Source organism: Setaria italica, chromosome II (assembly GCF_000263155.2).
Source record: "Setaria italica strain Yugu1 chromosome II, Setaria_italica_v2.0, whole genome shotgun sequence".
Classification (NCBI taxonomy): domain Eukaryota; kingdom Viridiplantae; phylum Streptophyta; class Magnoliopsida; order Poales; family Poaceae; genus Setaria; species Setaria italica.
The window spans coordinates 1,754,144-1,821,837 of record NC_028451.1 but is presented as its reverse complement, the minus strand read 5'-3'; the positions used below and the strand labels follow the sequence as shown (position 1 = coordinate 1,821,837).

The 67,694-nt window shown below is 46.0% G+C and overlaps 10 protein-coding genes, 1 non-coding gene and 1 pseudogene across 15 annotated transcripts; 9 read left to right on the top strand and 3 right to left on the bottom strand.

Moving 5' to 3' along the window:
* Positions 1-1,279, top strand: part of LOC101774409 — a 4,666-nt pseudogene extending 3,387 nt beyond the window's left edge.
* Positions 1,280-8,004: 6,725 nt separating this feature from the next.
* Positions 8,005-9,609, bottom strand: LOC111256261 (F-box/FBD/LRR-repeat protein At1g13570-like). Its single transcript, XM_022823981.1, has 3 exons — positions 8,671-9,609; positions 8,449-8,592; positions 8,005-8,370 (listed from the first exon to the last, which is right to left on the bottom strand). Exons 1-3 carry the CDS (start codon positions 9,607-9,609, stop codon positions 8,005-8,007), a joined length of 1,449 nt encoding a protein of 482 aa, XP_022679716.1.
* A 449-nt stretch (positions 9,610-10,058) lies between these two features.
* On the top strand, positions 10,059-12,152 carry LOC101768848 (ABC transporter F family member 4). The gene has a single exon (XM_004955343.1). The coding sequence runs from the start codon at positions 10,059-10,061 to the stop codon at positions 12,150-12,152; it is 2,094 nt and encodes a 697-aa protein (XP_004955400.1).
* Positions 12,153-14,877: 2,725 nt separating this feature from the next.
* Positions 14,878-15,747, top strand: LOC101768448 (eggshell protein 2A). The gene has a single exon (XM_004955342.3). The coding sequence runs from the start codon at positions 15,072-15,074 to the stop codon at positions 15,462-15,464; it is 393 nt and encodes a 130-aa protein (XP_004955399.1). The 5' UTR covers positions 14,878-15,071; the 3' UTR covers positions 15,465-15,747.
* Positions 15,748-19,674: 3,927 nt separating this feature from the next.
* LOC101768049 lies at positions 19,675-20,883 on the top strand. Its single transcript, XM_004955341.2, has one exon. It carries the CDS (start codon positions 19,935-19,937, stop codon positions 20,403-20,405), a length of 471 nt encoding a protein of 156 aa, XP_004955398.1. The 5' UTR covers positions 19,675-19,934; the 3' UTR covers positions 20,406-20,883.
* A 258-nt stretch (positions 20,884-21,141) lies between these two features.
* Positions 21,142-29,926, top strand: LOC101767650 (phospholipase A-2-activating protein). The gene is made up of 22 exons (XM_004955340.3): positions 21,142-21,306; positions 22,056-22,390; positions 22,749-22,852; positions 23,313-23,381; positions 23,698-23,758; positions 24,012-24,151; positions 24,466-24,655; positions 24,939-25,000; positions 25,160-25,248; positions 25,384-25,456; positions 25,532-25,591; positions 25,811-25,957; positions 26,031-26,072; positions 26,213-26,250; positions 26,820-26,906; positions 27,516-27,681; positions 28,331-28,408; positions 28,585-28,721; positions 28,918-28,994; positions 29,097-29,166; positions 29,244-29,309; positions 29,438-29,926. The coding sequence occupies exons 1-22, from the start codon at positions 21,259-21,261 to the stop codon at positions 29,564-29,566; spliced, it is 2,268 nt and encodes a 755-aa protein (XP_004955397.1). The 5' UTR covers positions 21,142-21,258; the 3' UTR covers positions 29,567-29,926.
* Positions 29,927-30,172: 246 nt separating this feature from the next.
* Positions 30,173-30,246, bottom strand: TRNAE-UUC. The gene has a single exon. It is a non-coding gene; the product is annotated as a tRNA-Glu (tRNA).
* Positions 30,247-32,243: 1,997 nt separating this feature from the next.
* Positions 32,244-36,164, top strand: LOC101767255 (BTB/POZ domain-containing protein At3g50780). Its single transcript, XM_004955339.3, has 3 exons — positions 32,244-32,787; positions 33,522-34,288; positions 34,759-36,164. Exons 2-3 carry the CDS (start codon positions 33,635-33,637, stop codon positions 35,734-35,736), a joined length of 1,632 nt encoding a protein of 543 aa, XP_004955396.1. The 5' UTR covers positions 32,244-32,787; positions 33,522-33,634; the 3' UTR covers positions 35,737-36,164.
* Positions 36,165-37,970: 1,806 nt separating this feature from the next.
* On the top strand, positions 37,971-45,011 carry LOC101766842 (tetratricopeptide repeat protein 5). Of its 2 annotated transcripts, none has more exons than XM_022824628.1 (13): positions 37,971-38,334; positions 38,977-39,086; positions 39,173-39,283; positions 39,361-39,418; positions 39,801-39,890; positions 40,334-40,428; positions 40,604-40,657; positions 41,097-41,234; positions 41,830-41,887; positions 42,227-42,341; positions 42,965-43,034; positions 43,598-43,669; positions 43,994-45,011. In XM_022824628.1, exons 1-13 carry the CDS (start codon positions 38,103-38,105, stop codon positions 44,018-44,020), a joined length of 1,230 nt encoding a protein of 409 aa, XP_022680363.1. In that variant the 5' UTR covers positions 37,971-38,102; the 3' UTR covers positions 44,021-45,011. The 2 variants fall into 2 exon arrangements, with proteins under 2 accessions (XP_022680363.1, XP_004955395.1); XM_004955338.2 differs by having other exon boundaries at positions 37,973-38,334; positions 44,517-45,001.
* Positions 45,012-50,613: 5,602 nt separating this feature from the next.
* On the top strand, positions 50,614-55,194 carry LOC101766152. 2 transcript variants are annotated; one of them, XM_004955337.4, is made up of 12 exons: positions 50,614-50,965; positions 51,078-51,203; positions 51,303-51,372; positions 51,485-51,574; positions 51,854-51,970; positions 52,070-52,534; positions 52,719-53,125; positions 53,246-53,345; positions 53,462-53,521; positions 53,639-53,728; positions 53,904-54,050; positions 54,523-55,194. In XM_004955337.4, the coding sequence occupies exons 2-12, from the start codon at positions 51,115-51,117 to the stop codon at positions 54,844-54,846; spliced, it is 1,959 nt and encodes a 652-aa protein (XP_004955394.1). In that variant the 5' UTR covers positions 50,614-50,965; positions 51,078-51,114; the 3' UTR covers positions 54,847-55,194. The 2 variants fall into 2 exon arrangements, with proteins under 2 accessions (XP_004955394.1, XP_004955393.1); XM_004955336.3 differs by having other exon boundaries at positions 50,615-50,965; positions 51,303-51,375.
* Positions 55,195-55,726: 532 nt separating this feature from the next.
* On the top strand, positions 55,727-58,349 carry LOC101765733 (plastid division protein PDV2). The gene is made up of 2 exons (XM_004955335.4): positions 55,727-56,109; positions 57,470-58,349. The coding sequence occupies exons 1-2, from the start codon at positions 55,882-55,884 to the stop codon at positions 58,124-58,126; spliced, it is 885 nt and encodes a 294-aa protein (XP_004955392.1). The 5' UTR covers positions 55,727-55,881; the 3' UTR covers positions 58,127-58,349.
* A 2,727-nt stretch (positions 58,350-61,076) lies between these two features.
* Positions 61,077-65,804, bottom strand: LOC111256268 (phosphatase and actin regulator 4B-like). 3 transcript variants are annotated; one of them, XM_022824013.1, is made up of 4 exons: positions 64,911-65,804; positions 64,533-64,688; positions 64,327-64,456; positions 61,077-64,043 (listed from the first exon to the last, which is right to left on the bottom strand). In XM_022824013.1, exon 4 carries the CDS (start codon positions 62,534-62,536, stop codon positions 61,250-61,252), a length of 1,287 nt encoding a protein of 428 aa, XP_022679748.1. In that variant the 5' UTR covers positions 62,537-64,043; positions 64,327-64,456; positions 64,533-64,688; positions 64,911-65,804; the 3' UTR covers positions 61,077-61,249. The 3 variants fall into 3 exon arrangements, with proteins under 3 accessions (XP_022679748.1, XP_022679747.1, XP_022679749.1); XM_022824012.1 differs by having other exon boundaries at positions 64,533-64,667; XM_022824014.1 differs by having other exon boundaries at positions 64,533-64,658.
* Positions 65,805-67,694: the final 1,890 nt, after the last annotated feature.

Sequence of the window (67,694 nt, the reverse complement as noted above, 5' to 3'; positions counted from 1 at the left end):
CCCCCATTCTCTTTTGATAGGGATATTTTCAAATTTGAAAAATTCTCTTTTCTATTTCAGTCTAACTACCTATCCAATTAATGGTTGTCTCGAGCCTAGTGTGTGACCCTGAGATTGACTATGTGAGCATTCAGGGTCTTGATTAATTGCTTGTTTACGAGGAATAGCTAATGGTATAATTAAATGGATGATAAGTTTTTTCTTGATCATTGTGCCAAGATAAAATAGGACTATCTAAAGAGAATGGAGGGAGTAGTATGCATCATTATATTATAAAGATAGTCGACTGATCGGGGGTACAAATTGCAATAAAAACCTTATGATGCTCTTCTTGATATCAACAAATTTTATTTTTTTGCACAAAAACATTCAGAGTGGTCTTACAAAGAGGAGAGCCCATTCTTATCTATGAGCACATGCCTAATGGCAGCCTAGACCAACAGCTCTTCAGCAGGAGCGGCGATGAGCAGCAGAGTTGTATTCACCAGTGGGGCACTCGCTACAACATCGTCAGGGACATCGCAACTGGATTGCAGTACGTTCACCATGAGTACGAGCCCATGGTGCTCCACCGCGACATCAAGGCGAGCAACATCTTGATCGACCTCACCTTCCAAGCTCGCCTCGGCGACTTCGGGCTCGCCTGCGTGCTCGCCGACGGCAAGAACTCCTACACCGACCATGGTGCCCATGGCACCATCGGTTTCCGGTCGCCGGAGTACATATACAACGGCAGGGCCACGAGGAAAACGGACGTCTTCGCTTTCGGAGTGCTCGTCCTCGAGATCGTCGCGGGGAAGAGGGCAGTCGGCAGGGACGACGTGCAGTTCGGGCATGTCACGGATTGGGCGTGGAAGCTTCATGCGGAGGGTAACCTACTCGCCGCCGTCGACGCCGCCGTGCTCACCGCCGGCGGCGAGTTTGACGCCGAGGAGGCTATACGGCTTCTGAAGCTCGGCATGGCGTGCAGCAACCCGAACCCGGCCGACCGACCGAGCATGGTGGATGCGATGAGGATCATCGCCAAGTCGGTGCCGCCGCCGGACATGCATCTTTCCAAGCCGCCGATGGTGTGGCCACCGGAAGGGTGGGACTCAGTGACATCTGATTGTAGCACGTCAACGAGTAACTTCAACAGGACCTCATCGACGTTCATGGTTGAGACGATGACGGCGGGCAGGGAAAGAACACATCTCTTCTGAAAATGAACGCCGCGGCAGATTGACAGGTTATCACCCCACCGGAAGGTTGATGATGAATTGAAGGTATTTTAGCTAGTACAGCCATGTTATGTACGAATTAGGTGGTTACCGAAACAGAATAGGTTGGTACCAGTGAAATGAAGCATACGAGATCCCGTGGATGATCTAGTGTTTGTGATGAGTATTTTGCTAACAAATTGATCCCGTGGATGATCTAGTGTTTGCGATGAGTAATTGCCAACAAATTGGTCTGAAATCTTAGAACGAATCGAATACTACTGATACATGATTAAGGAAATAGAAGCAAACTCAAGTATGTATCACTTCCAGGTAGACCTGCTAATTGGATTGGGTTTAATTGTTTTAATGGATTGGGTTTGTTTTGAAAGTTGTTTAGATCGGTTATTAATAGGCTGATTCATCAATGTTTGGATTCCTCCTAAGAGGAAATAGTTTGGGAGTGGTTTAGAGTGGGTTGCATTGGTTTGATTCATAAAACAGAATCCAATTCTTGATGTGGGCCCACATATAAATCCAACTATACTTTTTCGCTAATTATTAAACTAAATCATCTCCAATAAATTTCAATCAATTTGGTTAAAATTTTAGAGTGTGAAAGGGAGGTTTTAGTTCAAGGGTCTGACTCTTGGCGTGGGATCCATATATATGTCCAGCTACACTATTTTGCACAAAGTAGCGGGCACTTAAACTGAGTCATTTCCAACAAATTTCGATCAATTTCGCTAAAATTTTAAAGTGTGAACGTGAGATTTTAATTCTATGGTCCGGCTCTTGACGTGGAACCCATATGTTTTTTTTAGCCATACTATTTTACACAAAGTAGTGGGCAGTCAAATTGAGTCATCTCCAATAGATTTTGATGAATTTTGTTAAAATTTTAAGGTGTGAACGTGAGGTTTTAATTCTAGGGTCCGGCTCTTAATGCGGGGTCCAAATGTATGTTTAGCCATACTATTTAACACAGAGTAGCGGGCAGTCAAACTCTGTCATCTCCAACAAATTTCATCAATTTCGCTAAAATTTTAAGGTATGAACACGATATTTTAGAGTCCGACTCTTGACGTAGGATCCACATGTCGGACTCATATTTATTTCAAATATATATGAGTTTTTTATATGAGCCCATAGGTTTATATAGCAAACCATGATTTTTTATAGCAAACTCATGGGTTCTATCAGCTAGGAGGGTGGATTGGCTTGGGTTTAGATAAATATGAGGTGAGTTGGGTTGAAAAAATAAATTAACTTGATGTGGATTGGTGTGGGTTAGAGTTGGATTACAATCAATTAGCAGGCCTAGTGCTATAAGCATGAACTGAAAAATAACTTCAGCTGAGATATCAAACTGAAACATAGTTTGACACATGCCCACGAAGAATTCGACAAAAAGGAAAGCTATATATGACCAAGATGACTATCACTGTTCTTAATTAAACTTGTTAACATCTTCAACCCAGATCTTCTCCTCAGTTAGCACTTGATTCACCTGTGGCAATGTACAGTAGACAGGCAACATGATTACAACTTGGTCAACTTGCAAGCGAGACATACAGTTCAGGTACTCTATTTGATTAATGAGAAAGCATTATAACTGTGCCCCTTAGTCAAACTGAACAAAAATAAACATCATCTAGTTCTCAGGTCATGCACACAACCAAGATGGAATTTGAGTGCCATATATCTGACAGTTATGGTGTCAATACCAAATCAATAACAAAAGCAACCTGATAAGGTTGGTTATTAGGGAAAAAAAAAGGCCACAACAACCAGAGGACAGATTCCTTGAAAAAAGGCAGAAACCCCTGCCTGCATGGAAAGCACACTTTTTTTTTGACTGAATCATCGAAGCACACTTAGACAGCAAATAGTTGTCACCAATCACCATAAAGCCTATACTATTCACTATTACCACAACTATTATCGGCATCAAATTTCTTCTTGAGCACCTTCAATTTGTCGACCACTTGATGCACCAAGTTTTTGTCCCTCCTGTGCTGCACAAATGCCTGAAAATTTTGAAAATAGCATTAGCTGGTTGAGGAACCGGTTTGCCCTCACTGAACCATGGATAGGAGGCATGATGATAGTATCACCTTGAGCGCAGAAGCTCACGCAGGGGAAAACACCATACACACTAGTTTCCTTGTACGCCTTCTTGACACGGCCCGACATCAGATCTATACTGTAGATCCCATCAACTGTCCATAGAAAAATGATACGAGCCCCATCCGCAAAGCCAACCACTTCAACCGAGCTCGAGTAGGCGGCAGCAGGGAGCACCGCCTTGAGCTCGATGGATCTGCTCTGTTGCGCGCCTCCACCGGAACCAACTGTGCTAGAGCACATGAAGAGATTGGAGCCCACCACGGTGGCGAATCCCAGCCTGCCGTCCTCCGTGCTCATGAGAACAATGCGCTTGTAGTGGCATTCATCTGGTAGGACGCATCGAGGAAGTGGAGTGCGTTCCCAACGAGCAGGCTTGGCGCCAAATGGAGGACGCATTGAGGTCCCTGAGCGTAGGTCCGTTCGCTCCATGAGTTAGCATCTGATGAGTAGATATATGCGAACATCTGCGAGCCATGCATTGGTGCCCACCAGCACGACGGTGAACGGCCTGCGACGGTTGCGGTCGCCGGCGGCGCCGCTGGCAGCGGGTGCGCAGAGCACCGCGGCGTTCCAGCTCTGGTTGTCGGCGCGCGCGTAGTGCGGCAGCTTGGGGAGCTCCCTCCGCTCGTCGGCGACGGGGTCCCAGACGACGAGGGAGGCGTCGAGCGGGTTCCGCCCGACCTGCAGGGGCGCGCCGTGGAGGAGGACGCGGCCGTGGCGGGCGTCCAGGGCGCGCCAGCCGCGCGCGTGGGGCCGGCAGCAGAAAGAGGAGGCCGGGACGAAGTCGGAGACCGAGCCGAGGTTGCAGGCGAAGCCGAGGAGCGGGGGCGGCGGGCGGTGGAGCTCGCGCCGGCGGCGGTGGAAGACGGGGTCGTCGAGGATGAGGCGGCGCCAGCGCTTGCAGGCGAGCGACGCGCGGACGAGGGTCGCGGGGTCGTCCGCCGGGATGCGGAGGAGCACCTCGTCCCCGAGCTCGGCCATCAGCTCCGGCGCCATCCTGCGATGGCGTGGCGTTGGACGCCGGCCGAGGGTTTCGTCGGCGGCGGCAGAGACGATCGGGGCGAGAGGGTAAAGAAAGGATCTCCGGCCAGCTTGATTGAAGCCTTGAAGGGGCCCCCGCGACGTACTTGAGGCGGGCGGAATTTTTCGTCTCAAAAAGTTAATCAGCTTAGGTTCATATATATAGAAAATAAAAAGAATAATTTGGATCTGCCATGCACTATTAAAATAAAAATATTTCAATCGCGATGGCGAGAGCAAGAAAAGCATTGTGAGCCGCCACGTGGGCGTGCCAGCATGGAACAAATTGGCATCCTAAAAGTATTTTTATATGACTCCTCGCAAAAAAAAAATATTTTCTTTTGATGAAAGGCATGCGATGTGAGAAACCTGAAGAATACAACCTCTGATGTCAAAATGGCAACATCAGCAGTTACATTCTCTCTGCTACCTCCCCCCGCCCGAACATTTCAGAACATTGATGTTTGTTGCCTGCTACAATAAGAACACTTCATTTACTCGTGCAGACTCTGCATTTTACTACCTCTGCACACTGAGATTTTTTTTATAAAAAAATAATATAACAATTCATGACAAATGCTGATTGCATACATTTGATGACGAAGACCACCTGATTGCAAATGTTCGTAACAACATTACTATGGTTTATGGAGTTTCCGAAGGAAAAAAAACATGATTTACAGAGTCTTTAGGGTACCAGAAAAATGTGCGGGTAGCCAGATGTACATACCAATCCAATATTTCAGCAACAGAAGAAAGGATTAAACACTCACATTGTTGGCTGAGTACATTGGTTGAAGGAAATATGATGGCATATAAACATGACAGTAATATGATACCAGGGAACCGACAAAACGTGCATACTACATGTGTAAACCGATCCACCATTTGCATAACAAAAGAAATAACTGAACCTGGTTAAGGTGAATCAGAAAAGTACGTCTTCGAACAGGTGCAATAGGCTGCAGAATTAACTCTAGAACAGTCAAATTGTTCAGTGTCATGCTTCAGAACTCATACACAAGGCAAATTGTTCGCTGTTAGAAACCTAGCAATCTGAAACAGCTGAAGACAGACAGTGGCATTCACCAGCTTTTCTCCGCTGCTGCCTCAGATATCCCCCAGGAAAATGGCATAAATGGACACTAAAGAAATTACACATTACGCGAAAGAAACATGGCTTTCCTTCTCAACTAAACCATATAACATTTGGTCCAGCCTTAACCATTCTAACCTTAGCAGCAAAACCAAATTCTGAACATGAATGCTCACAGGCAATGAAACAGAGCAGATACCGAAGAAATGAACTGTGCAGGAAAGTAGCAAATGGAATACTTAAGATTCATATAGTTAGCATCACTCCCCAGCACAATAACCAGCTAGAAAGATTCAGTTTAACTCTCAGAATACAAATATGCAATCAACAAGTTTAGCCCTCAGCAAAGAATAATGTGTTGACTTCACAGCAAACACAGAAGAAGCTCCTAGATTCCACAGAACTTCACCATCATCAATTCCTCAACGGTGAGCAAGGCTTGCTTGAATTAAGGTTTCATTTTATTCAAAACTGACAATGTATTGCCCAAAGCAACCTCATAAGCATGGATCTTAGTGAACTAGTAACACCCTAACATCTCATTCACAAAGACGATGATATGACATGAACGTGGCTTCTTAGGAAATAGCAGTTACACTTATCAAATTGGATAAGAACCAATCAGCTAGAGTGCATTCTTTATTTAATTTGAATATCTTTAGTAACTGTTATCATCAAGCAAAAGATGCTGATGTTACATAACGCAACATCATATTTCAGTCAAAGTCTTTACTAGCATTGCATGGACAAGGCTACTAAACCATTTAGTAAATCCGAAGTTTCAGTGAAGCTATGATGCTTAAAAAAAATCAGCAAAAGCATACGCAAGACTTTTCGAAATCGAGCAACAACAACAACTCATATCTCCATGCACATGCCGATAAGCTTTGTAAGGAAAAAAACTGACAATAAAAAACTTTGAGCAGGAAATGATCAATCAGAAGCATATCAAATCTTCCTGGCACACAGAAGCTGTATTTTCCCGAATTCAAATCGCTTGCTCCAACAGATGTCATAAGAACTAATACAACATAGTCAGGCGATGGATATAATAGGAATCACGATTTATGATACGAATCATAGCTGAAAGCAGCGTGGACACATGTATATCATTGCTGCCTACTTTCGAAGATAACTAAGTATCATCATGTTTTTCAGGCCAACGCCACCAAGATATTGCAAAAAGGTACTTATTTCTTAAAAGAAACCAAGCGTAACCTGTAGAACAACATCATATTTCAGTCAAAGTCTTTACTAGCATTGCATGGACAAGGCTACTAAACCATTTAGTAAATCCGAAGTTTTCAGCGAAGCTGTGATGCTTAACGATGTAAGATCCAACGCAACAATGCTTTAACATCTTAGCTCACTGATGATATGCTGTGCAACTTTTTTAAAAAAAAATCAGAACAACATCATATCGAAGGTTGGCTCTGTGCAGGTCAGTGATAGGCATGAGTTTGTGTGCGAGCTGCTGATCCTGGACGGATCCAACATAACTGAAGCCAATGAACCCACCGACCCAAGGGAGGACGGCCAGAGGAAGAAGCCGAGGAGAGGATCGCTCCTTCGATCCATCCGGCGCCCTCAAGACCTGTATCTGCACCGACCCAGCGGTGCCCTCCACGACCTCCATCGAGCAAGCTTCATCCATCGTTGCGACAGGCGGAATCGCGACAGGATTCAATGCGGATTCTGGGAACGAGGGAGCAGCCTCTGAAAGTGAATCGCTCGCTGCTTGCACAGGAGATTCAGAAAAGGCCAACGAAAAGTGCTGGACCATCTAATCTCCGGCATGTCAAGCACGGTGACACCCATGCGATTGCCAATTGATGAGCACTAGATGCTAGTGCAGGTGCAGTAACTGTTGTTGTTTGTTGAAGAAAAGCAATACAATTTTTTTGTATTTTTAAAGTCTTCTCTATAACCCATGATCCATGATATTTTCCAAGAAGGCATTAGATGTTGTTGTCATGAAGAAATTAGAATAGTGTAGAACATAGATATTTGTTTAGTGAAAAATTTAGAAGGGACACGTATCATTATTCTATGAACTCCCTGGACTTATAAATAGGGACCCTCTTCCTTACCATACCATTCAACTATGGGAATGGCATATGAGTGAAGTATGGTAGAAGTAAAGGGTCAGTGATAGGCTAGCCACTAAACAGAGGGTATTGTACACTCTTATGTAATATTATTGTGTTGTAATAAAGTTCTATTTTCTATAAGTGTTAGTCTCCCGGTTGGGTCATATAGTTTCTAAGTACTTAGTGCATAAGTTGTGATCCATCGAAGGTTGGCTCTGTGCAACTGTAGAAAGCAGAACAAAGAGCTCGGAAATAAATTGTTGGCAGTCCACTCTTTATGTCATCATCAATTGAAATTTCGTCATCAGTAGGACAGTGAGACAAATTACGAACACCATGCAATGGTTATGGATGAGAAAAGTAAGAGTAGTTGCAATGGTCATAGTATATATATGATGCATAACAAATGTGTGACAATTAGTATACTAGGAACAGTGGGAATATGTATATCATCACCTTGGGACTGGAGCTAATAGCTGAAGGGATCAATCACAAAAGGATCTGATGCTTGGCGGAAGCACCACACATCACCTCCGTCGCCCTCGACTATCTCCAACAGAACATCTTCAATGGCATGACGTGCAGAATCAAGAGGTTTCAGCTTGTTGACTAACTCTGTGTTATGATTCGGTTCACCACCGGCCAATACAATCCGCATTTTCTTCAACACATGCGCGCTCTCAAGAACAAACTGGAGGAATGACAACTCGCTGTTATACCCTCTGAAATTGTTGAACACGATCTCCTTGACTTGAGATCGAGTGCATTCGACTGGATCGGCATTCCTCCAAAATTGCAGAGTTTGTTTTCCCTTGCAGCGATCAGCTTCATCGGACTGAAAACACCCACAATTAGATGCTTAAGTACATGCACATGCAAATGGAGGAGAGTGTGAAAATGGAATAGGACAGACCACGATGTGCAGTGTTTCAACATTTGGAAAACATCTCATGAAACTCAAAAACATTTCAGCTTCCTTGCGAACTGCAAACCGCAGTTTCAAAGCCAATATCTTGACACTTGGAATCACTGTGAGAGGACTTGGCCTTGTTCCAGCCTGAAATTTAGTGTGCAAGGACAAGATCAATGGTACTGCAAATAGTTGAAGAAGACAAGAAGAGGAATTGAGTAAGACCTTGATGACGATGTCGGCAACTTTCAGCTTGTGAATCCTTGGCTCAAGGTATCCAACCACCCTAAGAGTTGAAGCCAAAGATAAGTTGATAAGCGAACAGAACATGCCAACAGAGCTCCCGTTCCACAGGATCAGCCGATCGAGGGAAGGGGCGCCACGCACATCAAGGTCCTTGCTGATGGACGCCCAGAAGACGACCTGAACAACGTTCTGGCTGCGGATTTTGATGCTTGCACGGCCGTTGGTGTTGGCAACGATCGTGAACACCTTGAGCTCGGGGCTACATTCCATCATGTAATCGATGCATTCAGTGTCGATGGCGATGTGGTGGAGTCCGAGCTCCAGGAGGTTGGGGAAGACATTGGGCCCGCGAGGGAGATCGGCCACGGTGGTGCCAGGAAACGTCCAGAAGCCGAGGCGGAGGCGGCTTATTTTGGTGCAGCGGAGGATGTCGATGGGGAGGCGCAGGCTCGCGTCAGCGGCGAGACGTTGCCAATTCGGGAAGTTGACGAAGGTGAGGTCTTCGACGCCCTTCTCGGCGAGGAGGCGGGCCCACTCAACTTGCTGCAAGTTGGGGTACATCCGCATCGACCAGCGCGAGAGGTGGACGGCGCGGAAGGGCCCGGGGTGTTGCGTGAGGACGCTGGTGATGGCAGTGTAGGGAGAGAAATGCTTGGTGCGTGGGATGTGGGCGTCGCAGAGGACAAGCGGCACGGAGCGCCAGAAATGGCGCCAGTGGGTGGAGAGCGCGGATGTGCGCACGGCGTCCTTGATGGGGAGGCGGGAGACGATTTTCCGGCGGAGGTCGTCGGGGAGGTCGCTGATGCGGTCCTCGCCGTCGCTGGCCTCGTCGACCGAGAGGGCGGCGGCCATCGTGACGACGTGGTCCGCAGGAGGCAGGGATTGCTCGACGAGGCTCACGATCTCACGAGCTTCCATGGTGATACGCTCGAGGGGGGAGCGGAGGAGGGGAGAGGAGGGTTTATTCCTTTTTCTCTTTTGGAGAAGGGGTTTTGCTTTTGGCACAAAGGGAGTGGAGTGGTGGAGGATTGTGGAGCAAGAAGAAGAAGACGACGACGTCGTCCGCGAGCCCAATTCGGCCCAACCGACTCATATACGCGCGCACCGATCTGGGGAGGCGGGGAGACAAGCAAGCCCTAGTCCACCGCCGCCGCCGCCGCCGCCGACCGATGACACCCGAGCCGGGTTTGCTGCTTTGCAAGTTCTATGGGCCGAGCGGGCTTCTTGCGGGGCCCATGCGTGTTTGTCGTGTCCGAGTCCAATTCGACCCATCCGGCTCATATATGCGCGCTCCGATCTGGGGAGGCGCAGAGACAAGCAAACCCTAATCCACCGCCACCGTCGCCGCCGCCGCCGCAAGAGCATCGATGGGGCGCAAGGACAGGGACGCCCACGCCGCCGGCAAGAAGGACAAGCCGGTCTCCGTCTCCGCCATGCTCGCTAGCATCGACGCGCCACCGGCCAAGGCGACGAAGCCCTCCAAGCCCAAGTCATCCAAGGCTTCCACTTCGTCCTACTTGCGCGATGATGCCGACCTGCCCCCCTCGGATGAGGAGGAGGACGAGGCCGACCTCGCCGCCCGTGCCTCCAGGCCCCGCCCGCATCGCCCCGCGGCCGATCTCAACGCCGCGGCGCCCTCGCTCAAGGAAGCCAGGAAGAAGGAGAGGCGCGAGCACGAGGCGGCGGCGCGCGCCGAGGCCGTCCGCCGGGAGGTGCTACGCGACGACCGCGACGCCTTCTCCGTCGTCGTCGGCGCGCGCGTCCCGGCCGACGACGGGGCCGCCGCCGCTGCAGCCGACAACGTCAGGGACATCGTCCTCGAGAATTTCTCCGTGTCCGCGGCCGGCGTGAAGCTGTTCGACGGCGCCTCGCTTCGGATCTCGCACGGCCAGCGCTACGGCTTCGTGGGGCCCAACGGAAAGGGCAAATCCACCCTGCTGAAACTGCTCGCGTGGCAGCGGCTCCCGGTGCCACGGAACATCGACGTGCTGCTCGTGGAACAGGAGGTCGCCGGCGACAGCCGCCCGGCAATCGAGGCGGTGATCCAGGCCGATGACGAGCTCACCGCGCTCCGCAGCGAGCGCGACAATATTGAGGCCTCTGACGACTCGAGGGACAACGAGCGGCTCGCCGAGCTGTACGAGATGCTCAACCTGCACGGTGCGGATGCCGCCCGGGCACGGGCATCCAAGATACTCGCAGGTCTGGGATTCGATCAGGCTATGCAGGCGAGGGCCACCGAGTCGTTCAGTGGTGGCTGGCGGATGCGCATCTCCCTGGCCCGGGCTCTCTTCATGCAGCCGACATTGCTCCTCCTCGACGAGCCGACCAACCACCTTGATCTCCGAGCTGTGCTTTGGCTGGAGCAGTACTTGTCCACGCAGTGGAAAAAGACGCTCATTGTTGTGTCCCATGACCGTGATTTCTTGAACACGGTGTGCAATGAGATAGTTCATTTGCACGAGAAGAAGCTCGATGTCTACCGTGGCAGTTTTGATGATTTTGAGGGAGGTTTTGAGCAGAGGAGGGCACGGGCGATCCGGGAGCATGAGAAGTATGTCAAGCTGGAGAATGCAGCAAAGAGAAGTGGGAACAAGGCTACTCATGAGAAGGTTATCAGGCAGGCCATGTCAAGGGCCGACAAGAGCAAGGGGAAGGGGAAGAATGTATCAAATGATCACGATGGCCAGAAACAGATTACGGTACCTCAGAAGTGGCACGATTACAGTGTCAAGTTCCACTTTCCTGAGCCAACTGGACTTGCACGGCCACTCCTAGAGCTTGTCGAGGCTGGCTTCAGCTACCCTGGTCGTCCCGACTTCAAGCTGTCGGGTGTCGATGTTGGCATCGACATGGGAACACGTGTGGCTATAGTTGGGCCTAATGGAGCTGGGAAGTCCACCCTTCTTAAGCTTCTTGCCGGTGATCTTGCGCCCACTGAAGGGGAGGTCAGGAGGAGCCAGAAGCTGAGGATCGGGCAGTACTCACAGCATTTTATCGACGTGCTTACAATGGAGGAGAATGCAGTTGAGTATCTGCTCAGGATGCACCCTGATCAGGAGGGGATGAGCAAGGCAGAGGCTGTCCGTGCGAAGCTTGGTAAGTTTGGTTTACCGAAAGAGAACCATCTCACTCCGATTGCTAAATTGTCTGGTGGCCAGAAGTCCCGTGTTGTCTTTACCTCGATTGCAATGGGACATCCTCACATTCTTCTGCTGGATGAACCAACAAATCACCTGGACATGCAAAGTATTGATGCATTGGCTGATGCTCTGGATGAGTTCGCTGGAGGTATCGTCTTGGTTAGCCATGATTCACGATTGATATCTCGAGTTTGTGATGATGAAACTAAGAGCGAGATATGGATCGTGCAAGATGGCACAGTGTACACATTTGATGGAACCTTCGAGAATTACAAGGATGAGCTCATGGAAGAAATCAGAAAGGAAGTGGAAGACTAATGTTGTTTGTTTGGAAGTTAAAGGTTATAAACTTGTTCACTTAATGGGTGGGTTGTGCAGGATTGCTTGCTGTGTGTCTTAATTTCGTTTCCTTGTGTTTGTTTACTTAACAATTTGCTAAATGCTATATGAATCTGTATTGCTGTGGTCTGAATCATTCAGTTGACATGCCGCTTTCTCAGCATGCAGTATAATCTGTTCATTGAGCCATAATCCTTTGATGGTATCTTTGTTTTTCACTATTTCTTTGAATTTTGCATGGGAGACACCAGAGCTTTTTGTTGATGCTTGTGGCTTATATGTATGCGGTATTTGTCCTCACAAATTTTGCTCCCCTGAATTTGCTGGAAAATGAACTACGATCCGCCGGCTGCCGCCGCGGGAGGCACGGCGGAGATCAGCAGCTGCACGGCGGCGGCGCAGGCCAGAACAAGCAGTAGAAGCAGGACGACGGCGCTCCTGCCTGGCCTCGGGCATGGCAGCCATCAGCCCATCACGACCGACTAGCCAGCTACCTAGCTAGTTAGCTACTATATAATTGTGGATAGTATGTAGTAGGGGATTACAAGCTGGATTATATACGTCCATAGCTTATTAGCTTGCTCAACAACGAGAATGAATAATTGCCCGGTTTGCTTGCTGTCCGGCCGGGCGTGCTTGCACGTCGTCGATGATCATCAGGTTTGATCTTGTCTCTCAGTTTTGCCACCTGCCAGCATGGTTGGCCATTAAGCCACGCGATTAACAATTCGATTGCATTTTCGTTCACATGAGGCTTAACTGTATTTGCACATATAAATAGTGTTAGACCGTGCAGCCGGTTCTTTTTCTAACATCTCTCTCTATCTCGCTCTCTCCGTTCGTGACAGGCTGACAGCAATATGGTTGGCTGGCTGAATTGCCGGCTGGGAATCTGGTGACAACAATGGGCCGGGAGCTAATTTGGATCGCAGAGAATCGTCCGTCGTCCTCCACGGTCCATTTACTAGAGGCCCATCCGACATTGGATTGCTGATGACAATGATCGCGATTCACGACCAATGTTTTAAATAGTCGGATATAGCTGCCGCTATAGTTTGATTTAGCCTCTGAGAAGCTATTGATAGTCACCATTTTACACTAAACTATATTATCCGCTAATAGCTGCTATTAGCCGGATAATATAAGCTAAATGACTCCTCATTTAGCTTCTATCCTGCTAATGGCAGCTCCTGACTTCTGAGGAAGACAAGCAAGTTCAACACTATTTTCCAGCTGGAAGTTTCTAGTGTTTTTCTTTCTACCATTGCATTGTTCTTGCTTGGTTTGTATTGCAGTTAGCGATTTGTGATAATTCAGAACCGAGACACAGGATAATCCTCTGAGTTATAACATGCATTTCTGTAGCTTTAAAAAACTAGCTGTTAAAGGATTTAGCCCGAACATTGTTCGCGACCCAATTCGTAATCGAGGAGGTGTGACCGCAGCAGCCCGCTCGCTAGCTTCTTCCTCCATCCGAGTCTCCGAGAGGCGAGAGGTTTGTTTCGCATGCACGTGGCAGGCAGAGCAGCAGCTGGGGCTTGTGGCCACCCTTCCTCTCTCCTCCGAGTCATGGCGGTCATGGCCTACAGGTCTAGCACCACTAGCAGAATTGTAGAATCCATCGCCGTACTCCTCGGTATGCACGCACGGCAGAGCCGGTGCACGTGGCGGCAGGGGAGCCGCCTGCTCACAGCATCGTCAAGTGGATGTTTACTCTCTGCCTGCAGGCTGCAGCTGCCTGCCTGACGCCCTGAGCAGTCGCCGTATCCTACTACAATTTGCTCTGGTTTCACCGAAGTCAACGGCGGCCTCGCTCCAACGGTTTCCAGGATTATCCAGAAAAACGTTCCATGTTCATATTGCAGGATGTTCATATATTCTTTTCGCAGGCAAAGCTTGACTTTCTATCCGTTTGCCGTCGAAGAGAAGAAAGACTGAAAGACATCTTTATCTACTTTCTTTCCTTTTTCGTTTCTTTTTCTTTTATTCTTGGTTATGTGCATTACTGCTAGTCGGCTACTATAGCCGGCCCTGAACAATCAGGAAAGCTTAGAGGTTAGAGTAATAGGCGTCAGGGATGCTCTGATGAGGTAAAGTCAACTGCAGCAGGCGCCTACCGCCTGTAAAGTATACTGCAACAAGGAGAGGAGAGTTGTCAGAAGCGCTGGCGCGCCCCCGCCGGCGGCGGGGACGACGACGGGGACGGCGGCAGCGGTGGAACCGGCCGTACGCACACGGACAGAGGCAGGACAGCATGGCCCGCTGCACGGCGCAGCCTCTAGTTTTGGACTCCCGAGCCGGCAGCCTGCGGTGGTCGGCAGGGCCATACAAATCCTCAAATACTCGCACTGTTCCACAATTAAGGATGAGCGTGCAACGCCTCGGAGTCGAGGACGTTTAGGGATTTAAGATGCATAAAACCAAGTTGTAGACAGCTCGACTGCACCATTTGCACAGTAATTAAACAAGTCTTGACAGTGCAAGAAGAAGCTCGAAATAGTATCAAGTAGGAGTAGTAATGTGCATGGTCAATGGTTTTCCCCGAGCCAATCATCTCCATGCTTTCAGCTGTCAACTGTTGATGGCGCCACACAGCTCCTGCTTGTCAGCTAGACCGCACTCACCACCATGCGATCAGGATCAGGCACCACCCCACGCACACACACACATCGCCGGCCGGTCGAGTCGCCACGCGCGCTGCAGGGCCGCACCGCCCCACCCACCCGCCTCCACTTTCCCCAAGGTCTCGCCACCCCACTTGCCTTCTTCTCGCTCCCCTCTCGCGTCCCCGTCGCCCGCCATAAGTAGCTAGCGCTCACACCAGCAGCTACTACCTAACCGCAGCTCACAAGCAACCCCCCCCCCCCCCCAACCAGAGCCCGAGCACCGCCGCCAACCATGTCCCCGACCAAGACCACCTTCGCCGTCGTGCTCCTCACCGTCCTCGCGCTGTCGGCGCCGCTCGCCTCGTCCGCCGCCGCAAACCCGGGCGGCAACCCGGGCGGGTTCTTCGGCGCCGGGATGCCGTGGTTCGGCGGCGGAGGCGCCGGGGGCCCCGGCGCGGGCGGCTTCTTCGGCGGGTGGGGTGAGGGCGGGCGCGGGTACCGGCGCGGCGCGGTGGTGCCGCCCTCCATGGTGTGCGCGGAGCAGGGGCCCTGCCGCGGGAAGCGCCTCACCTGCCCGGCCCGGTGCTTCAGGTCCTTCAGCTACAAGGGCGCCCACGGCGGCGGCGGCGGGGGAGGCGGCGGGTGCAGCTTCGACTGCACCACCCGATGCGTCGCCACCTGCTGAACCCGCCTCCGCGGACGACGACGGGTTGGATCATATGGATGGCGCGCACGCACGTGTTGCTCTGTGTGTCAGACTGTCAGTAGCTTGATTAGCTAGCTAGCTAGTAGTAATACTACCAGTGGTTTGGTTGTGATGGAGCTGAGTGAGAGAGACTTGATTAGTGGCAGTGACGAGCGGTGCTCGTGATGTGCGCGCGCGTGTCTGTAAATTTCAGCCGTCGCGGGTCGTATGATCTGATCAATAAGACGGACGGATGAATAAAACGAGGATTTCGTGATCTTCATCGACCTTGTCTTCAGTTCTGCAATCGGTTAACGTTTTGTGTCGTGAATGATGCTGCCTGTCGGTTCCTATCTGCTGCCGGTGCATTCTTGTGCATCCTTGGCTACTGTACTACGGAGTAGCTAGCTGAGAGCCTGCAACTCAGCAGCTGGAACAAGCCAACAGCTGCAGCAACAGACAGAGACAGACGGCAGTCAGAGAATCATCCATCAGAGAGTGAGAGGCAGACCGTCAGACTCGGACCTGAATCGCATTCTCACAGCGTCTGCAGCTCGGCTGGGCCGGCCTACGAACAAACGGACGCAGCCTGAACTCCGGCCCATGCATGCCACCTTGAATCCTCCCTCGAACTTAAGCGTGGCCCATTCATACGGATGGGCCGGAGTTTTGGCCCATCGAAACAAAGGCCGAAGTCTTGGAAAAACACCCACCTTTCATGCAAATCATGCTGAATCCGTTTAAAACTTGCCACGTTTGAAACGTGTGCTTCACTTTAGCTCCCACCCCACCGGTCACAAAATAATACTACCGCGATCCATCCATCAAGCAGTAGCTCACCCGCCCTTTCACTCCTTTAATACTACGACTCACACCAAACTTCCTAGCACTAAGAGCTATAAAATTCAAATAACGTCCCTTGAGAAGTTGAGATGGGATCAATTGCGTACTCCTCCGTCCCAAAAATATAGTTTTTTCAAAGTCAAATATTTTCAAATTTAACTACGAATAGAGAAATAATTCACTGTTCACGCTTCTTCTCCATTCTCCAACCACGCCAGCACGGAAATTAAATTCATCGTAAAGTCAATATGGAAATGGGACTTTTCTGAATATGCTCGGCGAAAATGACTTTTCTTAATTTTCGCCTCCTCGTGCTGCGACCCGACCCTGTTGCTGACCATCCGGCAGGCAGACAGACCTTCTTTCCTTCTTGCAGCCGAGCTCCTGGGTTCCTGAAAAAAACAACAGGCAGCCATCTACCACACCGACACACATACCGGCACGTTGAGCATGTTTAGTTTAATTTGGCCCCAAAAGTTGAAGCCATGTGTTCTGACTAGCTACGGCCATCAGCAGATGGTATTAGTAGTGGTGATCATATTCCTTGGTCGTCGTCTTTAGCCATTTCGATCCCTAAAGAGAGTTGTTGTGCTGTTCTTCGTTGACGAGATGATCCAAGGTAGCGTAACAAGTGAGTCTATGAAAGAATACTTAGTCTTTTGCCGTTGGGTACGGTTCAGACCAACAAATGTTAGAATTTCCAATAGTGCCTGCCATACCAATCAGTCTATATTTTCACAATAGCATTGCTTTTCTATTTCCTTGCATCCATTTTTCTCTTCATCCTGATGGTTGCGTAACACAGTGACATCTTTTATTTCTCTCCCTTTTAGATAAAACACATGCATTGCACGAGTGAGCGACCGTGCATGTGCATGATCAGGTGCAGAGGAAAGGCCATGGATGGGAGACCGGCAAGATTTTAAGTAAGCCCAGCTAGCATCTCTTGAAAAATTCCTGATGACTGTACTTACATGACGTATATGATGTTGCTATGTATCCAACGACAAGATCCGCCACACATATATTATGCTCCAGCTCGATCCAGATTAGAGGATTAGCATGACACGATTGCAGGAGGTGTGATGTGATGACTGATGGTGAGAGCTCCTTACACTTGCAGGAGGTGTGATTGAATGATGAATCCGACATGCTCGGCCTTTTATCAATCGGACACGGCATGCAGCTAGGTTTCAGACAGCAGTTGTCAGTCATGTGCTAAGATTTCAGGCCATGTGCTAGCTGGTTGTGACTATCTGAGGAATTCCGGCGGATGGTATGACGGGTCGGTCCCAATTCGAGAGCTTTCGTGTTGTACGCTCCATCTATTACTGTTAGTTTCAGACTAATCAGCAGATAAAAAGGTCTACTACAAGGAAGAAGAATCGCGAGTAAAGTACTTACGTCTTTGCCATTAGTTTCAGACCAATCTGCGAAAAAAACGAATCCGCAGCTGCCTGTTTTATGGACCGTTAGTTGGTCTCAGGGATCACTTTTAACGGACCATGCTGCGACGAGGAGATCCACCAACCCACGCGCTGTACAAGACTAGGACCGTGGCCACTGGCCTGTAATGTGTGTGGCGATGTCCAGACACTGAGACACGGACGCTTCAGCCAGGCGACGCAGTTGGTCACCACGAACATGAACATGTAGTCTCAGGTGCCAAAATGCCATGACAGTAACTGCTATATAACTGCTGCATGACGCCATTACGTATATGATGTTACCATCCAACGACGAGATCCACCCTATCACTATTGTATATCCTCCAGAGATTAGAGGATCAGCGTGACATCGTATGCTTGCAGGGAGGCGTCTTGTGAGATGACTGGACTGATGGTGAGCCCCTGACAGTGACGGGCTCGTCAGTCAGACGAAGCAGGGTCTTCTCGTCACGGCTTTGGGATGAGCACGCGGCGGCGGCGGCATGCCAAATGCCATGCGATCGAAGCTACTAGCTGGGACTGGGACTGGGGAGGAGTTCGACAGCTGATGAAAGCGTGGATCGTATCGATGCATGCAGCCACCAGGGTAATTCCAAGACCACTCGATTCCTCCCATGATGCATCCAACATCCACCTGGTCGTCAGCCATTGATCGATTACCTAGTGGTATTAGAAACTTGCGAGCAGATAAAACCAAGCAGAGACACGACAATGGCAGAAAACAAGCACTTGGCATTTCCTGTCAAAGCCATTGCTTGATGGTCACTTGACGTTCACAAAGAAAAGGCAGCTCCCGCGTCCTTGTCCACCATAGTCCGCAACGCATGGGCTCTCTGGAGAAAATGACTCCGATCCGCGAGTGTTTCCGCTCCTCGTGCTCTGCTGCCCTGCTTACTGACCATGGGCGACGCATCAACACGAGTGTCGAGATCGGCTAATCCACGTGCTTTACATAGACCGGTAAAACTAGACCCGTGGCCTGCGAGACGCAACGCAATGAGGTCATGCACGAGCACGGCAGGCCGAGGGATCAACAAATTTAAACCTTGCCAGCCCTTAGTGATCAGACAAAACGTCACTGCTCCTTAGTGATGGCCAAGCCCTGTTTGGTCGCAAAAAAAGTCAGGCGAAACGGCTGGTCACTGCTCCTTAGTGATGGGAGCGGCGGGAGTATTCCGAGCTAGCCAAATGCCATGACGGGCCTGCAGGCTCCAGATGGTTTTTGTAGCATGCTGAAAGCGCGGATCAACTACCACACCCACATCCGACGTGCCCCCGTTTCAGACAGGTCCAGTCAGCACTCACCCCAGCGCCCAGCTAAGGGCAAGTACATTGCTACATATCAGCGGTCTTATAGGTCGTCTCATGCAGTGCTACGTAGGATTTTTGATGATGTGGAGAAAAGAGAGCGAGGAGAGAAAAAGAGGTCGTTGCTTCGCGAAACAACCACCTCATGAGCTAAATTGTAGGACTACGAGACAACTTAACAACCATTGTACGAGTTATTGTTGCCATGCAACTCATAATATTTTATTTTTCTTATGCACAAATTAAGGAATTATATACCACTACCAAACAACTTATAGGACAACCCATTGTACAGGTTGCCTGTTAAATCGTCTTAAGATTACGTGCCAATGCATGAGACCGTCTATTAGACGACATCAAAGATGGGTGCGACCGGATAAGACCAAGCAGACAGAGACAAGGGATAATGGCGAAAAAGATGCAACATCTTGTCAAAAAAAAGAACAAGAAAACAGGAGCACCGAACGCTTCAAAGATCCCGGCAGTGGCCGTCATCTGGCGTGCACCAAAGCAGTGCCCCGTCCCTGTCTGGCTGTCTCTACCATGGCCCAGCAGGCAAAGGCATCTAGTTCTTCTGATAAGAAAAGTATTGCAGCAAAGAAAGGAAGAGACAGCTTTTATTCTACGGCAAATGGTTCTTTTTCACGGTAGTTCTTTCAGGGAAGGAGAAAAATGAGAACGAATTAACAAAACAAAGACCGTACGTGTCTATGTGTGTGTGTGTATAAAGCCTCCTCCTTGCATCACCCGCCCATCTCCTGTTAATCCCTGCTGCTAAACTAATCGCCTTCCCTGCTTGCCAAGTTGCCATTGCCAAGAAGAGGAGCAGAGCAAGCGATCGCCGATCAGCAGGCAGCGCGCAGCTGCTGCGATGAGCCGAGGCGGCGGCGGGAAGCACCTCCACCACCACGTGAGCTGGCTGTGGCGTGCGCCGCGGCGGGCGCTGTGCGCGGCGCGGGACCTGTACGTGCGCAGCCTGACGGGGTGCGCGGGCTACCTCCCGGGGGACGCCGCCTTCGGCTACCCGTCCTTCGCCGCGGCCCCGCCGGGGTTCCGCGTCGACAGCTTCGCCTCGTCCCGCCGCTCATCCTCCGGTGGCGCCGACGCCGACGAGGACCTGCGGGAGCTCATCCGCGCCGCGTCGCAGCGGAGGGCGGCCGAGGCCGCGGCGGAGCGGCACCCGGCGGCCGTGCCGCGGAGCCACAGCGTGGCCATGGCGCGGATCGACGAGGACCGGCCCTGCGACTTCGCCTCCGCCGCCGCCGTCGTGTTCCCCAGGAGCCGAAGCTACGCCGCCGGGGCAGCAGGGCGGAGGGGCAGGGTGGCCGCGCTCGCCGCCTGATCGATGGTTCTTGCCGCGCAGCGCGCGGCCACAGAGAGCTCTGCAACTGCCAGGAGATGGGATCCTTGTGATGAACAGAAAATTACTGTATTCGTGCCAGCGTTCATAGCATACTCGATTCTTTCCTCTGTTTTTTTTCCTTAAGGATTTTTTTAGGCTGCAGAAATCTGCAGCTGCGTTCTGTAATTTGCCATGAAATTTTTACTGTTGCTGGGTGCTGTAAATAATGGCACATGATGAAAATTTTTCACTTTTTGCTGGATTAAAAGAACTACTAGAATTTCTTTTTGGACGTGGATGTTAGGTACACTTGCTGCTACTTCTGGCCGAATCCTCCAATTCTCTTCGGTCGATGAAGGTCAGCAAGGTTGCCTTACCTGCAGGGGTTTCATTTCATCGGTACTGAAATGAAGCTTTCATATGAAACAGTCCAGTATGAACAAGGTTGCTAGCATGGCATATTTCAGTTGCTCTACTAGTGACACGTATGGCTGTTTTTTTCTTTTTTTTCTTTTCGTTCTTTTTTTTTTTTGTTGCTGCAGCAAACCTATAGAACTCGCTTTCGACCCGTTCCGATTTCAACTCCTTGGGCTTTGACAGTGTAGTCCACTCATCATCCATCTTCGGCCCACGAAGAAGTCCAGATATCATACGGCCCGTTGCTTGCTTTCCACGGCCCAGCAGCCCTTATAAAAATTAGATGGACACGGCCACCAAAAGTGAACGAAGAAAGAAGCTGCTCGGCATCGTGTCAAGCCCCGGCCCCCGAGTCCCCCTCCAACTCCCAAGCTCCCACAACTCGTCGTCTCCCTCCTCGCCCTCGCCCGCTCCGCCGCGTCCGTACGACGGCGCCATGGCCGAGTACCGCCTCGGCGTCCAGCTGCACGGCCACGCCGACGACGTAAGCCGCCGCTTCCTATCCCCTGCGCCCCGCCCCATCCCCTGCTGCTCCGTCTCCGTTTGCTTCCTCTCCAAGCTTGCGGCGATACCCTCGGTTTCGATCCGCCCGCCACGAAGTCGAGCCCTCGCGTGCGGGGGGTTCGATTCTCGTTCGCGGTGGAAACCGTCGGCTCTTTGATCTGCTGGCTCGTCGCGGGTTTGTCCAGTGATTCGATCTAGCTTCGTTCCGTCCGTGGGTTTTGGCTTGCCCCTCTCCCGGCCCGTCTGGTGCGTTTCCAGGGTGGTGGATTTCGAGCGCGAGTGCATTGGCGGGGCGTAATTCGGTTTGGCTTCAGTTTGGGGCAGTGGATTTCGAAGGGGGTTTAGGTGTGGTAGAGTAACCTAGAGGGTTAGTTGGTGGGTGATCGGTGATCAGATTACTGTAGTTTGAGCTGTTTTTGCTAGGCAATTGCAACTAGTTTGGTGATTCTATGAATGCCGGTTAATTAGTTTCGATGCAATTGCGCTTAGTATATGTAATCAGTGCAGAAAACATAGACTTCCTTTGTTCTGCTCTAAGTGCAATTCCACCATGTTCGTTTTGTGCTGATTTAAGGTCCATCCTTGAATCTTCAGATCAGATTAGTCAGCACTTTATAGTTCAATAGCCTCATTGTTATCATCACTATTATCGTCAAAATGTCATTTTGATTTTACATTTTGTATAGACACTTGTTTCATCGTTGGCTTATCTTGTTTATTCTTCTACAGGTTCGTGGCATTTGCGTATGTGGTGATGCTGGGATCGCAACGTCATCAAGAGATCGGACAGTGAAATTCTGGACACGGAACCCAGAAAAGGAGAGTGAATACGTTCTCTCTAAGACCCTCGCAGGACATTCAAGTTTTGTGGGCCCATTGGCTTGGATCCCTCCTTCAGACCGCTTTCCTGAAGGAGGAATTGTTTCTGGTGGAATGGATACATTTATTTTCCTCTGGGATCTGCATAAAGGAGAAGTTGTTGAGACAATGAAGGGACACAATTCACAAGTCACTGGACTTGCTGTAGACACTAATGGTGACATCATCTCTTCATCGATGGACTGGTAAACTCTCATAGTCAAGCGAAACCTTAATGCTACCTGTCCTTGTGGCATCTTTTCTTGGCATGCTTGTTTGTTCTGAGTTCAGACTCTGGCTGTGTGCTATTAATTTAAGAAGTGCTAAAGTTTTCATGAGGTGGCTGCAAACAAGATATTGTATACTTCCCATCATGCTTGAAGCTGTGTATATTTTTATGAAATATATAAAAGCTGTATTCTATATCAGTTATTTTTCCAAGCCCCTTTAGTGATTACTTTGTTCTTGAAGTGTTTGCTCTGATGGCAGGATGTCCTAATAGATGTTCCAGTTTTTCCTACTATAGTGCCACTTATTTCACTGACATACACATTGTACATGCAGTACTGTAAGACGCTGGAGAAATGGCAATGCTATAGAGGTTTGGGAAGCGCACAAGGTCGCGGTGCAGACTGTTCTAAAGCTGCCCACAGGAGAACTTTTTACTGGTAAAGCTTCTGCTATATGTTTTTTCCCTTCATATTTTTCATTTTGTTGGTTCCTATGCATATAGTCTGTATTGGTGGACAATCTTGTAACTTGTTGAGGCAATGTATCATCTTTTTTGTTTTCTGGCATTTTGACAAATGATACTATGCGATTGTTATAGACACTGTAACTTTGGGACCAAAATCATATTGGAAGTTTAATCGCTTAATTTAGAATCACGGTGGCTTTTCGAAAATATTCCATTTAAAAAAAAAACTGGGTGCACTAACTATTTAAGACCTCTGTTTAAGAGACGGCAGGTTATTGGCTCATCTTGTTTCAATAGCACAGTGCTTGGGGCACTGCAACGGCAAACTTATTCTAATGCTTATCAGAGTTTCCTTGGATGATTTTTCATAAAATTGTGAACAAAATTTTCAAGTGATTCATTAACAATTTACTTATCCCCCGTTTTTATAGGTTCAAGTGATTCCACTATTAAGCTTTGGAAAGGAAGGACTTGTATACAGACATTCTCAGGACATGCAGGTTTAGTTTTGTTCTCTTTGCTTTATTCCTACTGCAGAAAGCACAAGGTCGTGTGTGAAACAGTATCTGCCATGCTGGTGTATTGAACTTACATCGTCCTTTCATTTCTGTCTAATGTGGGCATCTGGAAATTCTGGTCACATACTTGCACTAATGAGTTTTCTGTTATTCTTACCTAAAAGATTTAACATCATTTTTCAATCTAATAAATCCTACTTTTGCATTATATAGCATGCCATATTTTTTTTAACCTGTTTTTGTGTTGTTTCTTCAGTATGATTACACAAACCTGACCTAATGTTTATGTCACATGCAGATACTGTTAGATGTTTAGCAGAAATGCCAGGTCTAGGAATTCTTTCTGCCTCGCATGACAGGTGAATGAAAGAATAACCATATAAGTTCGTTCTTTGCTTATATGCGTAGATGCACCTTTTGATAAGAACAGAGAAGGGGGGAAAATTCTCATCAGAATGTTGCGTGGGCTCGCTGAAAATGTTTCATACCCAACCCTTAGTGCTTTGCCCTCTCATTTTTTCAATGTTACGCGCCATCAATGCACTCACTTTGTTTATACTGTACTGTCAGTGGTTGCTATTTGTTTACACATGAAATTTTTGTTTGTTGCAGCACTGTCAAGTTATGGGCGTTGACAGGTCAGCCCCTGCTGGAGATGATTGGGCATTCATCTCTTGTATATTCTGTGGATGCACATTCTTCAGGTCTAATTGCTAGTGGCAGTGAGGATCGTTCTTTGAAGATATGGAAAGGTGCTGTATTTTGTATTGTAAATATAAATGCATTGGCATTCTCTGACCAACTCCGGAAATCTGACTAAATTAGGGTGCAGCCCATTCTACAAACTGTCTTGTCTAAACAAACATAAAGTTTTGTCTAACTGAATGTTTAAAAACTTACCCTATCTATGCTTCTGTGTAGCATGCTGAAAACTGAAACTATATACTTACCTGCTGAACTTGTGCGGTAGAAAAGGAAAATCTCTGTCGGCACAACCCGAACTTGTGTAGTCCATAAAGTTCTTAATGTACTTCTGTTCTCTGATTTTTCAAGTAAAATGTTGCAGATGGAGTTTGTGTTCAAAGCATTGAACACCCGGGATGCATATGGGATGTTAAATTCTTGGAAAATGGAGATATTGTAACTGCTTGTTCTGATGGTACTGCAAGGATATGGACGACCCATGCTAACAGGTTCTGCAGTGATGAGGAACTTGCAGCTTATACAGATCTTATTTCTCAATACACTCTTAGCAGGTTGGCATCTCCTGTTTCATATCCTTATTTTCTGAAAGTTTTGTAATTTTTTGTAGATTAGAGCCATCTGCTTATGTTGATACCAATTTGACCATGGTCTGTGTAACAAGTTGTCATACAATATTTGTTCTGCTATTTTCTGAAAGTTGAAATGCTAGGATTATTCACTCATCAGTTTGTATAGATATTGACTATGGTCTATCTGCTGTTGCTGTTTTCTGAAATTCTGAAATTGGAATCCTGGAATCACTCATACAACTATTCCTTTTCCTTGCTTTAACAGAAAGACCGTTGGTGGACTCAAGTTGATGGATCTACCAGGGGTTGAGGCACTGCAAGTTCCAGGTTATATATCACATTTTTTTCATTATATTATTGATATTTAGTGAAAGGAAATATTTTGGTGTTTAAGCTGAAGTAGCTTTAGATTCCGTCTTAGTTAGTTTGTGTTTTGATATTATGTCTTTGCTAAACTTTACTTTTTATAATGTTTTGATCAAACAGGGAACTCTGATGGCCAAACATTGATTGTTAGAGAAGGGGACAATGGTGTTGCATATTCATGGAATTCGGCAGAGCTAAAATGGGACAAAGTACACCCCTTTGTGCTTTAAAATTTTTCTGTCTTCCAATTATATCCTGATCACATAAGAATCTGCAAAGTTTAGTAACAGTGCAATATATTGCTGGTTTATCTAATGATATTCTTTGCCCAACCAAATTGCTAGATTGGTGAAGTAGTTGACGGACCTGGGGACGCTGCACAAGGCCAGGTTCATGATGGTGTTCGGTATGATTTTGGTAAGTTGAGTTCCATTGGATGTGTTTTGCACTAACCTTTTGGTTTTTTCTTACGACATTCTGAAATGTCTGCAGTTTTTAATGTTGATATTGGAGATGGAGAACCTATACGAAAATTGCCCTATAATCGTTCAGGTACCACACGTGTATTTCTATTTCTGTGATTTTCTCTGCTACCGGTTCTAGAGTAAACCAACTTGTACATGATTCATATATGCTTGGTTTAATATGATTCAACTTCCAAGTGTTCATACATTATGAAATCTTTCTGTGTCTTTCATATGCATGCACGAGAGTTTTTTAATACTCTTATGTTATCCTATGTATCTGCTACACTCGTTCGTTTTCTTGCAGATGATCCATACGCAGTCGCGGACAAGTGGCTCCTGAAAGAAAATCTGCCCTTGACATATCGCCAACAGGTGGTAGAATTTATACTGCAGAATTCTGGCCAGAATAACTTTGTTCCAGATCCATCTTTTCGGGATCCCTACACTGGGGGTAAGCATGTCTTTTTAGCTACTGTCATATTTACTTTTGGCTGCTGCTGATAACCGAGTTGATTATGTATCAGCTAATGCGTATGTACCTGGGGGACAACCATCTTCATCAAATGGTACGTATTCAATCTCCATGGTTAAATATTGGAAATCGAGCTGGTTATTTTCCCCTTATTTCTTTCTATTAAATGACTATCCTCTATTATGTTTTATTGGGTAAATACTGAATCATGCATTGTACACACTTGTTTTGCAGGTAATGCTCCAAAACAAATTTTTAAGCACATACCCAAGGTACGACTGTTACATTTATTCATGAACCGCTATTTTGTATAAATTATACTGATACTTGGACTTGAGACTCGGTTGAATGCAGCTGATCTCTGAAATGAGTTGTATCGGTGAAGCTTACTTGCAAGTGCACATGAATTTAGTGATATCGTTGCACTATATTAATTGTCCCCTTTGCATCCCATTGCGGTAGATACTTATTTCCTCCCTTGGTTTTATAAGGTGCCCACACACTTCAAGAGTAAAACATTATTAGTTTTCAGTACAAGTATCCCAACCATACATGTGCTACAGGAAATTATGCTGATAAATTCATATAACTTTCAACAATATTGATGATGTTGGTATAATGTTATGTAGAAGAACTAATGGTCAGATTTTCTTGCAAGTCAAACAAAGCCTTATACAAAACAATAAAGGCAGTATTGATTTAATGCTCTGATCAGTAGCGGATGATTGGTGTCTTTATTTTATTTTATTTTTACCAGAAACGAGCTGCCATTAAACAAATGAGTTGTCTTACAACATTCCTTTTTATTATTTAACCCAGAATTGGCTTATTCGTTCTGCAGAGTGGAATGCTGTCATTTGAGACAGCTCAGTTTGATGGAATCCTGAAGAAAGTTACAGAGTTCAACACCACACTTTCATCTGACTCGGTAATCTAAAAGCTTATTTCATGGCTGCCTTTTGTTGCTTCTAATATTTAACATCAGAATATTTTTTTCCAAAACCTAGAAAATGTTGTTATGCTATTAGATCCATGCTGCAGGTCTTGTATTCTCGAGTTTTAGTGGTGGGTTTTATTCTCCTTTATCTCATGCACACTAATTGGCTTGTTTGTCTCTCAAGCTGCACACCTAACCTACATTGACAATAATTTATGGAAGTATGTTGAAAGGGAGAGGAGGTCGCATTGGAGATATGGATATAATGGGAACAGCTGATTAGGATGAATAGCATATCTACTCACTTCAAGTAACCAGCCAAATAGACCTAGTGACCTGTTCCTTGTGCTTTTAGTATGTTGTGTGGACTAAACTAACTTTTGTGAGTTTAAAACATCTTTAGGAACGCATTTCTTTAATAGTTCTTCCCCACTTGTGTAGGTGATACCCCCACATATTTTGTTTAGAATCATAATCCTTTAAAAAGAAAAATAAAGTTCATCAGAGATTTAGTTTATAATCCTTTTCCACAATTTCAGTGGGATTTCACCTGTCCATGTTGTTAGCATATATTGACTTAATTTTTTAACTTATGTTCAGGAACAGAAACAATTATCTCTATCTGAGGCTGAGATGTCAAGATTACCTGCCATAGTGAAAGTATTGAAAGAGACATCATTTTATCACACAAGCAAGCTTGCAGACGCTGACATGGCATTGTTGGTAAAAATATTGAACTCTTGGCCTTCAAAAATGATGTTTCCAGGTATATACTGTACCCTCTTTGCCCCCATAAAAAATATTAAGCATCATAGTAATTGGTTCGGTTACCCATTGAATTTTCACTGTAATTAGAAGAAAAGGCAGAAACGAACTATGTGTCAACTTGTTACAAACTCTTGCCGATGACTGTAGCCACTAACTGGAACCTAATGATTGTTAGAACCTGTTAGTTGCAAACTTGTAGTTCAATCATCTAGTTTGCTCCAATTTGTACGATAAAAATCCTTGATTACAGTTGCAGCTATGCCATTCATATTATTAGTTGAGTCGCCAAAATCAAAATATGTTACTGCTAACTCTTTTTTTTCAGTGGTAAGTTCAATTAAATTGCGAAAATTGGATCTCTCTTATTTTGCAAAATTTCGATGTGTTGCTGTTGGAAGTTAGAAACAACAAAATTCATATAATACCATGAATTGGGATGGATCATGTAACTTCTTAAGCTCTTGGAGAAACAAATCACAGAAACAAAAGTTATGTTTGTTAAATTTCTTGGCTGAGACAGTCCATTTTAGATTTTCTATGGGTTCATTTACAAATAAGGATAGCAATAAACCTGCAGTAGTTCTTGCTTCAATTCATGTAAGTTTCATTTTTTTTATGGCAAAGGTTTTCATTCCATTACCTTGCAGTTATTGATTTTCTGAGAATGTTCGTGTTGCATCCTGATGGAGCTGCTTTACTTCTCAAGACCATCGAAACTGGAAATGGTAGGGTTTTGGATAACTCTCTTTCTGCTAACCCCCATTCTGAATTATCTGCAAGCTTAAATTGTTTAATTGTCTACACTTTGTCTCTTCCATCACTGGAACTAACTCTGACTGAGACAGAAATCAAACATTATTTATTGGTACTGAACAAAGCTTCACTCCTTATGTTGTGTCAGATGTACTTATGGAGACCCTTCGTAAAGCTGTAGCACCTCCTGTGCAGCCAGCAAATTTGCTTACAATCCTTAAAGCTCTGACAAATTTATTTGACAACTCATGCTTGCACCAATGGTTGAGGACCCACAGTGCTGAGGTCAGTTCACAAGTTAAATAATTTCTTTTCCCTGGAATTCGTCCATTGTGCATGCAAGTAGCCTCTGGTTTAAATTACTTTGTGAATCTTATGTGGTGCTACAACATTGGTCACCTGGTTGATTAGAGCATAACACACACTAGCCTGTTATTTAGGCTTCCTTTGTGGACTGACAATTTTGTTTTCCTAATTTCAGATCATTGATTCCATGTCTAACTGCAAGTCTTCGTTTAGCAAGAATGCACACTTGGCATATGCCACACTTTTACTGAAGTAAGTCTTAAGTTGAATTTATACATTGCAATTTCCCTTTCATAACATTAGAAAGGAACAATAGCGTTTGAGATGCTGATGTTCCCTACATTTGCTGTGCAGCTATGCTGTTCTTTCAATTGAATCAAAGGATGAACAGAGTCAGGCGCAAATTCTTTCTGCTGCCCTCGAGGTGAGTTTTCCAACCTACTACATCCAGCCATTGCAATTTCAGAGAACTTCCATCTCTTACATTTCTTGAATCTACAGATTGCAGAAGATGACACTCAAGATTTTGACTCGAAATACCGGGCACTCGTTGCAATCGGTTCTCTTGTATCCTTTTTCAACATTCCATTATTGCAGCGTTTCATGCTCTGTGATTTGATTCGATAGCTTTGCATTATTTCTTCTAAATTTTCCAGCTTTGGCACGCCTGTGTCCTTAACCTAATTCAACCTTAGATGCAAAAGGGCAATGTGAAGTCTCTTGCTCTTGACCTTGATGTTAAGAGCGTTGCGAGTAGCGCAAAGGCATCTATGGACTCGAAGATCGCTGAAGTTGGCGCTGATATTGAGCTGCTAACAAGATGAAAAAGAGGGTTGTTCGTTTGTGGTTGGGGGAAATTCCTCCACTGGAGGCGCCATTGTGCGTAATTTAACCATGGGGCTGGGGTTCTCACGGCAAGCCAATTCAGATGCCATCCTGGAGCTACCACGGTTTTCCACCCGAAGGCCATAGGGTTATGCTTATTGTTTCACCTTATAACCATCGTGGGACTATGGAAGTGTGGATTTTTGGTGCTTGCCCTTAGCTTTTTGTAAATTAAATAACTGGGCTGGTTGCCTCGATCAAAAGCTTTATGTCGGAATGTTTACGAGGACGGCGACAGCCCGATCGGCGTCCTTTAACTCTGAATTCTTATCAGCAAGTGCATAGTCTCAGTTCTTTCATGAGCCTGGTTTTTATGGGGTCTTGCCTGCTTGTATTTTTTCAGTTCTTATCAGCCGATGTGCAGCAAGGCTTCGAAGTCTCCTGATGTTACACTTCAAAATTTTGATTTTATCTGTTAATCAGAGGTAGCTGAGAGCTCCCTAACGAATCATCAAATATCAGGCGTGAGAGATCTTTGAAACGTGTGGCGAAAGGATAGAATCGACGCTTTCAATTAAAATCGATAAAAAATGTTAAAAATATATTTCCATTGCCGGGATTTGAACCCGGGTCGCCTGGGTGAAAGCCAGGTATCCTAACCGGACTAGACGACAATGGATTTGATGATTGTAGGTTACAAAAACTTTCCTTATTGTTCCCTCATGGATTCAGTGGCCCCACCACTCCCAGTGTTCTACTGTTAGCTCGTGCCTGTCAGCATGTGCTCCAACATGTCTCGCTCACCAAGCCGACAGCATTCGTCACCTACTCTCCTCGATGTGAGCCTGGGACAGTCCTCGTCGCGGTCAAAAAAAATAAAAGTAGAGCTGTCAGCATCTCCGGCCGTCCTCAATAAATATTTCTCACTAACTAGTTAATAGTAATAGAGATATCTCAATATCATTTTGTGTGAGAGTTGCTTTTGCAGTCTTTTAATAATCTTATCCCAATCTAACTACCGTATTGTGAGTCATAACTCCTCCTTTGTTTAGGGAGAGTTGGGGTGAATTATTAGGTTGTCTCAATAATTATTAGGAAAAAGGAAAGGTGAAGGAAAACTGCTGGAGCATTATTTTCTTATCAACTTCTTCCAATATAATAGTTGGATTGGGAAAGAGAGATCGATGGAGATGCTTTAAGCAAAGAAAAGCCACAGTCCCATTTCGGTACACCATTTCAACGACCAACTTTTTGTTGACAGAAAGGCGACATGGGGAATAAAATCCATCAACTTTATTTCGTGTCATTCAGTCCGGCCGAGACTGGAAAGGTGTTAAATTCTTCCGGTCAATGAGCCTACGTAGTATGTAAGTACACTCCTGTAGGCTAATCCTTTGGTTGTGTGATGACGCACTCCGATCCTATAGTGTGAGCAAGCTAGCCAAAAAAGCAAGAAAACCCATCACTTTGTTTTTTTTAAAAGAAGAGCTAACCTCATGCTTTTACTTGTTTCGATTTTTAGACAAATAATGTTTCATATATTTCCCAAATTATATTTTCCAAATTAATCCGAGACAACTCAATTACAAAAACTCGAGAGAACTCAACGGTTGCAAGCCTGTAACTGACTTGTGAAAAAGAAACGTTCTTTTCGTTGAAACAAACGTTCTTCTTTTGGAAGTCGTGATCTTTTAGTATAGAAACCAATTTTCCCTAAAGTCTAACAAAAGCCATAGCCATCCAGCCTCCCATGACCATATAATCAACACTCCCACTAGCTGGATGGCAATTGCTTAGACCGATGCCGATCTTGAACCATGGTAGTTGGTAGCATAGATAAACTACGCATAACTCCTTCAAAAAGAACTACGCCTAATCACTTGCTTAGGGGCAAGCATGTCGTTTTGCTCAAGGCAAAAACACAATAATGCAAGTTGTGTTTTGTTAACCGACGATGGCCATGTCACGATAAACCATGCATAGCCAAGCTTACTATCTCACTCCCGAACTCCTCTAACACCGATTCAAGTTTGAAAATTGAAGAGCTCAATTTCTAAAAAAAGGAGACTCCTTCGATCACGAGTGCACGTTGGGCAAGGCGCCAGGAATTTTTTAAAAAAACATCGTCCTGAATAGCGAAGTGTACAAAGCCAGAAGATGGCAAACAGTTACCTACAAGCACACGCTTTTCTCTTCTCAGAATTTGAAGAAGTTTTGGAGCATTTGGTATCCGTTTCAGTCCCCGGTTGCTAGTTTTTGGTAGTGGCCGGTGCGATGGGCCTCGCAGTCACAGCTTTTCCAAACACAAGTTTGAAATTCTACTACTCTTAAATCAACCTTAATAATCCCAATGTGTCACGAAAGAAATTTCTTTTTTCTTTTTAGCAGGTACATGAAAAAAATTTCTACCTTCCGGCAGCAGTCAAAGCACCGCCAGAGATTCGAGAAACCGACCCCCTGCCACGCTGCACGCGCACCACCGTGCTATCTCAGTGCCAGGTCGGAGCCTCACGCTGACATGTGGGACCCGCGCATCGGCACGGTAAACTAGGGATCCGATGGAGAGAAAGCCAAGCTGTAAAAAAACTTTTTTGCGAGCACCGGCAGCAGCGTGGCCGGAGACAGGCGAATCCTAGTTAGCTCAGGACACGGACAGGCTTTGATTCGAGTGAGAGGCATCTCGAGTGACTCTGAACCCAATCAAGGGAGCCAAACGCCGGAAGCGACACGCCCCAGTACTCGACGCCGCTGCTTCTACAGTCTTGTTGGATTTGTTCGAGCTCTTTCTCCCCCCATGCTGATACAGTGATACGATGGCGACGCAGCAGCAGCCAGCAGGGGTGAAAACCAGCTAGTCAGCCACTGTGACTGTGACTCGTCTGGAGTGAGAGGAGGAAGGAGAGGGGCCAAAGAAAGCAAGCTTAAAAAAGAGATCTTGAGGGGGGGGAGGAGAGACGGGGGAGGTCGGAATGATGGCAGGCGCGGTGTGCTAGCGGGCTAAAGGGAGGACACTACTGATTACTGATGGGGAAAAGGAGATGCAGATGGAGATGGGGATGGATTGATGCGTAGCCTTTATGCTCCTCGCCTTCTCTTCTTTCTTCCGCCCGTTGCCAGCTCTGGGAGTCCGGGGGTGAGGGAATGGTGTGGCTGTGAGCGAGGCCTTCCCCTTCTTCCTGTTTGATTTGTGCGGTGAGGACGGAGCTGGTATGCGAGTGAGGTAATTCTGCTCAATCTTACTGCTTCTCGTCTTTCCTTTCTGTAGTGTAGTGTTTTCAGTGTTTTTTTTGGGTTCGGTTTCGAGTCAGTTCGATGGGAGATTGGACATTCGTGTGTGTGATGGGAGAGCTGAAGAAGGAGGGATAGCATGCGTGCATGTTCTTCTCGGTTCCTGCTCTTGAGGGTTCAGAATTTTGATGTTCGCGGTGCCCCTGCTTAAGTTTGCTGGCTTGCAACGGTGTAGATGGCGAAATTATTCTTCAGTTTGCTTGCTCAAAGTTTGGAGACTCGGGTAAATGAGCGCCAGGCTTACTAAAGAATCGTTCTTACAGAATGTGCAATTTTCTTTCGAATGTGCAGTTGGGTCTTCTGTGCTCTGTTTTAGGCAGGAGCAGAGGTTTGAGGTTCATTGTCCAAGCTCTGTTTCATGGATAGGAGATGGGAAATAGTTGGAAATATCCGCATATTTTTAGTAATCTTATAGGGGGAAAATATCAACCGATGTTTTTGTGTTTCTTAGTAACGATTCTTGACTGCATGTCTTGATTCAGTGGTTCGTGCGCAATCTGAACAGGTAGTTCAGTACTTGTGTTTCGGGTGTGCACACAAGTGCGATTTACAACCACTACCAAATAATGCCATGCTCTTGTTTCTTAATTATGATTCTTGACTAAATGTTCTGATTGAGTGGTTTGTGTGAAATGTGAACTGAACAGTTGAATTCTTGTGTTTCAGGTGTGCAGACAAGCACCATTCACAGATTCACAACTAAACCTCACAAAGGATAAAAGTGGTTTCAGTTAGCCATCTCTGATTTCTGAAGATACTGGCTTGTTCATAAGATAGGCATGGCAGAATTCAAGATTGGAAGGCTTGATGGCCAGCCACCAAGGATCAGAAATGTCCCCATTGCTGTCACACCGGAAGGATTCTGGTGCTGCCCATCACAGGCTGCACTTCAGAAGACAGCAAAGAGCCCAAACCAGCAGGGCAGACCTAGAGGAGGAGCATCCCCTGCTCCATCAAAGGCATCCTCGGTTCAGAGGGCGCCGACCGTTTCTTCAGAGAAGAGAGCACAGTCCGCTCCTACAAGGTCTAGAACCAATTCAGATGAGCAATTGTGCCCTCCAGCAGATGCTGTTGCTGCCCCTGATCCACCAAAGGTAGTACCTGCACCGGCACCGGCACCGGCACCCGAGAAGCGACCAAAGCAACATAAGATTTCGGTTGGATTTGGGCAGCTCGGCACGAGTGATCTGAAGGTTGTGCTGTATGGCAAGGAAGGGGTTGCTGTGAAGATGATTGTTCACAAGAACATCCTTGCTGAAAATAGTACCTTTTTCGCCAATAGAATCTCGAGGCAGTCTCCGGTGTCGTGCATTGAGGTGCCAGATTGCGAGGATGTGGAGATTTATGTCGAGACTGTTGGGTTGATGTACTGCAAGGATGTCAAGCAGAGGCTGATCAGGCAAAATGTTCCACGAGTTCTGCGAATCTTGAAGGTTTGTCCTGCGATAGTTACTTGATTTGCCGATTTGTCCGTATGCTATGTTATCTGTCTCTGCTCTACGCATATTATTCACAAATGTTGAAGCATATATTAACCATACTAGATGAAAATGCACGATCAACCCATACTAGATGAAGCATATATGAGCTAATATTCTCCTGATACAGCTACTTTGACAGACATTGCATATTCTAGATGTTACTGATAGATCATCAAGCAACTCTGACAATCGATAGTTGATCAGTCTCGATAGTTGACATAGTGCAACGCGTTTTCCTTATGGAATTAATAGAATAATACAACTGAAACAAATTCTCTGAATGTGGTCTGTAACATGACTGTCTAAAAATGGCTACCACTTAGGAACAATTAAGTTGATTTGTAAAGAAAATTTTGACTTCTTAACTTGCTTATTCCTTTCATGTTTAGTGTATGAACTTTTGTAATTTGTCCTGTGTACAGGTCGCAGAATCACTAGGCTTCCGAGCGTGCATCATGTCATGCCTAGATTACCTGGAAGCAGTTCCATGGGTCGGCGACGAGGAAGAGAACGTCGTGTCATCCATACGGCAACTGCACGACGAGGACCACAGGGTGAATCCCTTGCTGAGGAGAGTGACATCTGACATCCTAGCAAACCCGCCGAACGACACCCTCGCGCACATCATCGACTTGGTGCTGAAGAGCACCGAGGACAGGGGCCGCCGCGAGATGAAATCCCTGGTCCTGAAGCTTTTCAAGGAGAACAACAACAGCATCTGCACCAGCAATGGTTCCTCAGCAGCAGACTCCTCCTCATGTGTCATGACCTTGTACAGTTCTTTCCAGAACTGCTTGGATTCCCTGCTGGCATTGTTCCGCCGAGCTTCGGATCCGGAAGTGCTTGCTGGACAATCTTCAGACGACAAAGAGCAGATGTTCAGGAAGATCACTCTGGAGGCTGATAACCTTCTCTGGCTAGCTGAGATTTTATCAGATAGGCATGCAGCTGATGAGTTGACAGTGATCTGGGCCGGCCAGGGCGAGCTGGCGGAGCTCCACCCCAGGATTCCGGTGATGCACCGGCACCTGGTGAGCTGCGTGAGCGCGAGGCTGCTGGTGGCCGTCGGGAGAGGGGAGGCGCTGCCGTCGGAGGGGACCCGGCGGCGGCTGCTGGACGTGTGGCTGCAGCCGCTGATGGACGACTACCGGTGGCTGCAGCACGGGTGCCGGTGGTTCGACCGGGCGGTGGTGGAGGACGGCGTCGGGCAGGCCATCCTGACGCTGCCGCTGGAGGACCAGCGGGCCGTGCTGATGGCGTGGCTGGGAAGGTTCCTCAAGGCCGGGGATGGCTGTCCCAACCTGCAGAGGGCGTTCGAGGTCTGGTGGAGGAGGACATTCGTCAGGCCATACGCCGAGCAGCCCGGGAGCTCGTCGTCGGCAAGGTCGGGGCGGCACTGATCAGCTGACGTTGCTGGGAATGACAGCTGTGTTGTGTGATGTTGGCTGCAGCTTGCAATTTGCAACTTGCAAGGTTGCAAGAAGTTGGCAATGATGGTTTTCTTACAAGGTAGAGAAGAGACTTCGTTTGAATTAGAAGATGCTGGAGAAGAGAGGGGAGTAAGTAGAGTGTAGGTTTACTAGTGGTGATCTTTAACTGAGGTTAATTTTGTGTTGGCTGTGCTTGTGTTGTAATGCTTTATTTGGGATGTGAAGGCTGTCTGATTTCTTGTGTACAGAAATCAGTCATGTGAGATTTCACTGCTAGTGCTTGTGACTGACCGTCCTTGTCAGCTCATCAGGTGTAAAAAAAATCCCAACAGATGTCAAACTGTATGCATGTATTTTGCAAAATGTGGATGAAACAGGTTTGAAATGTGTCGATGGCTCATGGCCTGCTTACCTTTGCAAGCAGCCAAGCAAAGCAGCCAAGCAGCAGCAGGTGCGTGCAGCTACTGGTGCAAGTTTCTCAAGTATTAGCATGCCCATGCCCATCCTAAGAACAGTGTTGGAAATTGAGTCAAGTTTCTCAAGTATTAGCATGCCCATGCCCATCCTAAGAACAGTGTTGGAAATTGAGTCACTGATCTGAGGACCTACATCTTGGACACAAATTGGTGAGCTCTTTTCATTTCTAGGCCTTGTTTAGTTCCCTAAAATCCCAACTTTGACACTATGCAAAAAGAAAATTCTCCATCACATCAAAGTTGCGATACATGTATGGAGTACTGAATGTAGACGAAATTAAAAACTAATTGCACAGTTTTGTTGTACTTTGCGAGACGAATCTTTTGAACCTAATTAGTCAATATTTGGACAATAATTCACAAATACAAACGAAACGCTACAGTGTGCTACAGTAATTTTGGTTGTCCAAAGTTGGGCAACTAAACAAGGCCCTAGTCTAGTTACTTGGTGTGATGGGTCCTTTCGACAGCTGAGCCGCATTCTCACTTCCGAGTGGCAGAGCTGATTTCCGGATGGCAGAGTCAACCTACGATGAAGTCCAAACCCTTGTGATCTCGGGTGACAGAACCAACCTTCGATGGATCACAACTTATGCACTAAATACTTAGAAACTATATGACCCAACCGGGAGACTAACACTTATAGAAAATAGAACTTTATTACAACACAATAATATTACATAAGAGTGTACAATACCTTCTGTTTAGTGGCTAACCTAGCACTGACCCTTTACTTCTACCATACTTCACTCATATGCCATTCCCATAGTTGAATGGTACGGTAAGGAAGAGGGTAAATAGGTCAAGGGAATTCATAGAATAATGATACGTGTCCCCTTCTAAATTTTTCACTAAACAAATATCTATGTTCTACACTATTCTAATTTCTTCATGACAACAACATCTAATGCCTTCTTGGAAAATATCATGGATCATGGGTTATAGAGAAGACTTTAAAAATACAAAAAATTTGTATTGCTTTCCTTCAACAAACAGCAACAGTTACTGCACCTGCACTAGCATCTAGTGCTCATCAATTGGCAATCGTATGGGTGTCACCGTGCTTGACATGCCGGAGATTAGATGGTCCAGCACTTTTCGTTGGCCTTTTCTGAATCTCCTGTGCAAGCAGCGAGCGATTCACTTTCAGAGGCTGCTCCCTCGTTCCCAGAATCCGCATTGAATCCTGTCGCGATTCCGCCTGCATGGAATTTAAGATGCTTCAGGCTTTCAGCTGGGATGACGATTGGGTACAGGGTACAGTACACTGCCCGGGTACGTAGTGAGCACTGAATACTGTTCAGTGTTCACAGTGGGGAAGAACTGTAATTAGCAACGCTGATGAGATGACACGCCACTCTTTTGACTGTAATTTTGGCAAACAAACCGGGGGACAAGCATCCTTTAATTTGGCCTCCACTCGGTGCCTTATATATACAAAAAAATCGAACAAATTTCTCCCAAATTTAACATCGTGCACCGTCGACTTGAATCTGGACAGGAGGGATATTTCTTTTGTTTTTTGCTAAACAAATGAAACGCCTAAATTTTAACTGAAAAGGACATGAACACCACGCTCATGATGACAGAATTTTGAAAATGGCAAGATATGGTAGTGCAGCTTTACACACGCTCCCAAAATTGGCGCAAGTTTCTTTTGTTTTCTTTTTTTTTAAAAAAAAAGCGCAAGTGACTTTTTGCTTACCCATCCAATAAGCAACCAGGCCCTTTCTGATTTCTGAATCTCCTTCCCGTCCCCCATCCTCCTGCCGCCACAGGACACGGCGGCGGCGAGCACGTGCGAGGCGCCTCTTCCCGTCCCCCCTCGCCGTCCTCTCTCTCCTGGCTTGGATAGATCCCATGTCCGCCCAGAAGCCGGCGGCGGCCAGCGCGTGCGCGAGCTCCGGCCCGGCGCGGCCCGAGCCGCCAGAGGAGGAAGGGAACAGAGCGCCTCTGGAGCGGGCGGCGGAGGCCGCGGAGGAGCTGTACCGCCTCCGGGACACCTTCTTCCCCCGGGACCCTGCCGAGAAGGCCGCCGCGCTCCGCGCCCGCGCCGACGCCGCACTCGCCCTCCTCGACGCCCTCCCGCCCGGTACTCACCCTCCCTTCCATTTCGCGACTGATTCAGTTCGTAGCATTACTGCCGGGTAGTAGTGAACGCAGAGGCCAGTGGGTATTCAGTTAGTAGCACACCGGGTAGGAGTGACGCTGAGGCCGGTGCCCGCTGATCAGATTACTAGCACTGGCCACTGCGGTAGCTACACATTCTGCAATCTGTGTAGGTTCGCAGCCCCCAATTCGACGGTTCTAGTCTGATGACATAGAATTTGGAAATGACTATGCCTAATTCGTTACTTGTACAGAAGCGAAGTGTGCTGTTGATTGCCATGTTAAAATTCTGGGTTCATGGCCAGCAAATCTCACTGTTGTTGTGTTTGGAACCAGTTCAAACTTGTGCAATATGCAATGGTGCTGTATGGTGCTGATGTCCTTGAATGTTTCAACAAATGGCAGCATCATCAACGTTTCGTGTATGTAAATGCGCCTTAGAATTTCTGTTTCAAAGTTGGACATAAGGCAAGCTGCATTAGGGTTTCGATGTCCTTGCTGTATCCATGTGCCTTAGCAATTTTTTTCTTGATGCGACCTGACTTATGATGCCTTGTGCTTTGTGGCATTGTTTCATGACACACTCATATATCGTTCATTTTTTTTTTGTTTCTTGTACTTTCAGAACAAAAGAAATCTCCACAACAGCGTGGTGTTTTTGAATATTTGAGGGGAAAAATACTGGATGTCTTTCCTGACTATCATAAGGAGGCTGAAGATCATTTATCCAAAGCAGTATGTAGTAGAGACTAAAAAACTCTTTGTATACAATTCCTCAGATAAGAAATTAAATTTTTTGCTTTTGCTACTGTATATATTAGGTAAAGCTGAATCCATCTCTTGTAGATGCATGGTTATGTTTGGGTAGCTGCATTTGGAAGAAGGGGGATCTGTCTGCAGCAAAGAATTGCTTTATGTCAGCACTAAGAAAGGTAAATATTAACCTAGAAGTAGTTCCAAGTATCCTTTTCTATATTTCTGAATTTTCCAGCATTATTTTATTGGGCAGGGTTCAGATAAGAAAATACTGTGCCAGCTCTCCATGCTTGAAAGAAGTATGGCTCAAGGTGAGGATGTACCTTTATATTATTAGTAGTTCCTTGTCTAATATTTTTGCATAATTGATTCTCCCTGCCGCATCTATATCTTATTACCAATTATGTCAAATCATAAACATACTGTTGAATTAATCATGCTTTCAATTATCTTCTTTTGTATCTAAGCACATGAAACTTCTTTTTGCCGCATCTCTGTTGCCTGATATGCTTGTGAGAGTATTGAAGAGAACTGCTGCCGAAACAAGCTATCCTGTATACTATAGTGCTGGCCTGCTGCTATCAATAATACATCGCCAATGTTAATTTTGCACCTACCATTGTACTATGAAAAATATCATTTGTTTGGACTGAAGAGTTCTCAGTTGTCTCATTTTTATGTTCTCGTTGTCAGGTAGTGAAGACCCGGCGGTTTTAGTGGAAGAGAGCATTCAGCACGCAAAAGAAGCAGTTATGCTGGACATTAAAGATGGCAATTCATGGTGTAAGAGTTCTTTTCCTTGTGTAGTTGCTGAAGTTCTGTTTTTGTAAATTGTTCACATTTGTTGATTAGAAATTCATAACCATGTCTGTGGCCTATAGTATTTAACATGCTGCATTCTTTCTTTAACAACGTTGTGCTGGAAAATAGATGCATTAAATGCATGGTTTAATAAAAGTATTAGGTACCATGAATCTTGCACGATGGGATTAATACCTGACTTGGTTCTTTTTCTTGCATGATGGATCACTACTTGGTTTGCCCCATTTTTGAGTTGTATGGATGCATAACTAAGATCCATGCCTTATTGTGATTCATGTACATGCTGCCATTTGAGAATTTGAACGTGCAATATGACTAGCACGCACAGAAAGCACAATTCAATCAGCAGCCTAAAAGAAAATATTCCTTCAAGAAAGTCTGTTCATATGTCCTTTTACCTGCAGACAATATGGGTAATGCTTATCTCACTAGTTTTTTTGTGGGAGGAGCCTGGGACCACACTAAGCTTCATCATTCGGTGAAAGCGTATCAGAATGCTGTAAGTTGACATTTCATACTTCTTGCTATTGTTCCGGTTAAAATTATTGAGAAGTACGACATGCAACCTTTCTTATATTGATTTCAAATCCTTTTCTGTGTGACTCATTTCTATTATATTTATATTGTTGAGTTTGTTTTATTTTTCGACGAACTTGAGTTTATTTTATGTGCAGGAGAAGGATAAAACTATGAGTTTAAATCCAGACCTCTGCTATAATTGTGCCACAGTGAGTGTCCCAGATAACTCAATGTCTTTTAGAGTAAACTAAATTATCTTTTTTTTAGTTTTGATCCTTTTTATTTTAAAATAAACTCAATTATATATAGATATGTAAATATATATTTAAATATACCTTTTGGCTACTCTACCTGGTGGCATGGTAAATTGGTGCTTCCATGCACTGTTCATGGTGTGGTAAGGTACCATGGGCGCGTGGCCTGAGGGTAATCCTTGCCACACCACAATTTTCATTTCTGTGTCACTGTGTGGCAATATTGTCCTGCAGTGCCAGTTACAGTGGTGTGGTGAAAAGGATTTAGATTTGGGAACAAGATACTTGTAGGCCTATTTTTAATCTTTTCAGAAATTTGTTTTAACAATTTCTAAACAACAACTAAGTGCAATAATTATTTGCATGCGATTTTTTTGAACCTTGATCTTCTTAGGCTGACAAATATTTGGAGAATTATGAAAGGGCCCTTCGTGGATTCGAAGCTGCAGCTTTAAAAGATCCTGGCCTTGGTGCTGATAGAGAAGTTCAGAAAATCGTCAGTCTCCTTGATAAGCTAGAGAATGCAATGAAGGTAAGTAAACCTATAGAATTGTCCCAGTATATAACTATGCTATTTAGGCTGCAGAGTTCGACATAACTTATCCTGTATCACATTCACAGAATGGCTGGTAATAATGGTTATGCATATTTGTCAATACTGGAAGGTGGAAGCTTAAATAACATTACTCTTTTTCTGGAACTGTAGTGATGCAAGCCTAACATTTTCTGTTTTCTTTAAAAGTTGAACTTCATATTTGTTTGATAACAGTGTCACAGGTATATATCATATGGCCACTTCTATGTGGTCAAGTTGGTTATCTTCTTAAGAACTTCAATTTGTTCGTGTGATAAATTAATGGGAACCCTACTGCATTAATGAAGTTGGTCATGGCATAAGTAATCTATAGAATTATTTTGTTCTTCTTTCTGTGTGACTTGCATCTAGAGATCTTACCCATGTACTTATCGCAGATGTGCTGAATCAATCTACTATTCAGTTTGCATTTGCTCGAGTAGGTGCTTTGATGAGAATGCATTGACTAAAACAACACAGTATTGTGCTATTAAAAATTATAGTTGCTTTATTTTATGGGAAATTGCTGACTTATAATAATATTCTTCCACAGGGACAATTACGATCCAAAAGATTAGCATCATTGGTGTCATCCTTGAATGGTGTCACTTGTAATAATCTTACTAACACACTGCAAATATTGAAGTTCTATATTTTCTTTTCAAAAGATATACTCCCTTTGTTCTTAAATATTTGTCGCCATTGAATTTTTTTTCGTTCCTTTGACTTTTTGTCTTTCTACAAATATTTGGGCAAATAGATAAACATACAAGGCATGTTTAAATTACTTTTGATGACAAATCTAGTGGTACTCATTTTACTTAACTAATTAATTGAATAAATATTGTTGGTCAAAGTTTTAGCAAAAAGTCAATGGCAACAAATATTTTGGAACAGGGAGTACTATTGTTGACTTCTTGTTTATGTTTTGTACCTTTATCATGTCGCAGTGAAATCATCGCACAAGAAAGCTACCATAAGCAAATTATCAGAGGGTTTGAACAAAGCAGTTGCTGTTTTGGGAAAAGTTATTCTTTTGATAAGACATGACAATATTGCTCCATTGTAAGTTGAATTATACTTAACGTTCAGTAAGCTAGTTTTGCATGCTTTACCATCCCATGTCTTTTTTTCCCTTCTGATTTCTTGTCCTTAGGGCATTTGTATATGTTAAATAGCTGGAAAAATTTATGTTTACGCTTTAACAATGTGCTGTGCAATAGCTGTTAATAATTGATAAGGTGAAGGTAGTTTAGAGATATGGTAACTGATATTGAGTTACGTTAGTCGCAAAAAAAGGAAATTGAATTCTGTTCCAACATGCCTACCCCAACTTTCTTGGGACTCAGTGGACTTTTTGTTGTTGCGCTCCAACATCCAAGCACATACTCGTCAAACTTGTAGTTGAGGAGGTAGTGTTAAATAACATGGAAGAAATAGAAGTGAAATAATATTATTATTCTCAATAACCTTGTTTCTATTTATTTGATGACTTGGTTATCATAAGCTAAGTGCAACATAATCATGCAGATGAGTAATGTTCAACAAAAATCATGCAGATGAGTAAAGATGTATGCAAATTTTTGTTCATTTACAGTGTGCCTACTAGAAATGCCATTGTATCTTGTTTCTTCCTCCTGATATCTCATATTGTTCATAATGTATATTATTACTTTTAATTTTTTCAGGTATTATTTAACATGTGACTTGGATCAGTCTTATTTTATACTTTCAGTCTATGGGCTACGGAATGATGCAGTAAGACCTCTTGAATGCTCACGTAGTAAAGAGTGTGCACTGTGTTCCTTGATTATCCTTATTGTTATCTTTTGTTTAATCTTTGTTTCATCATGGTTGTGTAATGTCTGACAATACAGCTTTCATTCCTAAGATCAGTATTGGACTAATTTCAGCTTTAGTTGAATTAGTTATTTTCAGTTACGTGTTATCAAGAACCGGTCTATTTTAGTGAAATATTTAAAACTAAAGGCATATCCAGCCCCATTTTATTTAATGAAAATGAGGCCAAAAGGTAGAGTCAATAGCCACACCTCCTCACCCACATCTGTTACTAGAACACACAAACAAGTCAGAAGGAACTACAACTGGAATTAGAAATCAATGTGATTCAAGTTCATTTCCAGTCAAAGAATAACCACTTGATTTGTCACAATCATTGATAATGGTCAACTTAATTGTTTTGTTGAATTCTTTGTGTTGCAAGATTAGCTTGTGACTTAGCAAATAATTTTGAGACTACCCCATCCTTTTCTTCTTTAATAGCTGCTGTACCATGCTAATTTAGGTCTTCTCTGCCATAGATTAAAGAGGGTGATCGAGTGATATTATACGAACCATACTACAGAATCCTGGATGCATCATGGAAAGACAAGGTACTCCTTTGATAACATGATATTCTACTTCCAGTCAAATTACATCACCTCACCTCAGACAACATATTGTTAGTAGTATACAGAAAACTGTTATGTTATTTGGGGATATTTTTCCTAACCCCATCTTACTTGTGTTACGTTGCATATTTTTCAACAGGATAAACTTCTTACCCTTTTGATTTTAACTTATGGATGGTACCTGTGTCATGCATTGTCAAATAATGCCCTTACATCTGGAATATCTAGTGCTATGCTAAAGCTTTTATGGTGGATGTTTTGTTTTTGCCTCTAGTCACCTCGTGACCTCAATCTTTCTTTTTGCAGATCATTATAGGAAAACAAGTGAAATAGTTGGCCCATGAAACTGTATTGAACAAAATGTCAAATTACAACATTAGTTTCTGCCATCACCATTATATAAAAGAGTAACAAGGGCTATCAGTTCATATCTCTACTCTTTTCTTTACTGTGGATAGAAACATAACATCTGATAAAAACTTTCTAAAATGAGAAAATTGATCTTGTTAATGTAGCCATTATCTAACTCATACTTCAATGCGCTACACTAGAATATTTGGTTAAAATCAGGCCAAGAAGTTCATCCTGTTGAAAAGATTGATTAAGTTGATTCTTCATCTTATAATATTTGCTGGAAGGAAGTAGTGATATGTGTGTCAGTTGGAACAAGTTTCGTTATTTTCCCTATATTTCCGTGATTTATGCATCAGTTTTTATAAAAAAATGCTAAATGAAATGACTTGCATGATAAGTGTTTTTTTAATTGTTGATGTACTATATTTGTGATAATTATGTCAGTTTACCTATTCTTTTCTTTGATGTCATGCAGTGCTATCAGTTCAGATCAATACGAGTGGACTTTCCGGAACAAATTCTGATTAACGAGAATGCTCCAGCTCCTCATCATGTTGCACATGCATCCATCCATGCACACAACAAACCGTGATTCTCTGAAAATGTTGATTTTGATACCTATATGTGGTATTGGGCATGTCAGTGTGCTGGGCGGTGGGTGTTTCCGTGATCTAAAAGAGGGAAAACACTAGCATGAAAACGTGTTGAGCATACCGTTTTATTCCAATCAGCTAGTGTTTTAGCTTGAAGTTGGTAGCCAGCATTTTGGGGTTTGGTGTTCACATATTATAGACTTAGCGGAACAATCCGACTGCTACTTTCCTGGGAAGTGTGTGACGTGCATCAATATGGGTGGCACATTACATGTGTATTTTTGTGTAAATGTGGAGTGACATGCACCGTCATATACTGTAAAAAGTTGGTTTGATTCCTGCAGCAGTACGTTAACCCCTTACCGAAGAGAGTGACATCTGACGCCCTAGCAAATCTGCCGAACGACACTCTCTTGTACATATCATATCACTGACTTGGTGCTGAAGAACAACAGCTTCAGCTGACTCCTGTGCCACGACCTTGTACGGTTGTTTTCAGAACTCTGGATTCCTTGCTGGCATTGTCTTGCTCGCCAAAGTTCCGACCTGGAAGAGCTCAGCTTTGCTGAAAAATCTTGAGACGACAAAGAGCAGATGTTCAGGAAGATCACTCTGGAGTCTGAAATGTGTGAAATGGCTCGTGGCCTGATCACCTTTGCAAGTTTGCACACTGTCACCCAGTGATAGCTGCTGAACTATCTCCATGTCGAAAAGAATAGCAACTGCACCTGCACTACCATCCAGCGCCCATCAATGGCACTCAGTTCATCACATCGGTGTCGCCATGCTTGACATGTACAAACGAAAACTGCCGCTGCCGCATGGCTCCACTGTACATACAGTACAGTTACAGTAGCTGCCGCTGCAGTTAACCGCTGGGACCCACCAGTGTCGCCTAGGTGTGCAGAGCTACTACGATGCAGCGTCCAGCACTTTGCGTCGGCCTTTTTCTGAATCTCCTGTGCAAGCGATTCAGACTTTCAGAGGCTCCCTCGTTCCAAGAAACTCGCATTGAATTCTGTCGCGATTCCGCCTGCATTCGCTCCGCTGCGTCCATGGAGGTTCGGTGAGGACGCCATGAATTGCAATGAATCCCCTGGCAATCTTTCTGCATGGACACGGGCAAAGCGTGCATGGCAGCTTGGATGCAGGTCTGCTTGTCTGGAGGAGAACGCCGCCTGTTGCTTCGTCAGTGTCTCAGTATATGGTCTCGTTTTGAAATCGAAAATTCAAATTTGAGATGTTTCAGCCGACCAGGCAATTGGAGCAGGCAGCACTGAATAAGTGAATACTGTGTCTGTGTGTAGCGGAAAAACTGCTGAAAGGTTTTCACCACCGTCTACATGCAAGGCCATCTGCTTTACATTGTTCTTGGATTGGATGAATGCTTTGTTTTTACGTCTTGCGTGGTCAAATCAATGCAAAACAAGCTGAAAGGTAGACGAGCATGTCTTGTACCATAATGTCAACATTTCGGTGAGCATCGACCAAAAAGCAAAGTGAGGATGATGCATGGCCCCCAAACAAAGGGGCCCTTTGCTTAGTACTTGCACGGCCCAGACGCCCAGTTCCAAGAGCTTTTGCTGAAAGAAAGATGCATCCATAGGGGAAAGCAAAGCACCGGTGGTGATGGCTGATGAGTCGTGTGACACGCCACTCTATTTTGACCCTACACGCAGTTGCCTCACAGACCCTAGCAAAACTACTGTGATTCTCGCAACGGAAACTGGATTTAACAGCGGGTTTTTAATCATGTTTGAATCTGGATAAGAGGAATTATTAGGAATTCTTACTTTCTTAGTTTAAAAAAAATTAAAGGCCTAAACTTGAAATGAAAAGGACTCGAATGTGGATGGTGCATGGCAACTAATGGCCTTTGTCTGGCCACTTCTATGGTGACCGAATTTTGGGAATGGCAAGATATGGTGGCGCAACTTTACGCACGCTCACAAAATTGGCTTTTGCCCCACCATCCCAATGACCAATATGCAGTATTGAAGATTTCAATCGTGGAGACAGATGATTGAGCATGGACCGACACAAGTTTGATGCACTAACCAAACCGAGTTCAATCAAACAAAGATGGTTAAAGGTGACAAGTTTGCATTCATTTTTTTTAAAACTCCTACATAATTTCAAATATATGCGAAACATTTTCTACCATGCTTATTCACACATGAGAAACATTTTCTACCAAAGTTTGCACCAAGCAACGAATATGCAGCATTACGGGACTCTAAAACGCACACCAACGAGTTCAAACTTTTCAATCGAACATTATGTATGGTTGCAAAAAAGATGACAAAACTTGCATTCCATCACTTAAATACTTAATCCACTCTCTCATGCTTAGTTTGGACATCCACACTTCCTACCAAATTATGCACTGACAGTTTAGAATGATAATGCCACTCTGCATATCCAACTCCAATCTTAGCTATCTTCTGTTAATATTTTCCTATACATATGTCTCATCTTTTGGTGAAAAGATGATTGCAAAACCCGGCCTTCTTTCCTCACATTGCTTCTTCTTTTTCGCCTTTTCCACAAAATTTTTCTTTCCTGCCGTGTGTGCTAATAAGTTGAAGCCCCTTTTGTTTGCCGCCCTTTTTAGCTTGGTGACCCCCCTTTTGTTTGGCTTTTGTTGCATGGCCTTCTCGTCTTGATTTTTTTTTCACCCTTCGAGTCCTTTGATGTAGAGCTCTCTGTGTGTGTGCACCCAAAAAGAAAAAAAGTTTAGGACGCACGTATCATTGACCTTTTGTGCTTTTACGTGCATGCATGCAGACTGTGGCGCACGAGTCCCGGTGAAATATGTTTTGTATGTTTGCCTCCTTTGGTTTAGACCTAGCTGTTGTGTTTGTAATCGAGATGCTGCTTTAAAGGCGCTCTTTCGAGCCTGCAGGCTTCTCCCTCCTCTTTGTATAGTTTAATTTTACTTGTATATGTAATTTGAAAATTATTTGTAGGTACTCGTATCGTATAGTAGGTCGACTGGTTGGCGTATGAAACTTAATACAAGATTGACCTAATAACCAAAGCAATTTTAAGAAAATGTTACGAGAAATGTGACCTAAGTTTGGTATAGGTAGAGCAAAGAGTTAACTAGAACTACTTTGGAAGTATTATATGCTCAGCCTTTTTAGTAAGTAAAGGGATATCCCACTAGTGTTAACTGCCACTGCAAAGTGGACAAAAGGCATCTCCTTTTTCATTTGTCGGTTGGAGATTGAAAAGTAGCTTGGTTCAAAAAAGATTTCAAAAGAAGCTTGCTAGCTAGAGATTACTCCCAATGGAGATTACTAGCTCTACCAGCTTGCTTAGATGGAATCACTGTGGACTTTGGTAGAAGACATTGGATTCTCCTGTCTTTTGACCTTGCAATAAAACAAGAAGAGAACGGCGTAATAACCTAGGAGGAGACCTTGGAGTGACTAAACATTGCACACTTGGACTTGGGCACATTTCTAGATAGGATCATGAACTAGTTAAGTAACATATCAGTTCTCCAGCATTAAATGTTACTACTACATGGGAGTTAGTCTTTCACTCTTGTTCAGAATAACAAAACTACCTCAAACTTTAGGTAAGATGTATGTCAGATCAATTGTTCCTATGTTAGTCACTGAAATCAAGTCAATATTTTACATTAGCCACCTGAAAAAAAAACAAGGATTGAAGATCATCTGAACCAAGAAATTTAACAATTCGACCCGTAGTAAATCTGTTTCTGCTGTGATATGAAACATGTATAGCTCAGATCTGAGAAGATCCATGTGAGATTTGAGTGTTGGAGATTTTATAAATCGCCCAGATTCCAAGCCTCATCAGACTGCGAGCATGTCCGGCTGTCTTGCTGTCTGTCAATCTTGTTATCTTGCTGTGGTTGTTGATGTTGGACAGATTAAATATTAAATTTGGCGTCATCTTATGATCATTAGGGCAATTAAAGGACACTGCTGCGATGCTGAAGACATAACCGGCAACGTGAATGCTAACTGGAGCTTTTGGGCTCATTCTGTCGATCTGGTCCTACTCGGCTTATCTTAATATCTCTTGTTTATTTTTCAAATTGGAAAAATAATGGAGTGTTCCAACCATGTAACTTTTCTGTGGAAAAAAAGAGGTGATAGAATAGAATAAACAAGGACTCTGAAACTATTCATATCATGTGAGGATTCTGATTTGTGATGAACGTGCATGGATTACAATGCAAGTAGATTGAGATGATTAGTTTAAACTCGTATCTTTGACTTGATGGGTGAAACCTAATCCTGATCAGGCCAGGCTTAGGCCAAGCAAGTAAGCAACAATAGAGCAGAACAAAATTCATCCAGACCTAGCACTTTAATTTTTTGTTGTGTTCTTCTCTGTTGCCTCCTCACTTTTTTCCATGCCCATGCTTCAAAAACGCAAAGAGCCCCACACCTTACGTACCAAATGAGACACGCAGAGGCACCATCCCAGAACAATGGTTATTCCTGTGACAAGCAAGAAGCTCCCTTAGGGCAGAGGACAAGTGATACTTGGTTACATTGGGGCTTCCTTTTGAGAAGAGACATGAGAGAGTAGAGAGACATGCTAGTGGTTTTTCAGCCCAAAACAAGAGGAAGCACCCAAACAGAGCAAGGTTTGTTTTCCTTGGGGCACAGCCACAGCCCCATTTTATCCCCACTTTCTCCACTTTTGAGGCCACCCCCTTCCATTCTTTTAGGCTTGTATGCCTCAAGAAGGTTTAAACATTCTTAGGACAAAACAGGGTGTTGTCTCTAATGGCTGGAGTATGTGGGGTCCACCAAATTCATATCATGTTGGAATCCCTTTATTTATTTAATTAATTTTCTTCACAGTTCTAGATGGGGGCTTTATACCACTAAGCTGGTATTCTAGATGGGGGCTTTATGCTCACAAAGAGAGTGGGGATATACTGATCAAATGCTAATACATGCTTTGTTGCTTTATAATCTGGATCCCATACTAAAATTCCCAAAAACTAATAGGGAGTGCAGAAAATTTTTTAAAGGAAAAATTATGCAGCACTATTATGAGTGTAATTTGCAGCTTTCAAACTTTATACGAATATTTTCCTAAAAAGACCCATATGAATATAATTGTGCTGATGAGAGAGAGTTTCAGGGTTATGCTTCTGCTCAAAGATCCTGCTGTCATTGTGAGTTGTTGTAAATGATGCAGTACTATCATATCTCTTGCATTCATATTGGTCACCTGCCCATCACTGTCACGAAGATCCCCATCTGAGAGAGAGCAAAATGCTCCTGTACTACAGGGATTTTGAATGAGCTCATGCTGTCACATCTGGAAACCTAACAGCTCAACTGCTGCTTACCAGGATTACCAGGATAAGCACCGACATGATTTGAATATTCCACTGTAACTAACATTTCTGGATTGCATTTTCCATGGCATGATGTGCCCATACAGTGATGCTTACTATTCTATGGTTGAAATCTTGCAGATAGTTTGAAAACAAATCTTGCAGATAGTTTGCTGCAGAAAAGGAAAACAAATCTTGCAGATAGCTTGGCAGGGGTAGAGAGAGTAACCCTGACGTTTGCGTTGGCATTTGGCAGGAAACATTGGCAGCATTAGCAGCAGACAATGATTTTTCATTAATCAATTGCTATAATCTCTCACTTGTCTCAGACTAACGGTACCTGAAAGTACTATTATATCAAGGTCAGTGAAGTGAGAGAGGGAAAACCGACACAGCAAATAACCAAAGCAGGTTTAAAAAGCCGCAAACTTTTCCTAGTTTTCGATTCCATAGCTGTGCCGTGAATCAAGCAGGATTCAAGAACTAGAGCCAGGCAGGAATAAATTTCTCTGACCTTGGCCCAAAAGGTGCAGTGGTAGCAGTTAATACTACATCATCTACTGCTCACAACAAGGATAAAAACAAGGCAAAAGGCTGGCTTTTGCATATTCTTTATATGAGGTGTCATGGTCAATGCCTTTTGGGCTTTTGGCAGGTAGGCACACACACATACTAAACACTACCTGCTGATGTTGTGTGTGAGATTCATTGGGGGGCTTCTGCAGGTGAAAGATGGGAAAGAGGCTTTTGCTCTTGCAAAATGTCCACTAAGTTAGGTCTTTGACCTGGGAAGTAGTTGGTGGTGGTAGATGCCACATTGGCCGCTGGTGGATATACACAGTGCAAGGCTTCTGCCTTCTGAAGGCACCATTCTGCTCTCTGCTTGCATCATTGGGAGCTACCTCCCTCCCTCTTCTTTCTCTCTCTCTCCCTCCCCATTGCCCCTCTCTCTCCTCTGCTTGAGCCATCAGTTCTGAGCCAGGTCCAGCAATTTGTGTGAGTTCTCTTGTTTTATGTCCTGCAATTTTCATCGTTTATCTCTCCGCACAAGCTTAGTTTCTCGGCCTCGGTTCTTGATTGGTTTGGTTTTTTGTATGTCTTTTTCCAGTTCTTGATTGGTTTCACACGGTGTCTGAAGAACGGACATGGCGGCACTGGAGAAGAAAGCGCACGCGCCCTTCCCCAGAGCAGCGAAACCCTCCAATCCTTCAGCAAGGCTCAAGCGCTCCAAGAGGTTGGATGAACAACAAGCTCGATTCTGCAGATTTCTTCGGTTTTATCATCTTTCTGCAATGTTCATGACGAATTTCTTCTGATGGTTGCGTAATGGCAGTGATTTGGGGGACAAAGATGCTAAGGGTGCTCTGCGTTCTTCACAGAAGACGTCCAACCAAACTAGGCTGGTAGTAAGTTCTTAATTTTCCTTGTGCTACTCTCTTCTGGATATTTGATTTCATCTGCCAGCTGTTACTGAAATCTGAGAAATTTCGTTGGTTTTATCGTGTTTTTCCCCAGCAAGGTAAAAACTCAAACCCTCAGCAGAAATGTGAAGCCAAGAAGGGAATTCAGCCGAGGAGTGAGACGCAGAACTCCCTGAAGAAAGAGGCAAGGACCTGAAATCTGCAACTGTTCTTCATTGATCTTTTTGTTCTACACTTGTATTGGCAGCTTGAAACTGTTCCTTCTTGCACTTATCTTTTGTTGTCCTGTACTGAACTCACAGAAGAATTTCTTTTCCAAAAAAGTACCCCAAAAGATTTTTTTTCAAAAAATGACCCAAAAGATAAATTGTGCCTAAATGTAGTACAAGGATTGTAGACAAAACGATGAATCCCCAGTTGTTTGATGTTCTGTTTCTCTGTCTGACATGATGCGCACATGCAGATTCTGCAACTGGAGATGCACCTCAAGGATCAGCAGGTGGTGCGCGGCGCACTGGAGAAAGCGCTGGGGCCTGATCCTGCTCCCATCACTCTCCAAAACGAGAGCCCAATGCTAAAGGTGCACCCTTTACCTAATTACCTGACCAGTTCTTGTTTAATCTGTTCCCAGTTCATGAATGGCATGTTCAGAAGCTCAAACTGTTGTTTCTGAAATTAGCCGGCGACCCAGCTGATCAGGGAGGTTGCGACATTGGAGCTGGAGATCAAGCACCTGGAGCAGTACCTGCTAACACTCTACAGAAAAGCATTTGAACAGCAGCAGCAGCAACAGGCACCCACATTGCAATCTTCAGATGCTCACCGGGAGGCGCCGAAGCTGTCAGTGAGCTCACGGTCTGCGCAGCTCGATGAGACGCCGAAGGCGAAGGCTCCTGTCAGGAGAGGAGGCGATCCGATGCTCCATTACAGCTGCCCTCCGCTTAGCAAGGGGAGGAATGGCGCCGTGGCGGATGATTCTTCGCCGTCGACGTGCCCCAGGAGGACTACAGACTTTGATCACGGCCTGAGAAGCCAGTCTGCGCTGTCGTTCCGGGGAGTGTGTTCATCCAGGATATCACCCACTGAGGACAGTCTCGCGAGGGCTCTTCGATCGTGCCACTCTCAACCTTTCTCATTCTTGGAGGTGAATTGTTTAATCCGAAATAATGCTGAAATTTGTTCAGTTTTCAGTTGCACAAAATGGTATTTACAGTATAAATTAGCACCTGCAACGTTTGTAAGATGAAAATCTTACTTTTGCTAAATTTAGGTTATTTCTGCTAAATTTCAAATCAATCTTCGTTTGTTCTGGCTGTGTTCATGAGCAGGAAGGGGAAACTGCAACATCAGGAGTGGTGAGTTTGGCTGACTACCTGGGGACAAATGTGGCTGACCACATCCCTGAAACTCCCAACAACCTATCGGAGGAGATGGTCAGGTGCATGGCAGGGGTGTTCTGCAAGCTCGCCGACCCTCCTCTGGTTCACCACCGGCCGTCGTCGTCGCCGTCCTCGTCGCTCTCCTCGGCGAGCGTGGTCTCCCCGCAGTACCTCGGTGACATGTGGAGCCCCAACTGCAGGAGGGAAGCGACGCTCGACTCCCGGCTGATCAACCCGTTCCATGTCGAGGGCCTCAAGGAGTTCAGTGGGCCCTACAACACCATGGTTGAGGTGCCGGCGATCTCCCGCGACCGGCGAAGGCTTAGAGAAGCTGAAGATCTGCTCCAGACATACAAGTGAGTAGTTCTTATTACAGTTTTTAACTTTTTATGCACTGAAATTGTTGAAAGAAAATTCAGTTCTTTCTGTTCAGTACTGTAACTTGTGTTGAATTGTATTGCACATTGGAGTTTCAGGTTGATTCTGTACCGGTTGGAGACTGTTGATCTGCGGCGGATGACGAACGAGGAGAAGCTCGCTTTCTGGATCAACATACACAATGCATTGCTGATGCATGTAATGTGTTTCCTCGCATTACAATTATGAATTCTCTGCAATCAGTACAAATTAATTTCCTGCTGTGTTCTGTCTACTCATGCTACATCTCTCATCCATGGCACTAACTCCCACAGGCCTACCTGAAGTACGGCGTCCCACAGAACCACCTGAAGAAGACATCACTGCTTGTCAAGGTAAAGCCCAACCTCTGTCACTCCCCATCGATCATCATCGAAACCGTCTCGAAGAAGACAAACAATTCCTCAAGAACTGGCCGCGCCGGCAACGACTGACAGAATGTTCCCCTGCAGGCCGAATGCAAGATCGCCGGGCGCACCATCAACGCGGCGGTCATCCAGGGCCTTGTTCTTGGGTGCAGCACGACGCACTGCCCCGGACATGTAAGTGTGCTGGCTGCCACATCATCATTGGGTCAAAGTCTCAAAGAACACACACGTAGTGAGGAGCACGATGCGGAATAATGTTCCTGGAAACACGATGAGAATGTTTTGCTCGCTGCGTGTCTGATTGAATTGAATCGAACCCCCGTTTTGATCCTTTTGATGATGCGTGCAGTGGCTGCGGACTTTGCTGAACCCAAGGATCAAGAGCCGGGGAAGCATCAGCAAAGCCGGCGGCGGCGAGTGGCAGGCCTTTGCCGTTCATCAGTCGGAGCCTCTCTTGCGCTTTGCGCTTTGCTCGGGGAGCCACTCCGATCCCGCGGTGAGAACACACCCTCTTTTCAGCTGACAAAATTGAACACAAAGCCATGAAACCATGGATTGGCAAGTAGTTTAGTAGACATTGTGGTTCCTGGGAACTCTCAAACATAATTGAGCATGGTAACAATCAAACATACCATTTTCTTTTCTTTTCTTTTCTTTTCCTTTCCTTTCTTTTTTAAAAAAGACAACCTTGAGGTGTTTCTGAAAGTGATAAAGCTGCATGGAGAAGTGAACTGAAACCTGCCATGGATGAACACAATGATAAAAGGAGCTCGACAAGTATCTGCTTTTGTTTCCTTGCCTTCCTTGGTATGCGCCTGTAGTGGAGTATGCATCCACAGTAGTAGCATGCAAGAATGTTCATCAAAGTACTCGACGCATCATTGCCTGCCACTCCTTTAGTCTTTTGCAAGTTCTTCACTGATGAGCTCTGTGCTCTTGGCCATGGCGGCGCGTGTTTCATGGTGCAGGTGCGGGTGTACTTCCCGAAGCGGCTGTCGCAGCAGCTGGAGGCGGCGAGGGAGGATTACATCCGGGCGACGGTGGGGGTGTGGAAGGAGCACCGGGTGCTGCTGCCCAAGCTGGTGGAGGCCTACGCCCGGGACGCCAAGCTCTCGCCGGAGCGCCTCGTCGACGCCGTGCAGCGGAGCCTGCCGGAGACCCTGCGGACGGCGGTGCAGCGGTGCCGCCGGGGAGGGGGAAGGTCCGCCGGCAAGGTCGTCGAGTGGGTGCCACACCGGCAGAGCTTCCGGTACCTGCTCGCCAGGGACCTCGCCTTCCCGCACCTCAGCTGATCTGTCTGAACTCGCCGGCGTTGCTGATGCTGATCGTTAACTGCACTGATGGGTGAAGCTTGATAAAAAAAAGTGATTGTTAGGTGGTGTTGATAGATTTTGATTCTAGCATGATTAAAAATTGCATCCATTATCTTGTAGGAACGGGTATTATCTTATTGCGTGTGTGAGAGAAGCTGCGCAGTGTAAAGGGAATTTGTAGATAGCAACACAAAAATGAAAAAAAAAAAGATGACAAATTAGCAGGGGCATATGCTTTGAGTTCATGTGACATCATGAACAAGTATATACTTGACAGGATCCAATCATGTTCTTGAAATTGTGCCAATCAACAAGAAGTAATTTGTATTTGAAACCATAGAATCATCTGTACAGATTTGTCTTCAAAATGTAATTGACAATCTTGTAAATTTGTTAGATTTAGTAAATATATTAGAAAACAGTGGTCAAACCAGTGCTAAACAGACAGGTCTATTTTTTGACCGGAGAGAGTGTAAGTCCTAAATTGTAGACTTTTTTTTTTTTGACGCCCTCAATTTTAGACTTCGTCGTCGCTTGAGAAAGCAAATATCCTCTACTATTTTGGGGCAAAAAGAGAGAAGAAAATAAGAGACGGAAAAGATCTTTATGGGCCTCCGTGAAAGAGACGACCCAGCCCACAAAAAATTCTGCTGCGTCTGGCCCAGCTCGTCGCGCTGCTGGTCCCCCCGCCCCGCGGACGGAAAGCGGGTTCACAAGCCCAACGCTAAACAAAGCCCAGGAAAAAACGCGAGACGGGCCGCGCTACGGATCTGACGGCTGGGATTGCGCCGGGGCCCACCTGGCTGCGGATGCGCCTCGGCGTCTCCACAGCCACGCACACGCCCGCCACCAGCCGACGACGAGGCGAGTCGCGACGAAGGCGGAGGCGCGGAGCTGACCACCACCACAGCACAGAGGCGCACAGAGCACGCCACCACCCACTGCTGCGCCGCGAGCCTGCGGGTTTTTGCTAGGGTTTTATCGAGCCCCGTGTCGGCGGCGGCGGCGGCGGAGATGGAGGGGGAGGAGATTGGCCTCGTCCTGGCGCGCGCCTCCGACCTCCGCTCCAGGATATCCGCCTGCGCCGCCGCGGCCCGGCCCACCGAGGGCGCGGTGAAGCGGCTGGGCGCGGCGGGGGGTGGGGATGGAGGCGAGGATGAGGATGAGCAGGGGGAGGTGGAGAGCCTGGTCGGCATCGGCGACGCGCTCGAGTCGCTCGAGCGCCAGCTCGCGTCCCTGCAGGTCTGTCTGTGGATTAATCAGTCCTTCCTTCCTTCCTTCCTTTGTGCTGCGATTGACGGCTTTCATGGATGGTAACTCGTGAATGATTTTGGTATTGACCCTTGCTAGTAGCTGTTTGGAAGCGAATCCTTCTTAATCATGGATTAGCGGTACGGAAACAAATCTAGGCCTGCATTCATCTTGTTCTGACATTTTGATTGCTTCGTCCTGATGTGTGACTGGGTCCGATTTTGTCCTCGCTGTTAGCTTCTGGAGGGATAGTCAGACTAGATATCGGCCACTGCCTGTTGCTTCAGGATGCAGCCTGTTAACAAGGAATAAGCGGGTGCCATATATAGGTAGAAATGGGAGCAGATAAGCAGGAACCAAATATATATTTTTTTTTCGAAAACATTGGCAGGAGCGCTGCATATTCATTTAAGAGGAGAAGAAGGTTGAACATAGTTTTACAATGAAATTACATGATAGTAAACGACCTCAAGCACAAGTAACAATAAGAAACTGAAAAACATCATGAGAGAGTAATCTCCTCGCGGATGAACGGAACCAAATATATTTCTAAATTGTTTTTTCTGTCTCAGTGTGCTACAATCTGCTTGAGATTGTTTTTTTTGGGGGGTAAGGAGTTCACTTATAGAAGGGTGCTGCTGCTAGGAATTGCCATGTACTAGTCGACTAAATATGTCAATTCCTGGATGTACTTAAATTGTTGGACTCAGCTGAGTTTTTGCTCACAGCCTTGCTATTTGGATCATCCCTTTGAATTGCTCCCTTTCATAAATAGGAAACACATTTGGGGAAAATGCAGAGAAAGGTATAGAAATTTAATGCGCCATTTACTTACTAGTGTTACTTGTTAGCCAGTTGTTTGTTTCAAATTTAGTGCAAGTTTACAGAGGAGCAAATTTAATGTAACTCGTGCTTTAATCAATGTGATGCTTATCTGACCAAGCGAGAGTTGCGAGTATGTTATAATTGATAGTTAGAAACATGTTGTTGCCTGCTCCCAAAAGAGTTGACAATATGCTTTTGCTCTCTACTGTTCTATCACGTTGAACTGTTAGTGTTACCTGTTAATCATTTTCATTTGAAATTTAGAGCAAAATTACTTTTGGTCAAATTTTATGTAACTCACTGTGCTGCTTATCTCACCAAGAGAGTATCTTTTGGGCACCTCATGACAGTAAGTTACTGGCTATGTGGATTATAATTGTCAGTTCAATAATTATGTTGTTTAACTGTTCCCAAAAGAGTGGACAATATGCTCTCTACTGTTCTATCACATTGAACTGTTATGTTAATAGATTTTTTTCTAAATTAGCATCTATTGCAATCTTAACACCTTAAATGCCACTGCCAGGACCTCCAGCACCAGCAAAGATATGAGCGAGAAACCATCTTGAGCCAGATCGACCGCAGTCGGAGATCCCTGCTTTGCAAGCTCAAGGAATACAAAGGGCAGGACTGTGAGGTAATCCATGAGGCTGCTGCGTTTGCTGGCGAGAAGATCGAGAATGACGATGGCCTCATCCTGCCTCCTTACTCAAATCATGTTACCAACTCATTCGTGCTCGACGACCTGTACCCTCTGAACTACGTGTCCAAGCCCAAGAAGAGCTTGCATAACGGATTGGGTTCTGACGGAGCAACGCAGGACGGCACAAGAACGAACGGGACAGAGAACAGGAACACCAGCACACCGAGCTGTGGTCTGCGAGGGGGGATCACATCATTCATCGGATGGATGGCCAAGACGGCGGTCATGGTCGTCGGTGCCGTGTCCATCATGAAGGCCGCCGGCTACGAGCCAGTGATCGGGACAAACAGCATCAAGCTGGACATCGCCGGGCTGTTTGGTAAAGCAGGGGCGACAGCCAATGAGGAAGAGCGCCGCTGCCCACCTGGTAAGGTGATGGTGTTGGAGGGCGGCAGGGCTCACTGCGTCGTGAAGGAGAGGGTGGAGGTACCATTCGACACCAACCTGGCGGCCCCAGACGCGAGCTATGGTCTGGGCTGAGACCGGACGATGTGTGAATATTATTAGGATGTAGTTCACCCCTCAGAGGCGGCTGTGTAGGAATTGTGACTGGTTTTCGTAAAATGCAGTGCATGGGTCGTTTTCTTTTTATTGTTTCTGCGTTTGGTGCTGAACATTGTGGTCACCAGAATGTTGAAGCTGTGTATCATGCTCATGTTTAAATGGCCCCTTTCTTGTTCAATCAGAGCCTGTTTGTTTTCCTTAACTAAAGTTAAGTTTAGTCCCTGTCATATCGAATATTTAGATACTAATTAGGAGTATTAAATATAGATTAATTACAAAATTAATTGTATAAGTGAAGGTGTTGACACCAAAACTTGGTGCATAATTTGCAAGATGAATCTATTAAACCTAATTTGTCCATGACCATGTGATGCTACATTAAATATGTGCTACTCAAAGATTAATTAGGTGATTCATCTCACGAATTAACCACGTCTTATGCAATTAGTTTTATAATTAGTTCACGTTTAGTCTTTCTAATTGGTATCCAAACATTCGATATGATCCGAATCGAAAATTAGTCCGTGCATCCGAATCGAAAATTAGTCCGTGCATCCGAAGACCCCGGTATCGTTGGGTGAGCTCTTTTTATCCGACTGCACCAGCCACTGGCCCACTATTTTGCACCTGTGATGTTGATGAGTGCACTCTGTTGTGTGATGGAATCCTCAGGCTATGCTCTGTAGTCTGTACAACCCCAAAGGGGTCTGAATTTGTTGCTGGCTATGTTGCCGGTAAAATTCATTTGCATGAACACGTACACGAATGCCGGCATCGGTTTCTCAATAATCACCAAATATGCAGTGTTGCGCAGAAGAGAAGCGCCGGCCAGCAAACTGTGCACCTTTAGGCCTCCAATTTGAATATCCAAACTCGTTTTTCTATGGTCAAGAACTGTTGGAATCTGCTAACCATATATCACACTTACCATTTTGTGTGTACTTATCCAAAGTGTTTATGTACAATTCCTTAAAATTTTGGCCCAAAGTTGGCCACTTATCACTGTATTCAGACTTAGAGTTTTTCCAGTCATTTACAGGGTTGACCCTATATTCACTATCTTTGACCATGGATTTGAGGCACTTATGATCCAATTCTTGAGCCAAACTTGTTTCCCGTCGTGTTGTATACATTCAAATATCTTTATTCCATTTTTTGCCAACTTTTTTCTTAAGCTCCAAATCCTTATTAGCACCATTAATAGCCTTCTTTAGGATTTTTAAACAAAGGGGAGTTAAGAAAGAGATAGAATGAGAAATAAAGAGAGAGAAAAAGAATGGGAAGGAAGAAGGGAAATAAAAGAAAAAAAAGAAGTAAAAAAGAAAAAATAAGGATATCATGGACATTTCACCTTTCTATCCATTTGAAACAACCAGGAGGAACCTAACGTTTTTACCAAACCAGACAAACGGAAACTTTTAAAAAAACTACTACACCATATAAGACACAGCCATAGCCATAGCTCTACCAAATGGCCCTTGCATTTGCATATGACTGATGGGGGCAGATTTGCGGAGCCGGATCGGATAGTGCGTTTTGTTCCTAACCCATCGCCTTTCAGTATTCAGTACCTTTTGAAGTGAAACTCTGCAACAATTGTGTCTGACAGAGTTTCCTAACAACTGGTCCTAACAATTGAATTGATGGATTAGACATTCAGCACTACATTATCAACATTACTTAACTTGATTCTACGAAATCTCTTGGTCAAATTTGCTGCCAGCTAGTCATTCCTTCCACTCCTTAGAGTCCCCGTGAACCGAAACTCTGCACTTTTTGACGCGTGTGAAACCGAAACTCTGAACTTGTGTACTGCGATGAATGGCATTGCTGCAGCTCGCGCTCCGAACACGCCGGTGGACTGAGCGACGCGGATGACAGCCCGTGGCCAAGCCTACCTCCAGACGCGGCATGAGCATCGTACACGGCAACCTGACGGACAGCACCGTCCTCCTCGACGAGCTTACAGTTCAGAAATGAAATGAACCATCCTACTTCTAGCCGCCAAAATGAGCTTACAGTTCATCCCAACGTTTGAAGCATTTCATCAACGCATGAATCATTCCGTTGTTACCCTTCAAAATGAGCTTTCAGTTCATTCCCACTTTAGCAGCATTTTGATCAACACATATGCAGCCTCTGGGCAGCAGCATCCTCGCATTAGAAGCAATGGCATCGGTCGCAAGACAAGTAGACAACAGCAGTCTACGTTGCCAAGGACTCTCCGATCGCTGTTGGTGGGCTGTTCACCATCATTCTGTCACAAATCTGAGAGGATAACTGGATGGGAGTTCTTCTAGTGTGATTGCAGTGTGGAATGCCATGGGATGCTTAGGTGGTTTCAGACTTTCAGTTCGTCGAAATCGCTGCTATTAGTTACGGGATGAGAATTGAGATATTAGTGAGTGCTAATAATGTAACACTAATGGTGCCTGATTTGAATCACAACAGCAAATTCTCAGTCGATGATACATCTATACTCCTAAAAAGAATGCTAGACGTGTATGCTGCCTTTCTTTTTTTAAGAAAAAAAAAAGAAACCCCATTTGTTCTTCAGAAATGCATTCTTAAATATTGTCAAAGCTTATATCTTCATATCAGATATCAGTTTTACGAGAACAAGTGAATAAACTGAAAGTGACCCTGTTGTTTTTTGTGCATGTTATTTTACCATGTAATACGCATCTCATGAAGGTTCCTTGGTTGTGAAATTTTACTCGCCACAGCCCACGGTAATCAAGCACATTGAATGGGGTACAAAAATTAGAAAAATCAGGAGACAACATGGGGCAACAAAAACTAAATTGGCGGCCATTATACTGCATCAAGACTGTTGAGACTGACAGTGATAATGTCATGGCATACATTAGGTCTTGGACAGGAGGATTATTCTTATTCCCTATTATTCTTATACCCTAACAAACTCATCAACATTTACATTTACATTTACATTCAGGATGGCATGTAAAATTCCATCCACAGAAAAATTTCACATGTGCTGCGATCCTACATTCCTACCACGAGATGTGATCGGGAAGCCTTCTTCTGTGTGGAGCTCTTCCACAGCTGCTACTGCTTCTTCGTGTCCAGGCAAGCTCGTCAAATAGCCATTGTTGAACTCGATCGTCGTAAGGTGTCGTCCAGTATCTTGTGAAACAAGTCCAAGTCATCTTGAAGCGCCGATTTGGATCCCTTGGACGCCGGATCAGGTGCTGCAATTGCATCCGGGATGATCTCTTCCTCCTCAAACAACAACGAGGATAAGTGCTGGTCCATCTCGTCCTCACTCATCGTTGAGCCCTCGGCTGTTGGCACGGCGTCGTCCATGCACTTTTCCAACTCGGCCCAGTCGTCATCTTCATCAACAGGCGCTGCGACCCTTTCTTCCTCTGCTTCGTCTCTTTGTTCAGCGGCTTCAAACGGATCACGTGTGCTTTGCTTCCTCTGCTCGGACGGCTGAGGCGGTTGGCAGTGACGTGCCGGTTCTTCCACTGGCATGTGGCAGGCACGTACCACCGAGAGAGTCGGCGGCGGCGCCTGCTGCTTAGGTAGCGAACGCGACTGCAGTGGTGTGGGCGCCGGCGAGCGACTCTGCGGCGGCGCTATAAGACGGGTCGGAACTGGCGGCGGCGGAGGCTGAGCTGAAGCGGCGATGTGAGGCACGTACGGGTACGGCAGTGGTGGGGCGAAGGACGCCGTGCAATAACCCGCCGGCTGCACGACCGGAGGCGTCGGGGCGACGGCACCCCGCATCCGCTTGGGGCAAGGCGGCTCGGCACTCTGCGGCGCTGGCCTCTTGGGCGCCGCCGCTGCCTGCGCGAGGATCACGACGGGCGCAGGCGCAGGTGGAGCGAAGAAGGCGGCAGATTCTTGGCGCGCCGCGGAGCCTTGATCGGCTCTGGGGGACACGTAGATGTTGCAGAGCACGAACTGCTTGTCGCCGGCGACGGCGTCCTCCAAGCAGCACGAGTACTCGTCCATGAGCCAGTCCGTGTACTCGCCGCCCTTCTTGTACCGGAGCTTCCTGATCTCGCCGACCTTGACACCGGCGTGGTCCACGACGTCCTTGACGCTCTGCGAGTGCCACGACCCGGAGCCGGCGACGCGCGTGGCCCTGCTGGCCTTCCCCGCCCTCTGCGGCTGCTGCAGCTTGCAGTGGGTGAAGAAGAATCGGTGCCCGGTCCTGGGCAGCGGGCAGAACTGGCGGGCGAGGTCGCCGGGCTCGCAGCCGTAGACGTCGGCGTGGTTGACGACGGGGCGCACGGCCTCGTGCAGCGGCGCGCCGGCGACGAGGCGGGGGAGGTAGTAGGTGGCGGCTTCGAGTGGCGTCGGGTTGAAGCGGAAGCCGCGGGAGAAGATCACCGGGACCGGCGCCGCCATCTCCATGACTCTGGGAAAGTGGGATCAGAGCGGCGGCGGTGGCAGAAGGGAGAAGGTTATGGGTGGATGGATGGATGGAGCACCGGAGGGGAGGGTTGCCATGGATTTATAGGCCAGTTGGGGTTGTTCCCGGTTCGGATCGGAGGTCTGTAGTCGACTCGGTTTCCAGTTTCCAGAGCAATCGAATCGGATTGCCTGCCCGGCTGCAGATTAGAATCCGACATTCCGAGTCGCTCCCCTGCCTTCGAGTCGGACTCCGTCACAATGGCGGCAAAGGGAAATTTCCCAGCTTCCGGACGGCCATGGGATGCTCTTGGCGACGGGCGAGTCGCGGCACATGGGGCAGGTGGCGCTCACCCGGAGCCACCGCTCGGCGCAGCACGCGTGGAAGCCGTGGCCGCACCCCGGACCGCGCCGCAGCGCGTCGCCGCGCGCAGATGGCGCACGGGCCGTCGTCGCCATCTTGACCGGAGACGGCGTGCAGGTACTTGGGATACAGCGCGTCGACGGCGCCGCCGTCGAGGCCCGGCACGACGGCCGCTGCGCCGGCGGAGGGTGGTGCCGCTGCGGCGGGCGGTGGCGAGGATGGTGGCGGCGTGCGCGGCGCCGGCCTTGGTGAGGACGCAGAGGTACGAGGAGAATCTGGACTACTAGCATTTGTACAGTACACTTTGTCCAGATGAATAAAGGAAGGAACAGTCCACCGAAAGAAAGAACTATTATTGGGAACAATATTTCACATCTCTCTGAAAATTCACATCTGAATAAAGCATAGACAAAGGACCTATCAGTTCCACGTTTTATTGTGAATTTTTTATTCAGAATGATGACCAACTTAACACACATCTGTAACTCCTGAATCATCGTGCTTAAGTAATTGGAAACCTTATTTCCTATTCAATTTATATCTGGTAAAGGTGCTGATACAACAAGGTTTTGTTGGCACAGAGACATAACTCGGAAAAGAAGGAAGGATTAACCACAGGACATTCACTCCAGCTCATGATAGGGGATTAAACCTCCTATAATTAAACATTCAGAGAAAATGGAGCTCTATGCCAGCGTTCTCATGGAAAACTAGCACAATCTATAATGGAGTCTCCGCCTAACAAAATTATACTGAGTTCAGTGGCAGAGTTCTCTGCCTTCCACGGACTCCATTCACATCATTGCTGCAAACTGGTGTTCCAGTGCCTTTCCAATAGTCATTGTATTCCAACAATGCCTATACAGTTAAGCATAAAAACAGACATGCCCTGGGTATTCAATCATAGACAAAAAGGACTTGGTATAAATCATATCCTATAAATCGAAGCCTGGTAAAAATCAGTTAATTAAACCTAGGATAGATGAACCAAAGCCGATTAACTAGTCTTGAATCTGAACACATCGCTCGAAACAAAAGATCGGCGAAATGCTCCTGACAAAACATTTCAAAACTGATCTGCTCCCACCTTGAATCTGAATCGCATGACAGGAGGAGGAGGCAGTGGGGTCAGGCCAGCCGGAGGACCTGAAATTTCGTTGCAAATTGTTAGTTTGTTATGGGTGGACTGAAGGTAAGAATGTACTCTGTATTAGCACAGAACATGTCTTTCCCACTGCTTGGAGTGACAACTAGTTAGACATGGTCCTACTTTAAAAAATGCTAAGTTACAAGTCTGAATCATGGCCTATTGCCAACACTTTCTTGTGGAGGTTTTGTCCATTCTACATTGTGCAGTGTCAGTAATAAACAGAACTACAGAAGTACGCAAAATATGAAGTAGATTGTAAGTATGGAAAAATTGAGTTACCTGTCTAGTTCCTTTCCATCAAGCTGCCCACTGTATATTAGCTTCTGTAACTGCTCATCTATCAAATTAACATGTTCCTTTCCGATGTCCAAAGAATATCCAAGGATAGGGAGGCCAATCAAATAGGCGACTGAATTTCAGGAAAGCTTTCCATTCAGTAAATTTCTTTTGCAGATATAGTCTTACTGGACAGGAGAATCACATACCCAAGTAGTGAGCAGCTTCATGCCTAGCAATTCTTTCCTGGTAGTCAGGAAGACAGTAGAGAACGCTCCAATTGCTGCTTGCAGAAGACTGCAATGGCTGAATTATGCTACAGTAGTGCATATGAACTGCTTGTTCTGAAAATGCAGGATTAGAATCTGAAAAGAGCGAGATGCTTAGGTCTGAATTATGCTCGGTTTCGGTTATAGTAGAGACAATGCAGGATTAGACTCTGAAAAGAGCGAGATGCTTAGGTCTGAATTATGCTACAGTAGTGCATATGAACTGCTTGTTCTGAAAATTTCACTAAACCATAATGATTTGCCCTCATCTAACAAGAGAACAACATATCCATTCTCAAAGACTGGAAAAATACTTACATCATTTCTAACACTTGGAATTGCCAAATTCTCAGCATTCTTGATTCCAAGAGTAGTGAGCTCCCGCAGAGATGTCTGTTCCAGTTCAGAATGTAGGCTCATCAGTTACAAACAATCAGAGACAGACAGTCAAAAGATCCATTGAGCCACAACGATCAGATAGCATCAATTGAAACGTGATAAAACACTTTCTGTTATTTGCTGCCCTATTCTGGCAACTGAACAACTGACCAAGAAGAGAAGCAGACAGAGTTAGCAGCAGTGAGCAAAAGGAGGTAGCTGGCATCGAAGAAAGTACAATGAACTGAATAACTGAAAAAGAAAATTTATGAAGCCATGTCAGATGCAGATCAGGTGTATGGCCAGGGGAGACGGAGGAGCTGGCGTCGAGCAGGGCAGCCGGAGGAGGTTGCGGCGGCGGGTGAAGCACAAGAAGTGGCGGAGAACACTGCTCGAATCCGGTGGCGGCGGCAGGAAGAGGGGGCTGCGGGGGAGAAGTGCCTACGGGGAGGATGTCGCGGCGGCGGAGATGGCGGGCAGGGCAGAGGATGTTGCGGCGGCGGGTGAGGTGCACAGGAGGTGGCGGCGAGAAGGGCAGCCGCAGGACGATGCGGTGGCGGGTGAGTCAGAAGGTGGCCGCGGCGAGCAGTGTGTCGCGAGGAGAGGTGATGTCGGCGCCGTCGGAACGGTGGATAGGCGGTCAACGAACATCCGCGCGAGGCAGCGTGAGTGCGAATGTTAAAGCAGAATGGACGCCTGGAGATAAAGACTGGTGCACCTACCGATTGTGGGAATGATTTTTCGATTTCCTTGCCTGTCCTGTCCTGTCCGCTTGCTGCTGGATGCCGTGGAGATGGACGACAGCCCCGATGGCCCATGGCACCGGATCGAGAGAGAGAGAGAGAGAGGGAGATGAGCTCTCCAGTTGAGAGCAGCTGGCTATGGCTATTGAACGGCGGGGGCGGACATCTGCAACCTGATGCCGGAATATGCTCTGCCTATTGCGTTGGAAGTGAGGTTCGCCACGCTTCTTCTTCCCAGCTGATGCATGCAGCTACCCATACGGTATACATACACTAGGATGGATCGATGGTCCATGGCTACGCCGGCAGTGGTAGCTCGTAGCTCTGTACCAGTAGACTCTAGTTAGCAGCGAGCTGCGAGTGGGCGCGCGGTCTGTTCGCCGCACCCTAGCCCTCTTATTACTACATGACCGGAGCCCGTAGCTAGCAGCCGCCTGCAGTGACGGATGAGATGATTATTCCCAGTTTCCCACGGACGGGACGGTCACCTCCTGGAATCCTCCTTTTTTTGCTTATGCCGCTGGTGTGTGTAAAGCTCAACAGATGCAAAGCTCCTCCTTTTTTCATATGAACACCTGCATATATGTAATTTTTTTTTAAAAAAAAAACACCTGCACATCCTGTGAAGGTTGTAAAGGTGTTGGTGCGCAAGCGTTCCGGAGTCGGTCGGGCTTGCCGTGTGCTGTGCAACCCTGGGCGCTCGTTACATCTCCCCACCTGTATCCTGCAGGATTGCAGGAATTAGTTTCTTGGTTATCCGGGACTGCAACTAACTTCAAGTGCACGAGGATCTGGAACGGATCCAGCGCAGGCTGCCTGCTGCCGGCCGTTGATGCTCAAGCTCAACACACGGACGCACCAGAGAGCAGAGCAGGTAGAGAGACCACCCTCCCTGATGGGATGATGATGCGCGGTTGATGCTGGGCCGCCCCGGGCCATGGTACGCTAGGGACCACTAGTTAGAAATTAACCCTCCACGCCTTCGAGCCACCACTAATCTCCACCAACGTTGATTGTATCTACCGAAATGAACTTGCATGATCACGTTACACGATTTTTGTTGACGAGGTTCGGCTAAAGCCTAGATCCACGGGGCATGACTACGGGCGCTCCTTCCCAATACCGCAACACCGGTCACTCCGGGGTCCCAGCATCGTGCCGCTTCCCCCTACGAGCCTGTCGCTATGTCGTCATTGCTGATCCTATCGCTGCCTCTGACTTGCGGTCTAACTAGCCTGTTGCCGTCAGTCTCTCCACCATGCATCACGGTATGTTCACCCTCCAAGTGAATTGTCCGCCGACCATCCTGAACTGTCCGTCTCGTGCCCCGCGAACTGTTCGGCCCGATCTACCCATCATAGGTAGACTACCAATGAGCTGCTCCACACCGACCATGTCAACTTGCCATTGACTTCGTCACTTCTGAGCACCGACTGAACCGCCATCGCACTACTACAATAGACATGTGCACCATGACTGAACACCATCGACAGCCTTCGCTCGCTGCCAACGAGCCTGCAACACGGCCCGAGATCAGGTCCATGCTACCTTTCCTCCTTCGCCTGTTGCAATTCTCCATCAGCTTCCCCAACACCCCGTCGTGCCTTGTAACTCCATTGTACGTACAACCCTACCACACTCCTCCACGGCACCTCGTCGCAATAAACTGATCCAACCGAGTTGGCTTGGCGATCACTGGACTGTCCACACCAATCCGCGGACTATCTGGTTCGGTTCAACACCGAACCCACCCGTCGTCATCCATAATCATGTGCGCAAAGATATTGGCCACATCATTTTTTTTTTTTGAAAAGTATATTGGCCACACCATCACCTGCGCTCTGCCTTAGTCATTATGGCCTTGTGCACGTCCACCACTGAGATCCATCGAGATCGAGTTTTCCGGCTACTCGAACCTCACGGTGTCTCAATGAGCTAATCACGCAGCAACGTACAGCACCCATCTCGTACTCTACAGCCC

Bases quoted from the DNA above. Each gene is read 5' to 3' on its own strand.
- LOC101766842 (XM_004955338.2), top strand. From the start codon at position 38,103: ATGTCCGCCCAGAAGCCGGCGGCGGCCAGCGCGTGCGCGAGCTCCGGC. The intron at 38,335-38,976 runs GTACTCACCCTC...TTGTACTTTCAG, and splicing joins CCTCGACGCCCTCCCGCCCG to AACAAAAGAAATCTCCACAA. The intron at 39,284-39,360 runs GTAAATATTAAC...TTTATTGGGCAG, and splicing joins TTATGTCAGCACTAAGAAAG to GGTTCAGATAAGAAAATACT.
- LOC101768848 (XM_004955343.1), top strand. From the start codon at position 10,059: ATGGGGCGCAAGGACAGGGACGCCCACGCCGCCGGCAAGAAGGACAAG.
- LOC101768448 (XM_004955342.3), top strand. From the start codon at position 15,072: ATGTCCCCGACCAAGACCACCTTCGCCGTCGTGCTCCTCACCGTCCTC.
- LOC101767255 (XM_004955339.3), top strand. From the start codon at position 33,635: ATGGCAGAATTCAAGATTGGAAGGCTTGATGGCCAGCCACCAAGGATC. The intron at 34,289-34,758 runs GTTTGTCCTGCG...TCCTGTGTACAG, and splicing joins GAGTTCTGCGAATCTTGAAG to GTCGCAGAATCACTAGGCTT.
- LOC101767650 (XM_004955340.3), top strand. From the start codon at position 21,259: ATGGCCGAGTACCGCCTCGGCGTCCAGCTGCACGGCCACGCCGACGAC. The intron at 25,958-26,030 runs GTAAGCATGTCT...ATTATGTATCAG, and splicing joins TCGGGATCCCTACACTGGGG to CTAATGCGTATGTACCTGGG. The intron at 28,995-29,096 runs GTAAGTCTTAAG...TTTGCTGTGCAG, and splicing joins TATGCCACACTTTTACTGAA to CTATGCTGTTCTTTCAATTG.
- LOC101766152 (XM_004955336.3), top strand. From the start codon at position 51,115: ATGGCGGCACTGGAGAAGAAAGCGCACGCGCCCTTCCCCAGAGCAGCG. The intron at 51,204-51,302 runs GTTGGATGAACA...GCGTAATGGCAG, and splicing joins AGGCTCAAGCGCTCCAAGAG to TGATTTGGGGGACAAAGATG. The intron at 54,051-54,522 runs GTGAGAACACAC...TTCATGGTGCAG, and splicing joins GGAGCCACTCCGATCCCGCG to GTGCGGGTGTACTTCCCGAA.
- LOC101765733 (XM_004955335.4), top strand. From the start codon at position 55,882: ATGGAGGGGGAGGAGATTGGCCTCGTCCTGGCGCGCGCCTCCGACCTC. The intron at 56,110-57,469 runs GTCTGTCTGTGG...TGCCACTGCCAG, and splicing joins GCCAGCTCGCGTCCCTGCAG to GACCTCCAGCACCAGCAAAG.
- LOC111256261 (XM_022823981.1), bottom strand. From the start codon at position 9,609: ATGGAAGCTCGTGAGATCGTGAGCCTCGTCGAGCAATCCCTGCCTCCT. The intron at 8,593-8,670 runs GTCTTACTCAAT...ACTAAATTTCAG, and splicing joins TTGCCGACATCGTCATCAAG to GCTGGAACAAGGCCAAGTCC. The intron at 8,371-8,448 runs GTCTGTCCTATT...GGGTGTTTTCAG, and splicing joins TTGAAACACTGCACATCGTG to TCCGATGAAGCTGATCGCTG.
- LOC101768049 (XM_004955341.2), top strand. From the start codon at position 19,935: ATGAGCCGAGGCGGCGGCGGGAAGCACCTCCACCACCACGTGAGCTGG.
- LOC111256268 (XM_022824013.1), bottom strand. From the start codon at position 62,536: ATGGAGATGGCGGCGCCGGTCCCGGTGATCTTCTCCCGCGGCTTCCGC.